Genomic DNA, 72,089 nt, shown 5'->3' with positions numbered 1-72,089 from the left:
GAAGACGGTATCAAACTGGGGCCTTTAAAAAAAAAAGAGGAAATATGTAGACTGAACAAACTCAAACTTCTAACCAAAACCAAACTGATAAACCAGTTAATCAAGCTATGAGGAGAGCCACTAAAATCTGATATGAAACCACCATTTTACTGGAGCAAACTCTTACTAAGCTCTGTTTACATCAGCTCTGCCTTTTTCTCTTTCTCGGTAGCTCAGCCATGGATTGTCTCGTGGACTCTCACCAACCGGAATGATTTGCTTTCTATTCCAGTCTGTTCTCAGCTGTCTGGCCCTGCACAAGTGTTCGCAGAACTTACTAATACCGACCACCTCCCTACCCGCCTCACCCCATCTGCTTTTTACTCTGAGCATGCAGGGCTCTAATCAGTTCTCCATAGCACAGAGACTACTTCTTGTTTTTACAGACAAACATGTTAATTGCCATCACACTCACAGGCAGAATGAAGGACTGTCTTTTTACCCTCCTCGGTCCAGCCGCCTGGATGCCACACAAACTACAATCTCCATCTCATGCAAGGACAAGCCCCCTCTTCTCTAAACAGCACAGATTATTTCAAGCCAAAAATCCCCACAGCTTAAACACGCACATACGCAATTAACAAACGTATGCATAGGAAGTGCACCATTGCAGTGATGGATGTAACTTATTACATTGGCCTTACTAGCTAAAGAGTAAGTGGTAAAAGGGATTCAAAAATAGGAGTTAGAGCATCTGGGCAAGTCCAGCATCTTCAGATGGGGGTCAGTATTGCTGAACTCTGTTTTCTTATCTGATCCTGTAACCAAACTCTTTCTCTGCCACTGACTCTTGGGAAGAAGTGCATTTTAAACAAAAAAGGCCTCCCTTTGATCCCTCTTCAAATGTCAAGAGTAAGCCCTTACAAGCGCCCAGTAGTCAGTACCCAGAGTTGGTGCCCACGCGTGAAAGAGATTAGAAGAAGGTCTTGGTGTGGAAAAAGCCACGGACTCCTTTCACTTCTGGGGGACACGCTGTCCTCACCCACATTACAAGAAAGGTGAGGTCGCTAAACGTTTATTGGGTGGCCGAGGACTCCAGATTAATTACCTTAAATAAATCGCATGATTTTTATCAATGTTTTCAAGCAGGTATAATATTTGTCTATAAAATGAGTGTCGAGAGCTGCATTTCACCTTTCATACGTGTATCTTGAAGACCTTCAAGTTCATTTCCGTACTCTGGGGGTAGCCGCCTCTGGGAAATCGGCTCCTCAGATTTACTCTCCTGACATCACCCAAAAATCACTCATGCAACCAAAACCCGCCAGTGAAAAGTGCTGTAAAGTCTCCTTCATCGAAGAAACAGCCAGTTTCCAAAACGAGGTCTTGTGCATTATCCACCAGTGGCCAAGGTCTGGTGAAACAAAGGCTCTCTCCCATATTGAAGCAGAGAATGTAAATGAGGGCAAACTTTCTGCAGAGCAGATTGACCACATAGATCAAGATTCTTACAAATGTTCTTATCCTTTGACCTAATAATTACAGTTCTTGGAATTTATCCCAAGGAAATTATCAGAGAAGCAAACAAAGAATTATGTACAAGGATGTTCACTGCAATGCTATTTATAATAGCAAAAAATTGCCACTGCCTAATTAAGCAACAATAGGGATTTAGTTAAGTAAATTATAGTAAATCCATAGAACAGAATGCTATTCAGGCATTAAAAACCATGTGTTCAAAGAATGCAAAATGGCTCAGGGAAATGCTGACAAGATAATGTTAAGTTAAAAAGGAGGCTACAGCATGTTAAATGCAACGTGACCCCAGTTTTATAAATATTACATATGCATATGACGTGTAATATGTGTATATAAAATTTGGAAGAAAGAAAAACTACATCGAAGTTTACTAAGTGCCAAGGAATGTAATAAAAACTTCACAGAATTATTTTACTCACTCATCAAAATAATTCACAGAATGAACTATTTTGATCTCTATTTTAACAGTGAGAAAACCAGAGCAAAGAGAAATTAAGTTGTCTAAGATCATTCCACTAATACATTGGGTGGCCAGTGGTGTTTGATCCTAGATGATCTATGTCCTGCATAACATTATCCATTGTGTTGTTCTATGGGTTATTTTCTCCCTTGTGTTATTTGTGTATTTTTCCAATTTTTTTAGTAAACATATTACTGTTATAACCAGGTTTTTGAAGATTCTTAATAGTGTGCAAAGGGAGAGTAATTAGCATAAGTATTGAAATTAAACTCATATTCTTACTGAAATGAACAGGGTATTTTTGATTTGTTAAAAGCAGAACACAGTTTTGTTTTGGTTTGGTTTTTTTATAAAGGATTTTATTTATATTTTTATTTTTTTTATTTTTTTTTTGAAACGGAGTCTCGCTCTGCCACCCAGGCTGGAGTGCAGTGGCCAGGTCTCAGCTCACTGCAAGCTCCGCCTCCCGGGTTCACGCTATTCTCCTGCCTCAGCCTCCCGTGTAGCTGGGACTACAGGCACCCGCCACCTCGCCCAGCTAGTTTTTTGTATTTTTTAGTAGAGACGGGGTTTCACCGTGTTAGCCAGGATGGTCTCGATCTCCTGACCTCGTGATCCGCCCGTCTTGGCCTCCCAAAGTGCTGGGATTACAGGCTTGAGCCACCGCGCCCGGCCTTGTTTTGTTTTTTAAATCTATTCATTAATTATTTAGATTCTGAAAATGTACCACTTGGTTTGCCTTTTATATGTTTTGGCACTTTTATGCTTAATGTGGCATTTTGTGAAGCAGAAGGGGAGCACTGAAGTAGGGATTTCTTAAAAGATAAGTAAAAATACAGACAGGGATTTTCTAGGTGTCTTCAATCTTCCTAATAGAAGGTAAGGTAAGCTTTTAGGAGTGAGTTGAGCAGGGGTGGAAATTAAAATTAAGGAGCATAAAACCCACAATGAGATACCATCTCACACCAGTTAGAATGGCGATCATTAAAAAGTTAGGAAACAACAGGTGCTGGAGAGGCTGTGGAGAAATAGGAACACTTTTACACTGTTGGTGGGACTGTAAACTAGTTCAACCATTGTGGAAGACAGTGTGGCGATTCCTCAAGGATCTAGAATTAGAAATACCATTTGACCCAGCCATCCCATTACTGGGTATATACCCAAAAGATTATAAATCATGCTGCTATAAAGACACATGCACACGTATGTTTATTGCAGCACTATTCACAATAGCAAAGACTTGGAATCAACCCAAATGTCCATCAATGACAGACTGGATTAAGAAAATGTGGCACATATACATCATGGACTACTATGCAGCTGTAAAAATGGATGAGTTCGTGTCCTTTGTAGGGACATGGATGCAGCTGGAAACCATCATTCTCAGCAAACTATCACAAGAACAGAAAACCAAACACCACATGTTCTCACTCATAGGTGGGAATTGAACAATGAGAGCACTTGGACACACGAAGGGGAACATCACACACCGGGGCCTGTTGTGGGGTCAGGGGAGGGGGGCAGGATAGCATTAGGAGATATACCTAATGTAAATGACGAGTTAATGGGTGCAGCACACCAACATGGCACATGTATACATATGTAACAAATCTGCACATTGTGCACATGTAACCTAAAACTTAAAGTATAAAAAAAAATTAGAGAGTGAAAGATCTGAAATAACTGCTATGATATGAGCAATAATAAGTAAATAAAGGATGGAATATTATGGTTATTAATAATGATGACAAAGGATACATGAACAGGGAGAAGGCTCCAGGTTTGCGTGTGCTTGCATGGTGGGTGGAAGATGGGAAGTCTGGCCGAAGATGGATAGATTTCTTCACAGAGCATCACCTGGGCAGCAGTGTGGTTTTGACCATGAAGCCTGTGATGGGCAGAGGAGCAGTGCCCATCCAGGAAGGGCCTGTGCCAAAGGCAGATGCAGGGCAGAGATGATGATGGGCAAGGAGAGCATGGTACCTGAGACCCTACAGACCATAGTTGGAACTGTTAGGTCGACTGGCAGTGTACAGAAGTGAAAGGACATCTAAGAGTGGACAGTGGAAATGCAGGAGCAGGGGAAGGAGCACCCATAGGTGGATCTGATGCCCTTGAGGAAGCTGGTTGTGGTCCAAGAGGGATCGGGGGCCCTGCTGCCATGAGTTTTTGTCAGGTGGCATGGATTTCCAGTAAGGAAAAGGAGTAAATTGGGGTATAATTGTGATGCATTATGAAAACAAGGGTTAGACAATGCATAATACAATTCCTTTTTAAAAGTTGAATGTTGAACGGCAGTACTACATCAACAGGCCACCCTAAAACAGAGTAAAATATATGTGAATTCTGGGATATTATAGAGCCATTAAAATTTTGCTGATTAAATGGTAAGAACATATGCAAGGAAATTTATACAAAGCTATACCTGTGCAAATTTATATATAAATTTATAACACAAAAATTTATAATAAAGAAAATATTCAGAACATGTATATAATATCTTATTTGTCTCTCTTAAATTCATAAAGCAGAAATAAGCAGGAAACACCTCTGAAGATCAGTGGCAATTTCTATTAAGGTCAAAGGGTATCTTAGTCTGGGCTGCTTTAACACAACACCATAGACCAGGTGGCTTATAAACAACAGAAATGTGTTGGCCAGGCGCGGTGGCTCACACCTGTAATCCCACCACTTTGGGAAGCTGAGGCGGGCGGATCACCTGAGGTCAGGGCTTCAAGACCAGCCTGGTCAATGTGGTGAAACCCCATCTTTACTAAAAATACAAAAATTAGCTGGGCATGGTGGTGCACACTTGTAATCCCAGCTACTTGGGAGGCTGAGGCAGGAGAATTGCTTGAACGTGGGAGATGGAGATTGCAGTGAGAGGAGATCGTGCCACTGCACCCCAGACAGAGCAAGACTCTGTCTCAAAAAAAAAAAAAAAGGCCGGGCGCGGTGGCTCAAGCCTGTAATCCCAGCACTTTGGGAGGCCGAGACGGGCAGATCACGACGTCAGGAGATCGAGACCATCCTGGCTAGCGCAGTGAAACCCCGTCTCTACTAAAAAATACAAAAAAAAAACTAGTCGGGCGAGGTGGCGTGCACCTGTAGTCTCAGATACTCGGGAGGCTGAGGCAGGAGAATGGCGTAAACCCGGGAGGTGGAGCTTGCAATGAGCTGAGATCCGGCCACTGCACTCCAGCCTGGGCGACAGAGCAAGACTCTGTCTCAAAAAAAAAAAAAAAAAAAAAAAGAAACTAAATTTGTGTCTCACTATTCTGGAGGCTGGAAAGGGAAGTCTAAGACCAAGGCACCAGCAAATCTACTGTCTGGTGAGGGCCTCCTTCCTGATTCATAAATGGTGCCTTCTCATTGTGTCCTCACAGAGTGGAACGGGCTCATTTAATAGCACGAATCCTATTCATCAGGGCTCCACCCTCAGGACCCAATCACCTTCCAAAGACCCCACCTCCGAATACCATCACCTTGGGGGTAAGGATCCCAACACATGAATTGGGGGCTGGTGGGGGAGAACAAGCATTCAGAACGTAGAGGAGGGTTACAAGGGATATTTTTCTTCTTGATGCCTCTAAGTTGTTTCTGAATTTTCTCAGAAAATAAAATACTTGAAAAATCCTTTGACAGCTCTGATTGAGATCATAACCACCATCTGGGTCCACCACAACCAACCACCACCACACCCATCACCTCTCTCACAGCCCTTCTTCTTTCCCCACCAGTACGCACACACCCGCTCACATATGCATGTATGCACACATGTAGTCAGTGTCAGTGCCTGGGTCACCACTCCATGCATAGCATTTATCATCCTACCTGTTTCTGATTCCTGGTTGTTTTGGCCTTGGTGATCTTCCCCTGACACCCAACCTGTGATCTCTAATAACTGAATCCCAGCCACATTTCGAGGCCCATCAGAAGTACTACCACCCCTGTGAAGTTTTCCTCCACCCTTTCATGGATGATAATTTAGCTGCCTATTCTGTGGCTCTGCAGCACTTCAAATCTCTTTTCTATTCTCACATTGTGTCCTATACAGTGATTTGTGTGCATATAGCTTTTCTCCACCCAATCCTAGCCTTCTCCATGGCTGGAACTCTCATCTCTGTATTTCCGTATCTACTTCCTTCCACCAGTCTCTAGCATCTAGTATCTGCAATATAATAAGCATGCAACAGGTATTTACTGAATTGATTTGAAAATCTTCCCCCAAAGAACAATGAGAGGTGTGGTTTCCTTCTTTCAGTTTGGCCCTTGGGGCTCTTGAATGTGGAAGCTGTAACCTCCCCAGGAAAATGAACAGAAACTAAAGTATCTTTGGAGAAAGACAAAGTCCAGTCTTGTTAAGAATTTAAAAGAAGAGATGAAAAATGTGTTTCTGATCTATAGGCTCTGCCCACCATGAGGCAGCGAGATTCTGGAAGACAGACCAGAGTCTGGGGAAGGGGATGATAGCAGGAATACAACTTCACCCCAGGACAGCAGGGTAAGAGAGGTGCATTTAACAAAGTGGTGCTGAAGGCCAAGAAGGAAGCTCCTTCCTCCCCCAGAGTTGAAGCCAAAGCAAAGGCTCTGATAGCCAAGAAGGCACTGCTGAAAAGTATCCACAGCAACACAGGCACACACACACACAAAAGATCCACATGTCACTCACTTTCCAGCAGCCCAAGACACCAACGCTCCAAAGGCAGCCCCAGGAGGAAGTAGCTTAACCATGCTTCCATCAAGTTCCCCCAGCCACTGAGTCTGCCATGAAGAAGCTAGATGAAAGAAGACACTTGTGCTCATTGCGGATGTTAAAGCCAGCAAGCACCAGATCAAACAGGCTGTGAAGAAGTTCTCTGACATTGATGTGGCCAAGTCCACATCCTGATCAGCCCTGATGGAGAGAAGAAGGCATATGTTCCACTGGCTCCTGATTAAGATGCTTCGGATGTTGCCAACAAAATCGAGATCATCTAAACCAAGTCCAGCTGGCTAATTCTAAATATGTATCTTTACACCATAAAAAAAAGAAATGTGCACTCAAGGCTTCTTCTCCACCACAGGATGATGTGCTAAGTGGAATGAAAATGAGTGAGAGAAGAGGAGAGGCACCTGTAGTGTTTTAGGAGATAACTAAGTCACTGAGAAGAAGGAGAAGGAATCACTGTGCATACTGGGTCCACAGTCAACACATGCAGGTAACCACAGCCCACTGAGTGGACCGCAGGAAGTAGAATGGAATGTACCTTTGGATCCAGAATCTTCCTCTCCTAACCAATATAATTTTAATCAGAATTTTTGGCAAATTATTTAAATCCAAATACTTAGTTTTATTTTCCCACAATTATTTCCTAATCTGGTTCTTCACAATCATATCTTAAGCAACCTATAGTCAATGCAGTCACTAAAATTCTAAGTGGGAAAATGATATCCAGCTTTTTTGTTTACCTATTATTTAAGACATACAGGGACTAAATGCTAACAGTAGTATCTTCTGTCATCCTGCAGCTGGTACTAGAGAGTCTATTTAACCACACTAACATTTTCCTAGGAAGCTACAGTTTTAATATGGAATAATTCAACATATTCATTATCGCCTATTTACACTCATGTAAACCAATGCTCCCTGAGTAACCAAACTTTAAAATGTTAATATAAACATTATGCCTCTTTTAATTGCAATAGACACATTCCTAAGTAACTTAATTCCAGCAAGACCCTTTACCAATAAACAAAAAACACATTTTGGGCAGCTTTCCTGTACAGTACGTAATAAGGAAGAAAGGAAATGATTTCCACAGCAAGGACCAGCAGGATGACTTGTACTCTCTGGATTCTAAGGCCAAAGTTGTAGATTTAAACTCTCTCCAATCACCAGTTCGTTCTCAGAACATCTAGAACCTAAGGGGAGGTTTGAACTTGGCTACCTATGGACTTACAGGTCAGATCTGGAAAGTTATAAAAAGGTGCAAGCCATCAGGGTTTATCTAAATGTTGGCCTCTCCAGAAATTATTTCCATCATGTTGGAGAAGGAAAGGCCCAGGCCATTTTCATGAAGGCCAGTTACTGAACTGACCAACTTGGCTGGGACCACACAGCCTGCAGCAGGACAGACCCAGTCATCCCTGGGAGCCACCAAGCACAGGTTGAGGTGACTGGCGTTTATTTGGATCACTGAAATAATAAGCGATTCCAAAGGAATTTGTTCTTACTAACTAGTTGGATAATTTGATGTGACAGGGTTGCATTCCCACATAGAAAACTGAGAAGAATTCTTGGTGTCAACTGAAGAGACTGCTTGACTTTTTATTACAATGGATTTTCTTTCTCCAAAGCCCAAAGTCTTTTAAGTGTATGTGTATGTGTTCCAATTTAGGCTTTAGTTCACTAATTAGCCGACAGTTACCATAAAATTGCTTTCTTCCTTTCCAACCTTGATGAAGTTGTTACTAAGTCCATCATTACTCAAACCCCATTAAAGCTGCTGAGTTTACAGAAGAAAGAGATCTCGAAAAAGATAAGGCTTTATTAATATTTTAATCAGCATTTTTGGTACAGTATTTATTCCTGAACACCAGCATTTATTCTCACAATACCAGTGTAGTTTAAGTATTTGGTTTTGAAGGTTTTTGCTTTGGGCACCAAAGCTACCACCATACTTGTTTTTGCTTTTGTTTTTGTGTTTCAGAAAGTGTATATGAAAAATACTAGACAGGTCTTCTTTCACTTGGAGACTTGTGTGCTACAGCACACACTTGATTTACGTGGGCAGAACCACTTAATCACTGGGTATGGGCTTTGGTAACTTTGTGTGGCCCAGCTGTCTTTTTAAACTGATCTTGGGAGTAGTTTCCTCTTCCCCTGCAATGGAAAGAAATTGAATCCTTGTCAATATGACATTCATGTCATCGTATTGAGTAACACAGAATAGATGAGGGTTGATCATGTTTCTCTAAACTTTGGAGAAAAATACAACAGTAAGAACTGTAAACATTGACTCTACAGGCACTTTGGTGTTCTCCTAAGTGGTCTTCAATTAACACTCTATGACAGTTGGTAAAATCCGTTCAAACATAATTTTTAAGATTGTGTTAACTACATACATGGAAATTTTAAATATTTATAAAGTGGCTTATATGTAGACTATAAACATTGTTAGGATAAAAATCCTATTATTTATGGAATTAATGAAATAAAGAACAAAATAGTATTTATTCTCTTACCAAGGTACTAACCTTATAAAGGCAAATAGAGACATAGTTAATATTAGGGCTGGGATTTAACTGAGAAGTTCTACAGTGGCAAACACAGCTTCATTTAGAATTTGTAACAGTATACCATCCTTACGATTCTTTAATTTTTCTGTGGTTGCCATAAGGTACGTGGTGTTTGCCAGTAAGTAATTTTATGACAAGGCCAAAACTAAAATCCAAGCCCCAAGTGACTCTTAGTCCAAAGGCTGTGGAAGTTAATGTGGAACAGTGTCAAAAACCTCCGAATTGGAATTCAGAGAACTCAGATTGGGTGCCTATTTAGTCCCAATTTTTCACATGGCTAATTTGATATGGATTTAGTAGTTACTAATTCACGCTTAATCATAGATAGTAATTATGAGGAAGCCAGATCCTCTCTGGGTCTGTTTCCTTAACGGAGCACCCAAAGCTCCATTGCCCTTGAGCTCCTCTCAACAATGACATCTTTGCAGCAGTCCAGATCTACAACCAGAGTGTGGCCCAAATGCTGCGTGTATCTTTAGAAGGTTTTTAAGACAAAGGGAATGGCCCTAGGAACTGAAAAGCATGAGGAGACCACTCTAGACCTCAAAGGAGATGCAAAGTTGATGGAAGATTAAAGCTGCTGAAAATAAAGAAAGAAAAGATTCTTTCAGGGCACAGAACGTCAGAATGTCATGAAGTAACCACTGGAATGAGAAAAATAACCAACAAGATAGACAGAACCATCGCCTTCCATCTGTTGTTGTCTGCTGAATGTCTGTATTTCACGATCATTTGCCGTTGATAATGATTAATTCATGTCACGTTATTTTCTCCATAGGCAAATGCCCTCCTATATTCAAGAAAAAGTGTCCTTGTGAAATTGAATTCGACTACATTCATTAAGATTTAAATGCATCTGTATCTTTTGATGTAACTATAAGCCTTCACTGAGCACTCACTGTGTCCCAAGAATTGCTTTAAATGTTTTCACTGCACTACTCTTCACAACAGTTCTATGAGTGAACTTCATTATCGACCACATCCTGCAGCAGCACAGAGAGGGTCAGTAAGTCACCAAGCACTGCCCAGTTGGTGAATGATGGAGCCAGGATGCAAACACAGGCAGCTGGACTCTCTGGCTTGAACTTTTTCACAGCTACATGTTTATCACACGTATCTGCTCACATTTTATTTCTAACTGGAGTCTGGGAGTATGGGACATTTGGGCATAATGCAGTTCCTTTTCAAGGACACAAGAATTAAAAATATAAAATGTCACCTGTGAATCAATGAAGAAAAATAATTGAGGAAGTGAGGTAATATTTTTAATGTGCTATCTGCTGAGTTTGAAAATCAACGACAAAATTTTCAAGAATCTTTGCCTTGCCACGGATGTTACCATAGCGTGTTGTGAAGCTAGCAAGATGAGTTCCTTCTGTACTTGAAGTAGGTGGACCCTGTACCTCTGGACTTGATTCAGTAATAAATGGACTGCATGTCTGGATAGCAAATTGTGTGCTGTTGTTAGATATAAGGAGCAGAGACTAAAAGACTGAGCTGTCACCTTTCCCCCATGGCAGTGGCTCAGTGCCTTCATTCACGTGCTCTGGGAACTTTCCCTTACAGACAGTATCCTGTAAAAAACCTACTAGTGCTCTCCAGAGAATCATTTCTACGAGTCCAGTGTTTAATGTTTTTCAATGACAATAGGTGAATGTCAGCAGCAAGCCAAGTACCATTTCCTAGAATGGTGTGGCAAAAGATTACACTTGGATGCATTTTTTTTTTCTGTTACATATCACATAGTGTAGGCTCTCTATAAATACTGGCTAAATTTAATAGATTTGATAAGCAGAAACGAAGAAGCATTTTCTATAGGAATCATCCTCAGACTTCAAGACATAATTTTTGAATATCTTTCTAATAGTTTAATTGATTTTCTTTCATTTTCCAAAATTCATATCTATTATTGGTCACCTATTGGTATAGATCTATAGACAGATCAAATTATTGTGATTTGGAGAGGAGCATTGACAATACAAACCCAGATTTTTATCCTATGAGAAAATATCCAATAAGTAATGATGTATTTTTTAAAAGGCCAATTTAACAACAAATCAAAATTCTGTTTTGTTTCAGAAAGAAGAAGCAGAATGATAATTCTCTTAAGGTAATTAAGAATTTTACAAATGAAAAGGTTCCTTCATAGTATCTGGATAAAAGAAGAAAGGGAAGGAGAGAAGAAGGGAGGGAAAATGAAAATGAAAACAAAAAGGAGAGGGGCAAACACAAATTTTCTTCCCAAGCAGCAACTGTGGAGGAAGGCCAGTGTCCTGACAGTGTCGATTGTGTGGATGTGTGCTAAACTTTGTTTTTATTTTTCACTTGTTTTGTTCAACATAATGGAAAATCTATGGCAAAACTTTAACCAGTGTTAATTCACGTCCACCAAAAGAATTGCACAACCTCTTTATCCATGTAAGATGGACCACATAACACTAAAATGCTCAATAATATCTCATTAAAATGTTTTGGGTTTTTTTCTTTCTGTTTTTGAGACAGAGAGTCACTCTGTCACCCCAGCTGGAGTGCAGTGGCACGATCTCTGCTCTGCTCGCTGCAACCTCCAGCTCCTGGGCTCCAGCAATCCTCCCATCTCAGCGTCCTGAGTAGCTGGGACTACAGGTGCACACCACCATGCCTGGCTAATTTTTGTATTTCTTTGCAGAGATGGAGTTTCACCATGTTTCCCAGGCTAGTCTTGAACTCCTGGACTGAAGTGATCTGCCCACCCTGGCCTCCCAAAGTGCTGGGATTACAGGTGTGAGCCTCTGTTTGTTTTATTTCATTTTATTTTTTAAGAAAAGAAGAGCTACCATTAGCAGTAGAGTAGTATTTTCATTAAAGAATGTGCAAGAAAAAAATTAAAATAAGACCCAAAGTAAGCCTGAAAAACTCACATTCAAGGCTAGGGACTAGCAGAGAGAAAACATGTCAGGATTCCAATAGAAACCTCTAAACTAAAGAAGAAACACACTAGATTGCTTTCATTGATTGATTTTCAACAAACCATTTTTCCTAACTCACCCTTGTGTTCTAATAAAATTTGTAACTTGACATACCTAATACCCCTGGTTTGGCCCAGGCCTGTTATGCCACCCTCTTCCCCAGTTTTACAGGTTTCTTATCACCTTCCCCATCTTCAAGCTCACAGAAATCCTGTAGAGAGGCCCGACCCAGGAAATATGCCTATTAAATAGGTGACTTTTTAAAATAGGAGAATTTGGTACCAATTCAGAAAAAGACTTGATGACAATGTTAGGTGTTGAACAAAGGTTATCCCAAACTAAGCAGATCAAACTGGAATGCAAAAAGGAGCAGGCTCCCCCTCTAGGAATTTCTGTTGGTTAGAATGTTCCTGAGCTTAGCATCTCTATGTACGGTCTCCAGAGTTAATGTACCATATTTTCCATGGTTTGATGAAGACTCCAGAGCCCTTAAGATATGAATTGCTATAATTCCTAAATCAAACAGCATTCAATTCAGTTCCAGACCATTTCAGGGTAATAAGACCGGTATTTCTTATTTTAATTAGTCATTTTATACTTCTAACAACTTCTTTGACAATCTTGGATTACTTGTTTGTTTATATGTGATAAAAGCCATGTTTCGCTAAAAATACGAATGCTACATTTGAATGTCCATTTACATTTTAGTAGTTATGGAAATAAACTATCGAGCCCTTTAGATTATGGCTTTTTATAGGCACTGAATACAATCACCTAATCTATTTTAATATTATCCCTTTCAGCTGTCTCGTGAGCATCCCCCTAACACGGCAGAGATATCAAGTTGATAACATAAATTCAAGACAAAATGCCTGAACGCTCATCAGAAACTGTCTTTTAGTTTGCAGAGAAATTTGTGCCTGACATTTGAAATTTTCAAGATAAATAAAAAAAGTCATGTGGCCACATAGAAGTATTATGTTCTATTTCTAGATTTTAAACTCCTTCGGTGTGAAGATTATTTCTTCTCCTTGTATCCTGAATACAGTCTCTTTGTACACGATGCTTACCCAAGAAAAATTTTATTGCATTAATAAATACAAAGACAAGCGGGGTTCATATCGTGATTAAAAACTATTTTTTCTCCAAGTCTTTATGCTAGTTAGTGAAAACATCCCCCAAGCACAAAAAACAACTAAAATAATATGAAAACGTATATAAACATATAGATGTGTGTCTAGATACATAGATCCAATGATATATATTCATCCTTTGATCACTGACAGTTACATATTTCCTATTGATTATATATCTACTATGTTTAATGTTCCACATCACATCTTTTTTAATAAATTAATTCCAGCTGGGCACGGTGGCTCATGGCTGTAATCCAGGTACTTTGGGAGGTCATAGCAGAAGGATTGCTTGTGCTCAGGAGTTCGGGACCAGATTGGGAAACATGGTGAGACCCAATCTCTACAAAAAGTGGGGAAAAAAAATTAACCTGGAATGGTGGTGTTTCTGTAATCCTAGCTGCTCGGGAAGTTGAGGTGGGAGAATTGCTTGAGCCTGGGAGGTCGAGGCTGCACTGCACTGAAGCCTGGGTGACAGAGTGAGATCGTCTCAAAATTTTTATTGTTATATAAAATAAAATAAATTAATTCTTAGCATAGGCATACAAAGGGAATTACATTCTCCATGTCACAAAGAAGCAAAATAATGCTTCTTTTAAAGCTTCTTTGTGCATTATTTTGCAAGCTGAAATGCACCAGAGTCAAGATTTGGTCTAAACTATACCCGCCTATCTTCAGGTAGCACAATCACTCATTTCAGCCCTCGCTCCCACGGCTGGCAGAATGTTGGAGTGACTCATCCTGAGTGCAAGCTGAGCGGCCCCAGATGCCATGCCCGTGAAAGGGAGCTGAGACACTGATCCAGTCTCTCCAAGTCTTTCGGTGTTTGCTCAAAGGTTATTACTAAACTTTAAAACCAAAACAGCTCTAAATATACACGTTCCTCAAAATTAGATATGCTGGCAAGAGAAATGGAGACCAAGTTTTTAAAGCTCAAAATGAATTTCAGCGTTACAGAGTTCTATATGCATCGGGGCCATTTGGAAGCCCCAAGGAGGCAACCTGCGATGCGAATCAAAGCTCTCGTCGCCACTCCTCCAGCCCCCAGTGTGTGACCTTAACAAGTCACTTATGTTCCTTAGAATGCAGTGTCCTTCCTTCTGACGAAATTGTACATAAAATTAAAATGTAGAAAACAAATACAAGAGGAACTGCTGGCTGCCACCCAGGCAGCCTCCCTCCCGATGCCTCAGTCACAGCTTCTGGGCCTCTCGGTGAAACTCTGGGATCCTGAGTACTCAGGTACCTGTCAGTCTAAGCCATGTGATCATGAAACTCCTAACTACAGCCACGACTAATGTAATTTTTTAGAATTCCTATGGGAACCAGTTTACAAAAACAGAACCCGTGAGTCATGATCATGATCATATGGGTCACCAAGAAATATAACTTCCAGAATGTATTCTTGGTTTCTGTAACTGCAAGTCGCAAATGCCCTGAAAAGGTATGATTTTGTTCCAGATACAAAGAATAGATGTCGCTGCTTTACAAGCTTGGGAACCACAGATGCAGGCCCAACCTTGCTAGAATCGGCTAATGAAATGCTGGATGTGGAGGCGACCTCACGAGACATTGCAGGCCCAGAGAGGCGAATGTAGGGGCTGTGGTCACGAAATGGTATCAGACCCATAAGCTAAAGGGTCATCTAGGGAGTGCAGGCCAGTGAGAAGAGAGGAGCCCAGGATAGACCCCAGGGACCCAGGATGGACCCCAGAGACCTGCCTGAGTGAGGCCAGCAGGAGAGGATGCTGTGTCAAAGGCCAGGAGTTCCGGAAGGAGGGAGCTTCCTGAGCTTCCAGAGTTGCTGAACGTGCTGAAGGCTGAGTAAGGGGGCGACAAAGCAGCCCAGCCTGTGGCAGCCTTGACAAGAACACAGGGAGAGCAGCAAGGGGCGGAAGCCTGGCCCCCATGGGTCCAGAAGGAGCCCGCAGGGAAGAAGCTGGTCTGGTGTGGTCAGTGCCACCAGCAGAGCTGCCTGCTCTGACACCCTGTGCTTGGAAGTCAGTGCCCCATGCCAGCCTAGACATTCTTATGACTTTGGTCTTTGAATTTGCTTTGTAAGTGAAGTCTGATGGGACGATGGGCAGAAAAGCAGGCACTGGGGCCCTGGGCCCTCATGTCTGCATAGTCCCACCTCTTCCTTTGGCCTCCAGGGGAAGGGGCCTCCCCAACCCCCAACCCCCAACCCCGAACCCCAGGCTCTGCCCGGCCTCCTCCTCTCCCTCCTGCCCGTCACCACCACCACTGCCACCCTCCACCACATGTTGACTAAGACAGACCACCGTTCTGCAGTCATCCTCCACCCCGCCCCCTAATCCCCAGTGAGACCTGGGGCAGGATGTGTGAAGGTCGGGCTCAGTCGTGGGCCTCATGATATCTCGGGCAGGGGCCCACGGCCATCTCCGTCCCTCAGTGCATTTGAGGGGGGCAGCTCTGTGGTGTTTCCTTGCCCACCCACGATCCAGGTCCAGAGCGCATCTGGTGCAGAGGCTGCAATCTCTGGAGAGGTGTCCGCCACAGGGGTCGCACAGCCACCTGGGAAGGGAATATTAACTTCCCGCCTGAGCGGGCCCTACATTCTTGTTGTGCACGGGGTCCGGCAAGTTATGTAGCTAGTGAAGGCAGTAACTTCACCAGGTTCAACTTTGAAAAGGAGCAGAGAGGTGGCACAGAAACTGGCAGGAAATGTAAAATCAAACAACATTTCTCATTTTTTAGGGTGGGCAGTGCTGCATATGTCTGTATGGTTTTGGGGATAAACGCGTAGGAGAGAAAGACTGAGGCAGCGAGAGGGGGATGGGAGGACAGCTACAGGTGGGAAGCCCTTTTGAAGCAACAAGAGCTAGCGGTGAGCCAGGTGGCCTTCGCCTAGCCACGCAGGAAGGAGAAAGGCAGAGGTTTGGTGACGGCAGGATGAGGAAAGGCGAGGCTGCCCCCTTCCATTTAACACATCACATCTAAGTAATTGCCCTGTCTGAGTGTGAAGGTGGAGGAGGCATGTGGAAGTCGGTGGAGAGATGCCAGTCCGGGCAAGGGGAGAGCAGGAGAACCAGAGGGTCTAGTGGAATGGACCACTTCCTCTGCACCACTTTTCACAATGTTTAGTTCTTTTGTCTCTTTACCTGTGTTATTTGCATTTTTGTCTCTCTCCCTGATAAGAATGTGAACTCTGTGAGAAGCCCTGCCCCCAGGCCCAGGGCCTGGCTCATGATGGAACTCAGCAAAGTTATTAGTAGAAAAAGGGACCAAGGAAGGCAGGTGAGGAGGTGGTGTCAGGTCTCGTAGCCTAATGTAATCATTATTCAGGTTTAGCCTATGTCTCCTAGAAAAAGGTGTGCATTTGACAAAAAGGTGTGCTCGTCTGAGGTGGACTGCAGGCCAGGATCATTTTCTCCCCATTTTAATGTAAAGAAACTGAGGAATATATGTGTGAAATGGATCACAGATTGATTGATTGATTGATTGAGACGGAGTTTTGCCCTTGTCGCCCAGGCTGGAGTGCAACAGCACGATCTTGGCTCACTGTAATCTCCGTCTCCTGGGTTCAAGCAATTCTCCTGCCTCAGCCTCCCAAGTACATGGGACTACAGGCATGTGCCACTATGCCCGGCCAATTTTTTTTTTTTTTTTTTTTTTTGCATTTTTAGTGGAGATGGGGTTTCACCATTTTGGCCAGGCTGGTCTCGAACTCCTGACCTCAGGTAATCTGCCCGCCTTGGCCTCCCAAAGTGCTGAGATAACAGTTGTGAGCCACTGTGCCCTGCCCAGGTCTTTATATTGTAGAACATTTTCCAAATTTACAGAATACATTCACGTGTATTATTTTATTTTGCTTCCACAACAACTAGAGCAGGTGACCTAAATGGTTATGACTATTCCCATTTTGTAGAATTCAGAGGGACTAATGTTGCACCATTGATACATGGTAGATTTAGAGCCCAGGTCATTGGGTTTCTAGTTTTGTGCACTTTTGACCTCACTGCCCACCTTTATAATCAGATACTGGCCAGAGATAGTCACGGTTCTGCAGTCAGCTGCCCCAAATCCCTGAGGGAATTAACTGGGGTTAATTCCGAGTTCCCTGGGGACTAGGGATCTCTTACTCTTCTCTCCAGAACTGGGATCTGCTTCTCTCCACTCTAGCCCGAAAGGCTGGCTGGAAAGTAGGATACTAGCCTCAAAAGGGGAAGAAACTCAAATGATTTCATGATAACTGAGTAGCAAAGGGAAATGGCCACAATCCAAATCCTTCTTGCTCCATGCACATCTCCTAGATGGAAACAGTGAATTCAAAGAGATATATGGCCAAGGGAGAATGCCCAATTCCCCAGGGCTGCTTCCAGGACCCAGATGTCAGTAGCGGTGCTGGAGAGGGACGACTTATAACCATATGCCAATAACTTCAAACAGAACTTCAGATGGCTTTCATGGACCCCAGACACTTTTGCCTGCGTAAGTCCCTTCATCCATAAAAATAAGATTAAAAATAATATTTTCCAACTGTGTTGATACAAAACAAATATATTAATATTTTATATTAAATTTTTTTCTAACCTTAAACTGTATTTTTTTTTCTGAATTTATAAGAAATGAAAACATTTTTGTGCTCTACTAAAAGTATTGCAGACCTTAGGCGCTGCGCCCCTAGGCCTAATATGTTGGCCAGAGCTGGCTTCAAAATTCCAGGCCCTCCCCGAGCCACATGCTCTGCCTTCTCTCCCTGTTGTTTTTTTGCTGTTGTGTTTTAGTTTTCAAAAATGATGACTAATCACAACCATGTCATAATAGAAGAGCAAAGAAGGAAAACTTGTATTTCTTCTCTATGATGTCAGAGAATTCTCAAATCTCTGGCTACGGTTTTAATCCTCTGCTTTTGTTAAGCTTCCAAGCATTGCGTTGTCACCAAATACATTAGTGCTACAAAATATCATTAAGTCAGCTGAGCTCACCCTTCCAGCTGTTACAATAAATGGGCAAAATAAAGGAAAACCAAAACCCCAAGCGGTTTTAACAACGTGATGATTGATGATTGAGTTCTATTTCTCTTTCCTCCTCCCCTGTATTTGGCTGCAAACGACTTACACCACCTCCCCAGCGTTTTTGGCCCTTGAGTAGGAGTGTGCCCTTGCCAATGTAGAGAAATCGAGCTAGGCTTTCATGCTTGGAATCCACTATGTACTCAACTCCCAAGCCTTTTGAGCTTCAGCCATAATTAGTTGTAATGTGTTTATGGGGCCAAGAGAATTTAAAACATGCAAGACATGAGTCAGGACAGGATGATATCAAAACCCTTATTTATTCTGGGTTTTAGTCTAATCTCATTGGGTTCCACACGCATCATTGTTTTTCTTGAATATTAGCGAGGTAGGGAAAGAGGGAAAATCCCTGCAGGATTTAGACATTCAGGCCCGTACCCAACCAATCCTTGTGGAAGGGTTTATGTTCCTTAAACTCATATCCTAGACAATGGGCTCAGCCCTGGAAGGTCATGTTTTGTTTTCCTTTCATTTGGCTAATAACCCAGTAAATATTTGCTCTCATGACCAAAAATCATCCTGAAATATATGCAAGCATATTGAATGTCAAAAAAAAAAAACATGGGCATATGTTGAAAAGTCATGGAAGAGGAAGAAAGAATGACATTGCAAAGCTGCCTTCACTCTCTGCAGCCACTGAGCAGTTCTAAAGGAACTGCTAATACAGTGATGCAAAATCTGTGCAAGGACCCCTTGTAAATTCTTTCCATTTCCATGGCCCGTGCATTCGATGAACACTATTTGCTAAAGACGAAGCCTGGACTGGCTTCAGAGAGCAGCCAAGTAGGCAACACATTCCACAGTATTCCTTGAAAACCTTTAAGAAAGTACACTTCCCCTCAGAGAGATCCCAACCTACGCCCATCTCTAGCCCCACTCCTCAGACCTACCATCTTCTATCCTACTACTGTCCGTTCATTCATAAATGGACACTTGTGTTACTCCCGTCTTTTAGCTATTGTGAATAACGCTGCCATGAACATGGTGTACAAATAAGAGTTGTTAGTATTATCTTCATCTTGTAAAGGAGGACATGGACACAGAGAAGGAAGTCACGGTTAAAAGTCACACAACTGGTGGTAGTGGAACCAGGATTTGAACCCAGAGCGGTGGACCCCAAATCCCATACCAAGTACGTTTGTGCCTTGATCTATTTATTAAAAGCAAGCAGAGCAAAAGGGTCAAGAACTATCATATATATGTTAAATTTCTTTCTTCCTAGCCCATCAATGCCCAAAAAGTAGTTACAACTTACTAAAATAGTTAAATAGATAACACGTAACATTGAAAACCATTACAAAAAGAATGAGCCAGAAGCAAGTAATAGGAGAATGTTGGGGGAAGGATATAAGAAGCCCTGGCTGCTTAGCTTAATGGAAGTGGTGGCAGGTCTTTCTGGAACATCAATTTTTCTCCAATATTTGGGGAAAGATACTAGTTTATTTCATTGGTAATGTAAAGTCATGCTTTTATATTAGAAGAGATACTGACATGACTTAAAAAAGAAGTTTACATAAATTTTCATATTTTGTAATTTTTTTTTTTTAAGACAAGGTCTTGCTCTGTTGCCCAGGCTGGAGAGCAGTGGCATGATCATGTCTCATTGTATCCTCCAACTCCTGAACTTGAGTGATCCTCCCACCTCAGCCTCCTGAGTAGCTGGGACTGCAGTCACACACCACCGCCCACCACTCCTGCCTAATTTTTTTGTAATTTTTGGAGAGATGGTGTTTCACCATGTTGCCCAGGATGGTTTCAATCTCCTGGGCTCAAGGTATCCTCCCACCTCTGCCTCCCAAAGTGTTGGGAGTACAGGCGTGAGCCACCAGGCCTGGAGAGTACATTTTTATTTTGCAAATTTTATCATAAAAATTTTCAACTATAAGCAAAAGTATAGAGATTTTAATATAGCGAGTCCCCGTATTGCCTCTCCAAACTTAACAATTAGTGAGATTTTTGTATCGTTTATTCCTATTTCTCTTTCTGCCTTCCTTCTCCCTTTCTTCTTTTCTTTTTAATTGGTAAAGTCATTTAAAATAAATTCCAACCTTCATGTCATTTCACACCTGTGTACTTAGCATATGTGTCTTTTAAAAAAAGACAGATATTTTGTTACATAACTAACATGCCATTACCACATCTTAAAAATTAAAAACTAATTTCTTCGTGAAATATTACACTCCTTCCATATTCAGACTTCGCTGAGTGTATCCGTTTGTCTATTGCCATTTGGCCTGTGTGAATCAGGATCTCAACAAGATTCGTATATTTTGTGGCTGATAGCCTCTTAAGACTCTTTTAATCCACAGCTGGTTCCACCCTGTTTTTGTGTCACTGGTTTTTGAAAGGTCAACCAGGTCAGTTGTCCCATAGAAGTCTCTCTCCCTGGGTGCTTCTGTTCTCTTCTTCTCGATGTCATTTAACTGATATTTCTGTCTCTGTATTTTCTGTAAATGGAAGGTTAGTGCTAAAGAATCCATTGGATTCTTCCAATTCAACTCTAAATCTTCCGTGTTTTGCTTTTTCTACAAGAATATTTCTTTTTTTTTGAGATGGAATGGCGCTTGTCACCCAGGCTGGAATGCAGTGTTGCGATCTCGGCTCACTGCAACCTCCGCCTCCTGGGTTCAAGCGATTCTCCTGCCTCAACCTCCTGAGTAGCTGGGATTACAAGCGTGCACTACCATGTCCAGCTAAATTTTTATATTTTTTGAAAAGACAGGGTTTCACAACCTTAGCCGGGCTAGTCTTGAACTCCTGACCTCAGGTGACTCACCCACCTTGGCCTCCCAAAGTGCTATAATAATATTTCATAAGTGAAACTGGGCACTCCTTATTACATCCTATCAAAAGACCCCTACTGCCAGGCTGTCCCTCTCTTAGTAAGGTTCAGATGGTGACAGCCACTTTTTCCAATATGAAAATCGCTACCAAACTTGCATTTATTGGTTTCCTCGTTGATCATTGTGCCCCCCTGAAGCAGGTACTTCACGATAGTTCCAAAACAGTGACTTTTGAATTATGCAGTAGCTCTGCATAACAAACTATCCCAAAACTTGACGGCCTAAAACAATTATTTGTGCACAATTCCATAGGTCACAGTTTGGGTAGAGCTTTGCTGAGCAGTTTTTTCTGATACAGCCATGTGGCATTAGCTGGATTCCTTCATTCTACTGCATCCAGCTGGTACCTGGGCTGGCAAGTCCAACAAGGTCTTGCTCATGGGCCTGGCTCCTCAGTGGTCATCCTCTCTTTCCAAATGGTTAGTTTGGGCTTCCTTATAGCGTGATGGTCTCTGGGTTGCCCTTGTGACTGGCTTTGAAGAGGGTGTTCTAGTGACAAAGGCAGAAGCTATGGGTCTCTTAAGGCCCAGCCTTGAGAGCTACAGAGCGTCCCATCCATCTCATTCAATTGGCCAGAACATGTCATGGGACCATTGTAGGTCAAAAGGATTTGAAATAGACGCTACCTCTTGCTGGGGAGGTCACAAGGTCACAGTGCAAAAGGGGATGGGAAGTACCATTGTGGCCATCTTTGGGAGCACAATCGCAATTATGTCGGGGCACATGAGGTGGTGACAGTCTAATCGCTCCACCGTAAAGTTCCCACCACACTTCCATCTCACTGTGTCCTCCCCTTGTGTGCTTTGCAAAGTCAGATCATCCATTACAGGTCATAAAGGGTGACCTTCTAATTTGGTTTATTTTTCCACCTTTTTTAATAAATAATTTTCTTTCATTAACTAGGGCTATCACATTAGCCCTCGCAAGGCACGATAAATGGTTTTTTCCTTTCCTTCCATTGCCAACATTTAATTACCTACAATGGTCACCAGTGAATTTTTTTTTGTTTCATGTGTGCACTTTGTTTCGTTTTGTTGTTGTTTCTAAACTCCCCCTGTCAGTAGCATGGAGAGTTCATGTTTTTACACATTTAGTGTATTTTGGTAATTAAGCATCATTTTTTGATGCTCAACTTGCTCTGTCTTTGGCCAGTGGTCCCCTTGCATATTGTCTAGTGTGTTATTTTGACATATGCCCACTAGTCCTCTATAGCTTCCGTTTGTTTCTGACACACCAAAATGTCCCACTTCATTTACATATTTTCTGTCCCAGAACTGATTTCTTCCATTGGGAAATAGTATTTACAGACCACCCTTTAGGCACTAGGAGTAGTTAGTGCTGCAATGTTGCCTTTGCTTTCAGGTTGGGCCAGTAAAAAAAAAAAAAAAAAAAATTAAATCATGAGTTAATCCTGATAGTTTCAATTACATTGCAGGAATTTTTCTTATCCCCTTTGGCTTTACACTTGTCCTTTTTTTCCTCTTATGTTAAAAATATTGGCTTCAAATTATTCATCTGCTGTATCATACAAACTATGTAGAATTAACACAAAGTATTATTACTAATGTTGCTACTAAAAGTAAGACTGCAGAATGGAGTTGAACACTGTGTGGCAGCATTATTTGCTCCTATAAAATATTTCATCATGCATGCACAGGTTAAATAATGTCTTCTAAAGTCACTTGAAATCATTATTTTCTCTGTGTGATTATGTCACCAAATTGATGTAGAGCTGGCTCATTCATTTAAAATGTATGTTTTTTGAATCTACAAAACATTGACATGATTCAAAGGTGTCTTCTTTCCTTCTGTCCCCGTGCCCTCTTCTACAGATAATGATTTATATTTATTTTTTATTTATCTCTTCAGGGTTGCTTTTTGAAAATGTAAGCAAATCAGTAAATATATTTATATCATCTCTCTTTCTTACACGAAAGGTTTGTGTTCTACATTTCTCACTTTTTTTTTTTTTGCATCAACTTTCTTTGTGTAGATGCTCTATAGTTTATTCCCACAGTCCCCTATTAATGGAGACACCTGGGTTGATTCCAATCCTCTGCTAATACGAATATGCTGCAGTGAATAATTTTGTGCATACGCCTTATAGTATTTTTGGCTGTGTGTCTACAGGATGGATTCCTAGAAGTGAGAGCTCTGTTTCAAAGGATCAAATCCTATGTAAGTTTTCTGGATGTTGCCTAATTTCCCTCCATAAGGAGTAATACCTTTTACACCTTTCCCAGCAATATAGAATAGGGCCTGTTTCCTCACAGGCTCATCCACAAATGATGCTGACAAACATGAGTTTTTGCCAATCTGGTGGCTAAGTGTACTCTTAATTTGCATTTCTTTCACTCTAGCATCTTTTCCTGTATTCCAGGGCCATTTCTTTTCTCCTGGCAACTGCCTGCTGATGTCCTTCACACATTTTTCCATCAGATTCTTCATCTTTTTCTTCATAAATCTTAGGAGCTCTTTATGATGAATGGCATTAGCCTTTATCCTACAAGTCTGCCAAGGTTTGCCTTTGGAATCTGTTTGTGGTGGTTTTTGCCCTCACAGATTTTGAGACAACACCTGACATCTTGAAGCAATTCCATGGTGACAGGGCCTCCCAGGCCAAGACTGCACACCAAGGTTCTGTGGAAACATCTGAGAAGTTGCTTCTCAGACTCAGTTAAGCTACTGAAATTTATAATCAGACTCAACTCTAAGTCTCCTGGATCCCACTTCACAAGTGAATCTGATCAGAAGTGTCTTACCACAAAGGGAGACTGAGGCTTGTCCCTTTGCTTAGAAGCAATGGAAGTGTCAGGGAACCCTTAGAGAGGGCGGCAGCTTCAGAGACCTTCAGGAGGTGCCCTCATTCCTGCAGCTGCTCAGCTTAGATGGGACCTGTGGCTGTGGTTTTCGTGCACTGTCCCTGCCTGAGTCTGGGGGGAGAATCATGTCCTTCTGACACAATGCTCAACTGGAGTGCATTTTATTTACGCTATGAGGGCTCAGAAAACTGGTTCGTGGGAACATCACCATTTTATATGTCCAGGCATCCCATCAATTCAGTATGACACCTTCTCAGTGACTGACTCGCTCATGGGTCCCAGGACTAGAGAAAGCAGGGACCCATGACACGGGATAGAATACGGTGGTGATTTTTGTTACGGAGAAGAACAAGATGGTCTATTCATGTGACCTGCTGCCCAACGAGGCTGAGAGGAGTATCGAGTCACTTCACTCTCAGGCAAGAGAAAGAAAAGTGAAGACAACATTGGATTGATGACGTCATGATCTTGTCTGTTCCCAATCCTAATCATGACCTAACAATTTAAAAGTAATAATGAAATAATGATATCCGAACGCGTGATTTTACATCATGTTCCAGAATTTACAAAGCACTGTTGCATTTTATGCTCACAAGCACCATACCAGTGTGTGGTAGAGCGTGCTTGAAAGTCACAGAAAACCCAAGCTACGTGAGGTTAAGTTGCCAGGATCACACAGCTAAGAAAGGGGGAGCTTCAGCTGGAATCCAAACCAAGGCTGGCTGTGGGCGTGTGCCATGCCTGCGGTCACACAGGACCCTGTGCCCAGGAGGGCCCGTGCTTGGTGTAATGCTCTGCTGTTGCAGTCATGAGATTCACTTTTACCATGTTTGTACAAGGAGAACTGTTCATTTTGCACAGAGCTCCTCAAATTGTGTAGCCAGTCCTGCCCAGACTACATGTGATTTTTCTCCTAAGAATTAAAGTAGCAAATCTAAACTTTTTGAAATACGATTTATTGAATAGTGTTTGTTTCAAGTGGAATTGATACTTAGGTTTTGTGTAAAGACAGGGGCCACGTTATTGAAGACCTTAACACCCACCAGATGAAGCTCTGGGGGCTTCATGTGTTAGCCCCTAGCCTAGGGCCATAAGACCACTTCAGATAACACTTTTTGGTGCCTAAGACATATAGGAAATAGCTGCTTTATTATTCAAATCAGGCCAAATTCCCCTGCAAAACAAATAAATGGAGTAGAAGGATTTGTTTTAAAAAAGACAGAGAGGGCCAGGAGCGGTGGCTCAAGCCTGTAATCCCAGCACTTTGGGAGGCCGAGACGGGCGGATCACGAGGTCAGGATATCGAGAACATCCTGGCTAACACGGTGGAACCCCGTCTCTTCTAAAATACAAAAAAAACTAGCCGGGCGAGGTGGCGGCGCCTGTAGTCCCAGCTACTCGGGAGGCTGAGGCAGGAGAATGGCGTGAACCCGGGAGGCGGAGCTTGCAGTGAGCTGAGATCTGGCCACTGCACTCCAGCCCGGGCGACAGAGCGAGACTCTGTCTCAAAAAAAAAAAAAAAAAAAAGACAGAGAGATGTTTATTTTACTGGAATTTTATTATACCAAATATTGTTCCAATATGTAAGCCATGATGTGGAGCTCTAAAACCTATTTCTTGTAAAGAAATATATAAGAAAGTCATGTTTGTGTTAGTAAGATTTAATCATCAATCCCCTAGTGAGCCGGGGGAATTCTTGCCACTTTGAAAGACACCTGCCTTAACTCTAAGACCTATGGAAATCTCATTTGTAGTGTCATTCTGGGATCACAAAAGGCTTCCATTTAAAATGTATCTTTAATTTTTCTACAGAAATATATATAGATTGCCATCTAACATTTGGAAATTCATAGATTAATTAATTTAAAAGATGTTCAATGGAAGGAAAGAAGAGAAAATGAGCAGTGATAGCTAAAGATAAAGAAAGCCTGATCAATGTATATTCACTTTTTCAAAAAGCATTTAATAGGAAACCTCTTACACTCTGGGCCCCTTACTGACCACTGCAGTTCCGGGAGAAATGATGGAAACACAAAACGTTTTAGTAAATATAATTATAATGAGTTCCAATTACTTACAGAATATATATTTTTCTTTGCATCATGGGTCATATGTGAAACTGTTGTATTAATTTTAAAAGAGAGAGAAATACTTCCTAACACACATTAGTTGGAATAGCATAATGACCAGTATAACCAGTTTCTTAAACAAGTCAATTAGAGGAGACGATCTTTCAGGTATCCAATTTGATGTATTATTCACTTGGGAATTAACAGAGAATGGATCTTGATATAAATTCCTCTGTAGGTTTTATTATATTGGCATTTTGGTGGATAGATAATATATAGAACCCCTGGGCCTATCACTATCAAGGATGCTATTGATTGTATCAGCAACATTATCCTGCGATTTTCCCTCATAACTATTTATGCAACTCTCTGTGATTTGTAATTCAGCAGTAATCATTTTCTGTGGCTGCTGCAATTTTCTTTCCATGGGGTACTTAGGCTATGTACTGAAACAAGGCTTGATTTTAAGCCCAAAGATTTGGGGTTTCGTTTTAGAATAATGGAGGGGAGATCAAAGAAGTTTTAGAATTAGAATTAATTGTTAAGGATGAGAAGGAAACATTAGTCCTTTATTTTATTAGTTCCATGGGTGGATCAGAGATAAGCAGTGGCAAAGTGGGAGAACACAGATAAAATCAGAGGTGATTTCATCAGGGTTGCAGGAGAGGAAATTAGCAGGAACCTGATGCTTGGACGAGGTTGAGTCTACTTTTCCCTGCTGGCTCCTTTCGGGGCTGCTTCTGAGCACTTCGTGGGCTTGGAAAGGGAGTAGAATCTTTTTAAAGCCCTGTTTATCCCCTCAGGGAGAAAAAAAAAAATCTCTGAGGGTCCTGGACTTGGGCTGAAACAGAGTTTCAAGAGGGTTGAAACCTTGCTCTGGGAAGAGGCACAGAGCAAGGTTGGGGAGGAAGGGCTAGCTTTTACTTGCTTAACTGAAGAGTGGCAACATGAAGGTGACGCACAAAACACACTTGTTTACTTTTCTTCATCCATAGTGAGGAAGAAACACACAGAAAAGAACGGTTGCAGCACCCAGGTTGCAGGTGCATCAGAAATAGAGAAATGTATTCACACCCTGAAGCTGATGCCAAGGCCTTCTTAAGGAAACTCTAGGGGATCAGAAAGGAGTACTTCGATTAGGTCTCCCTGACTCAGGATAACTAACACCAGAACTTTCACTCGTAATTTTGCTCAAACTTTGTCTCCAAGATCACACGTTCTCAGTCGCAGAACCATGAGTCATTCTATTTCATCCAAAGATGACTTGCAATCCTGCCATGTTTTGCAGCTGCCACACCCACAGCAGTGCACCTGATTTTCTATGGATTAAAATGGTCCAACAGCGGGCGCCCCTCCCCACTACCTCAGAAGAGCACCTATTTGTCCTTTAGAATCTACCTTGTCCAGGGCTTTTAGATGCCTGGCCTTTGAATCGATCATCAACTCTTTGTATCGTGACTAAGGGAGAGGCTTTCTGGCAAAATCTTGTCAGCGATGTTGACTTCTCCTCCACATTGCTGCTGAAACTGGGATGCAGTCTTCACATTGGCTTTCTTCTTCAGGAAATGCACAGGAGCCTCTTGCCTTGTAATACACAGTCTGTCTCATTCATAAAGTCTTGTCCTGGAAAATGCCTCATTCATCCCTGCAGAAGACCCGCCGTAGGGAGGGCAGGGGCGTTCGAAACCTTGGGAGACAGAAGACAATAGTGGAGTGCTTGGCAGCAGTGCCTGGGCTGCTTTAGCAACATGCACCCACGCCAGGGAGAGGATAAAACGCTGCAGTTGTTTACTTGCCTCTCTGGAGCAAAAGAGTCTCTTCGCCTACAATATAGATGCCAAATCCTCAGGTCCTGAGTGAGGAAATGATGAGCTTCACCGGGGATTGGCATGAAGTCCTGTGCTCCAAGATAGCACGGCGTTTTGCTTGAAAGCATTTGTTGTTTAAAGAGAAAAATGAGAATTGTGGGATTTTTTGTCAATCAAGAGTCAGCCAACTTCCTCTCCCACTGGCCGCTCACGCAGAATGCCCACCGTGCCCTGCGGTGCCCTGCCACGGAGACAGGCTGGCCCGCTCTCTGACCACCAAAGGCATTTGCTTCCCTTTCAGAATCTGATCACAGGCAACTTAAATGTGCCAACGTTACCCGTATTAGTAATTGCAAAATAATAAACATGGCAAATTTCATATTAATAAGGCATCCAGTGTAACTCCTTTTGCAGAAAGAGCTCTCTGGAATCCTAAGCCTAATAGATCTGTGTTTATTGCTCCACCAGCAGCATAATGTGACTGATTTACAAGAGTTTAACTCAAGTGTTAGTCTGACAGTGACGAAGAGCTCCTCACTGGTGCAGTCACTTACACGATCATATTAGTTGCCTCCTCTATTAAAGCAGTGTGGTCGATAATTGGAATGCTTTTATGTCTAGTGGTTCTGACAAGCCTCTTCTTCAGGTCACATATGGGCGGTCTAGCTCTCCGCTCAGCCCAACAGTGGCAAATAATTTAAACTGAGAAAGTATTGTTCTCCTCGTATTGTGGAGCAAGGGCAGTTCAAGGGAAGTGAGACTGCACTGGCTACCTGCTGGTGTGCAGTAAAATAAGGTGGACATGATACAGGGTTGGGAGTACAATTAAATCTATTTTGCACCAATGTGTTGCTGGACAGATGAGTTTCCACATGGCAGAGCTTTATGATCTTTAAGGTAGACTGAACTAATAGATTGGTGTGGAGCGCACTGAAGTTACCAAGGATGAGAAAGCAGGCAGTAGTACATTTGAACTACAGGTTTCTCATATGCTCCACGTCATGCTGAGTTTTTATAGCTCCTGGCTTTCAAAAAGCCTGTTTCAAAGAGGTTTGCGCTAGACTGGGCATGCAGTTTTGCTCTGCAGATATTGTCGCTACCGATTTAGTGGAATGCAATTAGGAAGCCTAAATTAAGTGGTAATGGAGAACCAGCTCTTGAAACTGGGGTTTCCACGGCAACCACTGCTTACAATACAGCCTTCAGTTAGTTTTCCCACTTTATCTGCAAAATGCACAATTGAGCTTTAAAACAGCTCGGCGCTGAAAAACGCACTGTAAACAACTGTTTGCAATGAGAGTTTTACACTGTCTTTAAATACAACAAACTATCACATAAAATTTACTTGCCCTCCCTAATAAAGCAAAATCTGGGTTGCCAATCGGTTAGCGATTTTAAAATTTATTATTCCTTTCCCCTGTTTGGATTTATTTTTAAGGGAAGGTGTCATGAGTCATTAGATCTCTTAACTTTGGTCATTCTTGCTGCATTTTCAGCTCCCCTGACAATCTGCCTATCCCACGGTCCCTTGTTAAAATGTGTTTCATCTCAGCAAAGAATTGTTTCAAATAAACATACAATGTGCTCCTTTTCTAGGTTCTTTTCGTATTTTGGTAACATTTTACAGATTCTGCTTGTATTTTCCCTTTGTAACATGTCATAGATTTGCAAGACTTTCCTATTCACTAATTTGTTATTTGTCTTCTTTCCAGCTTACTACTCTTTTAAAAGTCCATGTTTCATTTCTCTATACATTCGGTGATTAACCATCGAGGCTGTCTTTTGCCAGCCTAAGTAGCAAGAGGAGACAGTTAAAAGACAATATGAAAGCAGGTGTACTGCTAAACACACAGTTGTTTAAAACAGCTATGAAGAACTTGTACTTCTGTAAAACTCATTTTCTTTCGCGGCAGGAATTCATATTGTTTTATTGTCGAGTTGTCATTTTTGCTTAGGTGCATCAGAAATGCATACACTCAGGCACACGTATACAGCTACACTTACGCATGCATTTTTTTAGTGGCGAAAAAATCAAATTGGGTTCTGTAAAGAGGAGAAGAGGATGGCATCAAATTTGGGGTCTCCTAGCTGTAGTACTCCGTTTAATTGCCAGTCTTAACAGGATGAGCACTGGAACATGTCCGGACAGATCCAGGCAGCTGGTGAAAACTCATGAATTCTCCACAGCACAGAAGGTAATGTTTCCCAGCAGTTTGTGCTCTCTCAAGGTTGTCGCATTATACGTGTGTTATTTTCACTGCAAGAACATGCAGAGAGGGAGGGAGGCAGAGAGCATGTGTGTGTGTGTGTACGCGTGTGTGTCATTACAGTCCCTCCCATTTATGTGGCATTCGGTGAGAAAACTCGATTCTGGTGTCAGTGATCATGTCTGAGTCTCTGTCTGATAGGTTCTCTGTAGACGTGGAATATGTCAGGTGGGGAGTGTGCCCTTCACAGTAAGCATGTACCTTCAGCAGCGTGGCCTGGCTGTTCGAATTCTGATTTGTTTCAGAGTCGTTGGTTTTGGCCTAAAGCTGATTTAGGTGGTACCAAAGCTTTATGGGAAAACCCCGGTTTTCTTACTGCTCAGTGATGCTCTCGAGTGGTTCCTACACTTTTCACATTTTGGGAATATAAATGTTGAAGACAACCAAAGAGCCACATTACAAAAAAAAAAAAATGGTTGCTGTTTTAATTTTCGGCTCATGGTATTTTCAAAAGTGTCTTTATTACATATCTTGACATTGTTTTAAACACCACCAAGGCTTCATTGTAGATCTTTGTTATAAAAATATGTCTGTCATCTTAAATCTTTAAGAATTTAATCTTGGAGAAGTTATATACATCTTTTTGTTTAGTAATTGATAAACTTGAGAGATACTCTCCAATCTCATTTCAACTATTGATAAGGCACATTGCATATCTTTCCCGTGCCTTAAAATAAAATGTTAATTCAGTGAGTTCTAAATTTAAATCTTCTATGGGAAGAAACCTGGAGTAGTAATGTGCTCACAACTTTTGTAAGGCATCTTGTTTCAACACGACTGGCGTTTTCCGCAAAATACACAAGGACACACAGAAATGGTCCTAGTCTGGCAACAACGTGCAGATTGATGTGTGTGCATTCAATTCCACTTGACAAATCTTTGGGGCAAAGAGAAGGTTCTACTGTAGGGAAATGTCTTAGCGCATTCCAAAAGTGCATTTTTTGCAAGCTATATTTTTAGACTAAACATATGTTCAATGATTTGCCCTCTCCAGGGAGCAGGTTTGCATTCAGGCCACTGAGAGGATGGAGGCTACATCACAGAAGAGGCCGTGGGAGGTCACAGGTTCGGCCTCTCCTTCTGACTGTACAAAGAACTCCGCAAGCTGTGTGGTCAGAATGCCAGGGACAGCCAGGAGCTGCTGTCATCGTTCCAGGTGGAGCTGACAGACTGTCTCTGAAGCGCCCACCTGCGCGTGCGCCCCCCTCTTCCCGGCACAGGCTAGAGATGCGCAGAATCCTAACCACTGCCACTGTTTCCTGCCTCAACGAGCCATGCCCTAAAAGAAACAAATGCATCGCCCCAGAATTCTTATAAAGTTACAATCATCTGCTTAATCCTTTTAATTGCCTTTTCCTTCAACTTAAACTTTAATTTCAGGTATCTTCTGTACAACACAGAAGTCATGTTCTGGATAGAATTAAAAGGAAATTAACTTGGGGTTTAGGGTGGACTTTTTTGCCTTATTTTGCTTCTTAGTAACTGAAAGTGAAGTCTTAATAATCAGAATATTATTAATCCATCTCCATTTTTCTACTTTAAAGGCACAACATAGATTTTGGTTCCAGTTGGTGTTACTTTAATGAGAGTAATGAATATTCCATTTGAAGGCAGCGTGTATGAAAGTGTGCTGGGAAAGTTCTAGGGGTCCTTGTGTTTTGTTTCGGTTTTGAAAATTAAATGCAAGTTTAATTCTTTAATGAATATATAAGTCTGTCGATGCCCTTTCTTGAGGAAGCTATGGTTAAATTATTGTGTCAAATCATTGTATTTCATTCTGTCTCCAGTGTGGGGGTAGCACAGAGAGGTGGTGGGTAGGGCTGGGGGTGAATATGTGTGCTTTTCTTAAGCGACACTAGTTTGGGAACATGTAAGGATTCCAAAGGTTAATGTGGATTAAAATGCTATCTGCCATGAACTTTAGAAATTCAAATAAATGTGGTTGGTAAAAGAAGATCTGTGTTTTGATTACACGGAAATGCTTTTGTAGGCCTTTTCTTTCAGGTGAAGTAAACATCTTAAAAATAAGCACAATAAATATGTTTCTAAGCACGGTGCATTGTAATTGTAATTAGCTCTTCCTCCTTTATGAGGTTGCATGCATCAGATTACGTCTAATTACTCCCAAGCAGTTTGCTGGTTTCCTAGTTTTGTGAAAAGTCTCACAATACATCTTTACAACCATAAAAACACTCATTTGCTTATACTGAGGCCTTTATGGGCAACTCGCTTTCTTTTTATTTGAGGGGAAAAATTAAAGGTGAGCATCATTAGGAATCTCTCTTTAAACCCAGCAATCTATGCACACTGCAAAGAATCAATGCCCAGTAGGCGAGCTGGAGTTCTACAATACATTCTTGCACTTACAGACTTCTCCTTGACCAGGTAGCTGGTAATGCCATAGAAATTGATTATTTGTGATATTCTTATCATTGTTTAAAACATCTCATTGCTTTTCCTCCACAGATTAGGATTTAGCTTGCCGGACACAGGATGACTAATGAAGGAAGTCCCTTAATTAGACAGACGTGTCCCAGAGCTCAAGGTGGTGTTGATAGGAAATCTGACCTGAATTGTGTCAAATTCTATTTCAATAGAATTTAAGGTCTCATTTTAGTAGAAATGAACACGGAACTGAGTTTTCTCTGACTCAAAAACTTCTTTTGATTAACTCTTTCAACCCTATAAAAAGTACTCAGGGTTTATAGCTTTACCTAGAATACTTAGACATTTTCAAATCCATTTTCCATAGATACATCTTAGCATTTTTATTTTGGTTAACATATGGAGGCATGTGACTTCAAATTCTATGGATGATCTTAAATGCCTAATATACAGGTTAACACAAGTTAAAACTAAATTAAAATAAAAAACAAAACTTTAGATACAAAGGACTAATTATCCAGAAAAAAAAAAGTAATCTTAAAGCAATAATCTAATAGTAGCTGCACTTAACCTCATGCATGTTTTTATCTAATTTTATAGTTCTGGATATTACTTGGTCTCCTGATTGGAGATATATCAATTCATAACCAAATATTGTTTCATATCCTTTTATGCCTTTAGACAAGCCTTTTTGTTAGAGCAGCATATGCTTAAAAAACCAAAAAAAAAAAAGGCACAGCAATATGCTAAACTGGTGTCCAGATAATAGTTACTTTGAGTTCACCTTATTATAACACTCTGACAATTTTGGTTGAGCCAAACAAATTGTGGCTGAGCCAAACAAATTGTGGCTTCTGTCCTAATTGAAAATAGCTCTGTTGATCTCCCAACCTGAGCACACCCTGGGGGAGGACACTTAAGCCCTTGTTGAGCTCAAGTGAAAATTTTGCTCTTGCTAAAAACTACATGGACAAATCTTCAGGTAAGTTTTCCTAAAACATCCTGTCAGGCAAAGCCAGTTTGGTCTTTGTGAAAATGCCAAGTCTGCAAGCATCAATATGTTTCTCCTCATTGCACTGTTTCCTATGTAGTATACTGCTTTTTCAGAGCTCGGTTATTTCTGCAACTCCAGTTCCTTTGCACACGGTCTGTTGGCACTTAATAAGTATTTTCTGCATTTAATTGAAAAAAACTAAATTAAAAGAGTTTCATAATAATCACATTGGCATATCTTACCATCTCATAAAATTATTTGCTAAAGTAACTGTCTTCTGCCCGATTATACCGTAAGCCCTTTGAGAGTAGGGATTCTGTCTTATTTATTTTTATATCACCAACATCTAACAGAGTACCTAACATAAAGGTGCTGAGTGAGACTGGGGAATGAATCCCTGAGCGCGTGAAGAATGTGCTGGCCCGATAGCTAGTTCTGTCCCTACCTGAAGCAGAATGGGAACGTTTTCTTGAGGGTAGATGGTTGCATTAAGAATATAAAACTATGATATATTGAGAATGAATCATTTTCAGAGCCAAATACGATTTTTGGAGCCCATGGGATTGCATGTTATTTGTCAAAGATATGTTTAGGATCTGCAACCAAATAGGGTAAGTTCACGCCTTCTCTCCAGCATATTCCAACTGGGTAAGCCCAGTTGGAATACAACTGGAGGAAGTTACCACCTCCTCCAATTCTCTGTTCTCTTCCATTAAGTGAAGAAGATAAAATCCTCCTCAAAGTTGAGAATGAAGATTAAATAAGATTGAATATGGGCAACGCATAGATTATAAACACTATATACACGTTAGGTTTTTTCTTCTCTTCTGATTTTCAATGAACTGTAATCCCTGATTTTTATACTGAGAAATCGGGGACCCTCGACTTCATTAAAATGGTTTATTCTTATTTGTAACAAATGTTAAGTCTTTTATATTTTTCTATTATGTTGCTTAATTATTGCCTGGGCAGTCTTCCAGGATTATTTTTTTGTCTTATTTTCACACCCCTCATTTTCTGTATGTTTATTTCCACAAGGGTAGACCCTGAATTTCAGCATCTGATAATGACCTATGTATCTGGGTAACTTTTATGACACAAAATGCAACATAAAGATTTGGTTTCATTCATCCCACATCTACACATCATTTGGGAGAAGGGAACTATGCATCATATCTTGTGAAATTTGTTCTCTTCCAGAACTTTTTTTTTTTTTTTTTTGAGACGGAGTCTCCCTGTGTTCCCCAGGCTATAGTGCAGTGACGCAATCTCAGCTTACTGCAACCTCCACCTCCCAGGTTCAAGCAATTCTCCTGCCTCAGCCTCCCAAGTAGCTGGGATTACAGGCAACCACCAAGCCCAGCTAATTTTTGCATTTTTAGTAGAGAGGGGATTTTTGCCATGTTGGCCAGCCTGGTCTAGAACTCCTGACCTCAAGTGATCTGCCCACCTAGGCCTCCCAAAGTGCTGGGATTACAAACATGAGCCACTGTACCCGGCTCCCCCAGAATTTTTTGAGTCCCCATATCTGGGAAATTGCTTATAAAAAATAAGCTACCAAGTTGTTCTTTAGGTTTTCAGAAGTGTTTTAGGAGGGCAGGAATCTCTGTCTCCCAAGCATCTAGAACAGTGCCTGGCACACAGGAGGCACTCAATAGATACCTGTTGAATGACAGCTGAAGGAATATTAAAAAAATCAAATCTAAGATATCTTTTCAAAATTCAAATAAAATTAAATGAACAAAAGCATATGTTACTTCCTACCTTATGAAATGTGTATTTCAACATTTAAACACTAGCAAAACTTAGACCCTATCATACCGAATTTCACAAAAAGTTAAAAGTAAGGGCCCGGTGTCAGTGCTTCTGAATATGTAAAAAGTCCTTATGTAATCATAACCTTACACTGGAACAGAGCACAAAATTAATGGCAAGTATGATACATCAACTATTTATGTATGTATGACACATAAAATATGTACTATGCTAAATACATAATCTATACATAATAAGTTTATACCTAATAAAAATAAACAAAATAATAGCGGTCATATGGGCTCTGTGCTTTACAAATGTTAGTTCATTTCATCCTTGTTACAGCCCTGGTTTTACAGTCCCATTGCACCCATGAGAAAACAGACTGAAAGATTTAGTCATTTGTCCCAGGAAGAGGTGGGACCAGAATTTGAAACCTGGCAGTAGACTCCACAGCTATGCAATACACCATGGAGTCTCACAGCCAAATGACAATGATAATAATAAAATAATATTTTAAAAAAACATATGTGCTTATTTCTCTGTCTTCATTGTGAAAGACTATAGATGTGTCAACCCCACCATGGGTGCTGTGGCTTTATAAGCCCTGTCTTGCCACTAGAAGATGAGAACCCTCACTTGTCCATGTGCTTCATCTGCCTCTCTTGGAGCCGTCCAGCCCGACGCGTGGGTCACCTTGACTATTCTGCCAACCTAAGACCCTCCTAGGTCCCTTTAAGCGATCTTCTGTTCTAAAACTGCCATCAACCACTGTCCCTTCCAAATACCTACCCCTAACATTTCCTCTGTTCTAATTTACCCCAATGTCCTCAGCTTCCAGTTGGAGGAACACTATTGTACTCTTTCTGCTGTGTCTCTAAAATAACCTATTATTGACAGCTGGATTTTTTTTTTCTATTGACTTGCTTAAACAATGTATTCACCTCTATTGGGGGAAAAGCTTTTAAAATATTAATAAAATAATATGTTAGATTGTCTTGTTCACTAAAACCTTGTCCTGAAAACTGAAGTTATATTTCATGAGTTATCTAACCTGCATTGATGCATTTCAGGAAAGGAAATGCCATCCCCATTTTCATAACTGTATGTGAAAGGAGACTCTGTATGATGCATCACGATGCTTATCCTCTGATTCCATTATCTGAAGGTGACAAAGCAGATGACCAAATACGCTCTTCAGTGCTGTGCATGATTTCTTTTCCTCCACTCACCCTTTTCTCTTAAGGAATTTCATCCTTTGTATAGTTGGCCCATGTTCTTCCAATATAGAAACTGCTTTCTTCTGCCATGTGCGGTGGCTCACACCTGTAATCCCAGCACTTTGGGAGGCCAAGGTGGGTGAATCACAAGGTCAGGAGTTCAAGACCAGCCCAACATGGTGAAACCCCGTGTCTACTAAAAATACAAAAATGAGCCATGCGTGGTGGCAGGCTTCTGTAATCCCAGCTACTCAGGAGGCTGAGGCAGGAGAATGGCTTCAACCCGGGAGGCAGAGGTTGCAGTGAACTGAGATCGTGCCACTGTACTCCAGCCACAAAGCGAGATTCCATGTCAAAAAAAAAAAAAAAGAAATTGCTTTCTTCACATTTAAATCATGCCTAAAAGCATTCAGTTTGCAACTTATACTTTTTTGGATTTTTTTAAATGTTTTAATTTTAATTTTGTGGAGACATAGTAGGTGTGTATATTTATGGGGTACATTAGATGTTTTGATACAGGCATGCAAAGAGTAATAATCACATTATGGAAAGTGGGGTATCCATCCCCTCAAGCATTTATCTTTTGGTTTACAAACAATCCAGTTATACTCTTCCAGTTATTTTAAAATGTACAATGAAATTATTATTGACACACTATAGTGCCATCAAATACTAGGCCCTATTCATTCTTTCTGGTTTTTTTTTTTTTGTACCCATTTAACCATCTTCAACTCCCCCACAATCCCCCACTCTTTTCCCAGCCTCTGGTAACCATCCTTCTACTCTATGTCCATGAGTTTGTTTTGATTTTTAGATCCCACAAATAATTGAGAATATGTGATGTTTGCTTTCTGTGCCTGGCTTATTTCACTATAGCATAGTGATCTCCAGTTCCATCCATGTTGTTGCAAATGAAAGGATCTCATTCTTTTTAATGGCTGAATTATACTCCATTGTGTATAACCGCTACATTTCTTTATTCATTCATCTTTTGATGGACACTTAGGCTGCTTTCAAATCTTACCTATTGTGAACAGTGCTGCAACACACATGGGAAATATGTCTTCCAATACTGATTTCCTTTCTTTTGGGTATATATCCAGCAGTGGGATTGCTGGATCATATGGTAGCTCTATTTTTAGTTTTTTGAGGAACCTCCCAACTGTTCTCCATAGTGGTTGTACTAATTTACATTCCCACGAACGGTGTAGTGGCAGGGGCTTCCCTTTTCTCCACAGCCTCCCCAGCATTTGTGATTGCCTGCCTTTTGGCTATAAGCCATTTTAACTGGAAAGAGATTATATCACATTGTGGTTTCGATTTGCATTTCTCTGATGATCAACGATGTTGAGCACCTTTTCATACACCTGTTTGCCATTTGTATACCTTATTTTGAGAAATGTCTATTTAAATCTTTTGCCAATTTTTAAATAAATTTATCAGATTATTTTCTGATAGAATTGTTTGAGCTCCTTATATATTCTGGTTATTAATCCCTTGTGAGATGGGTAGTTTGCAAATATTTTCTCCAGTTCTGTGGGTTCTCTCTTCATTTTGCTAATTGTTTCCTTTGCTGTGCAGAAGCTTTTAAAGTTGATGTGACCCCATTTGTCCATTTTTGTTTTGGTTGCCTGTGCTTGTGGGGTACTGCTCAAGAAATTTTTGCCAGACCAATGTCCTGGAGAGTTTCCTCAAGGTTTTCTTGCAGAAGTTTCATAGTTTGAGCTCTTAGATCTAAGGCTTTAATTCATTTTGATTTGATTTTTGTAGATGGTGAGAGATAGGAGTCTAGTTTCATTCTACTACATAAGGATATTCAGTTTTCCCACCATCATTTTTTGAAGACACTGTTTCCCAGTGTATGTTCTTGGCACCTTTGTAAAAAATGAGTTTCCTGTAGGTGCGTGGATTTGTATCTGAGTTCTCTATTCTGTTCCATTGGTTTTTGTGTCTGGTTTTATGCCAGCACCACGCTGCTTTGGTTACTATAGCTGTGTAATATAACTTGAAGTCAGCTAATGTGATTCCTTCAGTTTTGTTCTTTTTGCTTAGGATAGCTCTTGCTATTCTGTGTCTTTTGTGGTTCCACATAAATTTTAGGATTTTTTTTCTATTTCTGAAAGAATGGCATTGGTATTTTGATAGGGATTGCACTGAATCTGTAGATTGCTTTGGGTAATATGGACATTTTAATGACTTGGACTCTTCCAAACCACGAACATAAAATATCTTTACATTTTTGATGTCTTCTTCAATTTCTTTCATTAGTGTTTTATAGTTGTTATTATAGAGATTGTTCACTTCTTTGATTAATTCCTAATTTTATTTGTGGCTATTATTAATGGGATTACTTTTTTTGTTTTTGTTTTCTTTTTTTGAGACGGAGTCTTGCACCGTCACCCAGGCTGGAGTGCAGTGGCGCAATCTTGGCTCACTGCAGCCTCCGCCTCCTGAGTTCAAGTGATTCTCCTGCCTTAGGCTCCTGAGTAGCTGGAATTACAGGCGCCCACGGCCACACCCAGCTAATTTTTTGTATTTTTAGTAGAGATGGGGTTTCACTATGTTGGTCAGGTTGGTCTCAAACTCCTGACCTCGCGATCCACCCTCCTCGACCTACCAAAGTGCTGGGATTACAGGCGTGAGCCACTGCGCCCGGCCGGGATTACTTTTATTTCTTTTTCAGATTGTTCACTGTTGGCATATAGAAATGCTATTGATTTTTGTATGTTGATTTTGTATCCTGCAACTTCACTGAATGTGTTTATCAGTCCTAATAGATTTTTTATGGTGACTTTAGTTTTTTTCAAATATAAGATCATATCATCTACAAACAGGATAGTTTGACTTCTTTCTTTCTAATTTGGATGCCCTTTATTTCTCTTGTCTGATTACTCCAGCTAGGACTTCCAGGACTATGTTGAATAACAGTGGACATCCTTGTTATGTTCCAAATCTTAGAGGACAGGATTTCAGTTTTTCCCCATTCTTGTTACTTGTTATTGGTCTGTTCAGATTTTGTATGTTTTCATGGCTCAATCCTGGTAGGTTGTATGTCTCTAGGAATTTGTCCATTTCTTCTGGACTTTTCAGTTTATTGACATATAGTCGCTCATAATAGCCTCTGATGATCCTTTGAATTTCTGCAGTATCGGTTGTGATGTCTCCCTTTTCATATCTGATTTTATTTATTTGGATCTTCTTGCTTTTTCTTAGTCTGGCTAAAGGTTCGTCAATTTTGTTGACCTTTTCAAGAAAACCAACTTTTGCTTTCATTGATCATTTTTATTGTTTCCTTTATTCCAATTTCATGTATTTCTGCTCTGATCTTTATTATTTCGTATCCTCTACTAATTATGGGTTTGGTTTACTCTTGCTTTTCTAGTTCTTTAAGATGCCTCACTGGATTGTTTATTTAAAGTTTTTCTCTTTTTTTGATGTAGGCACTTATAGCTATAAACTACTTAGTATTGCTTTTGCTGTAGCCCATAGGTTTTGGTATGTTGTATTTCCATTACCATTTGTTTCAAAACATTTTTCAATTTCCTTCTTAATTTCTTCATTGACCCACTGGTCATTCAGGAGCATATTGTTTGATTTCCACGTATTTGTATAGTTTCCAAAATTTTTCTTGTTATTGATCTCTAGTTTTATTCCATTGTGGTCAGAGAAGATGCTTGATACTATTTCAGATTTTTTTTTTAATGTTTTAAGACTTATTTTATGACCAAACATATGCTCTATCCTTGAGAATGATCTATGTGCTGAGGAAATGAATGTGTAGTCTGTAGCTGTTGGATGAAATGTTCTGTAAATATCTGTAAGGTTCATTTGGTCTATAGTGCAGAACAAGTCCAGTGTTTCTTTGTTGATTTTCTATCTAGAAGATCTGTCCAGTGCTGCAAGTAGGGTGTTGAAGCCTCCAGCTATTACTGTATTGGGGCCTATCTCTCTCTTTAGCTCAAATAGTAATTGTTATGTCCTCTTGCTGAATTGACTCCTTTATCATTATGTAGTGACCTTCTTGCTCTCTTCTTACAGTTTCTATCTCAAAATCTATTTTGTCTGATATAAGTATAGCTACTGCTGCTTTTTATTGGTTTCCATTGCCATAGAACATATTTTTCCATCCCTTTATTTTCAAGCTGTATGTATCTTTGCAGGTGAAGTATGTTTCCTATAAGCAACTGATAATTGGTTCTTCTTGTTGTTATCATTTATCCATTCAGCCACTCTGTCTTTTTGTTGTTGTTGTTGAGATGGAGTTTCACTCTTGTCGCCCAGGCTGGAGTGCAATGGCACGATCTCAGCTCACTGAAACTTTCGCCACCTGGGTTCAAGTAATTCTCCTGCCTCAGCCGCCAGAGTAGCTGGGATTACAGGCACATGCCACCACGCCCAGCTAATTTTTATATTTTTTTAGTAGAGACGGGGTTTCACCATGTTGGCCATGCTAGTCTTGAGCTCCTACCTCAGGTGATCCGGCCACCTTGGCCTCCCAAAGTGCTGGGATTACAGGCATGAGCCACCGTGCCCGGCCCACTCTGTCTTTTGATTGGAGAGTTTAGTCCATTCACATTCAATGTTATTATTGATAAGTAATGACTTACTCCTGCCATTTTGTTATGTGTTTTCTGGTTGTTTTGTGATCTATTCATCCTTCTTTCTTTCTTTCCTTTTTTCCTTGCAGTGAAGATGATTTTCTCAGGTTATATGATTTTGTTTCTTGCTTTTCATTTTTTGTGTACCTGTTATATGTTTTTTGGTGTTAGTTACCATGAGGTTTGCCAATACTATCTTATAACCCATTATTTTAAGCTGATAACAACTAAACACTGTCTGCATAAACAAACACATGAGCAAAAAGAAAAGTATTAATGAAGATTCTGTGCCTTAGGTTCATACCTCTGCTTTTTAACTTTTTGTTGTTTCTATTTATATCTTACTCTACTATGTCTTGAAACATTGTTGTAGTTATGATTTTTTATTGGTTCTTCTTTTGTCTTTCTACTTAAGATAAGAGTACTTAGGCTGGGCACGGTGGCTTATGCCTGTAATCCCAGCACTTTGGGAGGCCAAGGGGGGCGGATCATGAGGTCAGGAGATCGAGACCATCCTGGCTAACACAGTGAAATCCCGTCTCTACTAAAAATACAAAAAAATTAGCCAGGCGTGGTGGCAGGTGCCTGTAGTCCCAGCTACTTGGGAGGCTGAGGCAGGAGAATGGCGTGAACCCGGGAGGCGGAGCTTGCAGTGAGCCAAGATCACGCCACTGCACTCCAGCCTGGGCAACAGAGAGAGACTCCGTCTCAAAAAAAAAAAAAAAGATAAGAGTACTTTACACACTAGAGTTACAGTGTTATAATATTCAGTGTTTTTCTGTGTGCTTAGTATTATCAGTGAGTTTTGCACCTTCAGATGATTTCTTATTGTGGCCGGATCACCTGAGGTCAGGAGTTCAAGACTAGCATGGCCAACATGATGAAACCCTGTCTCTACTAAAAAATTCATTAATGTCTTTTTCTTTCTGACTGAAATACTCCCTTTAGCATTTCTTATAGGACAGGTCTGGTGTTGATGAAATTCTTCAGCTTTTATTTGTCTGGGAAAGTCTTCATTTCTTCTTCATGTTTGAAGGATATTTTCACCGGATATACTATTCTAGAGTAAAAGCTGTTTCTCTTCAGCACTTTAGATATGTCATGCCACTTTCTCCTGGCCTAAAACAGTTCCACCGAAATGTCTGCTGCCAGATGTATTGGAGTGAATCGATAGGTTATTTATTTATTTTTTCTTATTGCTTTTAGGATCCTTTCTGCATATTGACCTTTGGGAGTTTGATTATTAAATGCCTTTGGGTTAAATCTGCTTGGTGTTCTGTAACCATCTTGTACTGGGACACCGATATCCTTCTCTAAGTTTGGGAAGATTTCTGTTATTATCCCTTTGAAGAACACCTGTCTTTTTCTCTACCTCCTCTTTAAAGCCAATAAGTCTTAGATTTGCCCTTTTGAGGCTTTCTAGATCCTGTAGACATGCTTCATTTTTTTAACTTTTTTTTTGTCTTTTCTGACTGTGTATTTTCAAATAGCCCATCTTCAAACTCACTAATTCTTTCTTCTGCTTGATCAAGTCTGCTACTAAAAAACTCTGATGCATTCTTCAGTATGCATATTGCATTTTTCAGCTCCAAAATTTCTGCTTGATTCTTTTTTAATTATTTCAAGCTCTTTGTTAAATTTATCTGATAGAAATCTGAATTCCTTCCCTCTGATACCTTGAATTTAATTGACTTTTCTCAAAACAGCTATTTCAAATTATCTGCCTGAAAGGTTACTTATTTCAGAGTCTCGGGGCCTTGCGAGAACATAATCCATAACCTGGGAGTGGTTACAGCAGGCTCTGGGCAAGACTCAGTGCTGTACTGGCTTCAAATGTGACCCAGCATAGTTCTAGTGGTGGTGGCCACATGGTGCTTGTGTCCCTCCACCCCCAGCTTCAGGTGGCTCAGCACAGACCGTGAGAGAGAGATTGCATTTGTTTCAGAGAAAGTAAGGGGAAAAAACCAAGAGTTTCTGCCTGTTAATCCAGAGAATTCTTTCAGATCTTGTCCAAGATTAGTCTCTGGTGCCTTGTTGAGTTCATTTGATGAGGTCATGTTTTCCTGGATGGCCTTGATACATGTAGATGTTCACCTGGGGATTGGATGAGTTTGGTATTTATTGTAGTCTTCACAGTCTAGGCTTGTTTGAACCTGTCCTTCTTGGGAAGACTTTTCAGATATTCAAAAAGACGCGGGTGTTGTGATCTAAGCTGTATCTGATTTAGGGACATCCTAAGCCCAGTAATGCTGTGGTTCTTGCAGACTCATAGAAGTACAACCTTCATTGTCTTGGACAAGATCTGAAAGAATTATCTGTGTTACCGGGCAGACTCTTTTCTTCTCTTACTTTCTCCCAAACAAATGGAGTCTCTCTCTCTCTCACTGTCTGCTCAGCCACCTGAAGCTGGGGGTGGAGTGAGACCAGCACCCTGTGGCCACCACCACTAGGACTATGTTGGGTCACGTTTGAAGCCAACATAGCACTGAGTCTTGTCCAGGGCCTCCTATAACCATTCCCAGGCTCAAAGCCCTGGGGCTCTACAATCAGCAGGTGGTAAAGCCATCTGGGCTTATGTCTTTCCCTTCAGGCTGGTGAGATCTCCTAGACCCCAGGTGGGTCCAGAGGTGCCACCAGGGAGTCAGGGGCTAGAATCAAAACCTTTAGAAATCTATCTGGTGTTCTATTGTACTGTGGTGGAACTGGCACTGAAACCAAAAGATGCAGTCTTTCTCATTCTTCCCTCCTCCTTCCAAAAGCAAAGGGGTCTCTACCTATGGCCACTGTCACCACAGGCCCACAGGGATACTGCCAGACTACCACCGATGTTCCCTTATGACCCAAAAGGCCTTCAGTCAGCTTGTGGTGAAGGCTGCCTGGTCTGGAACTCACCCTTCAGGGCAATGGGCTCCCCTCTGGCCCAGGGCAGGTCCAGAAATGCTGTCCAAGAGTCAAGACCTGGAATCAGAGAACACGAGAGCCTGCTTGGTGCTCTATCCCCCTGTGACCGAGTTGCTACCACAGGTGCAAGACAAGGACCCCTTTACTTTTCCTTCTGCCTTTCTCAAGTGGAAAGAGTCTCGCCCCATAGCCACCACAGCTGGGAATGTACTGAGTCTCACCTGAAGCCAGCAAGTCTCTGAGGCTCACCCAAGGCCCGTGACATGGTACCTGAGTGTCACTGCTGGTTATTCAAGGCCCAAGGGCTCTTCAGTTAACAGGTGATGAATGCTGCCAAGACTGGGTCCTTCCCTTCAAGGCAGTAGGTTCTCTTCTGGCCTAGGATGTGTCTATGTGTCTAGAAATGTCATCCAGGAGCTAGGGCCTGGAAAGGGGCCTCGTGACTCTAACCAGTGCCCCATCCTGCTGTGGCTGAGCTGGTACCCAAGATGCAAGATGAAGCCTTCCTCAATCTTCCCTCTCCTCTCCTCTCCTCAAGCAGAGGGAGGTGGTATCTTTTAGAGCTATGAGCTGTGCAGCTTGAGGCTAGGGGAACGGTGATGCCAGCATTCCTTAGCTGCCCCAGCTGGTGTATCAGTAGGTCACGTGCCCCCTAGTCCACTGTCTATTGATCCAGTTCAGCACGAGGGCACTCCTAGGTGTTGCAGTCCCTGTGGCCCAGACTGTCTTTCAAGTTTATTTGCAGCCACAGAGCCCTTTAGCCCACAGTAGCAAGGCTTGTGGGAACTCAATTTCAGACCACTGGAATTGGTGATTCCGCTTTGTGTAGGGCTGGTTTCAATACTTCCTCCTTGGATGGGCCTCAGTTGAGTATGGCCCAGTTTTGTCTTCTGTTATAATAAGGCAGCATTGAGATTAATGCCTCACAGTTGCTGTGCTGTCCCTCTTCCCAGCACACAGAAACACTCTGCACCATGCCACTACTGTCGAGGGATGGGGGAAGGGTAGCACTGGTGATCCAAGACTCTTTTCTACCTCTACCTCTTCAGTGCCTCTTTCAGTAATAGAGAGTTAAAACCAGATACTGTGACTGTTCACCTGATTTTTCGTTCTTATGAAGGTGCTTTATTTTGTAGATAGTTGTTAAGTTGGTGTAATTGCCAGGGAGATGATCAGTGGAGACTTGTATTCTGCCATCTTGCTCCAACCACTAGCAACTTGGGCTTTTTAACAAAACAATATGATCACTGGAATACAGGAGGCATTCTTCCTTTCCATTGCCACCTTGTAGGATTGCCTATTGTAGAATTTTAACTGTAAGAAAGTGTTCTGAGGAGACTATAAAAGAGTAGTATTGAAAATGTTTGCTCCCCTCTGAACCAGATAAATGTATCACCATTCTTAGTCCTCAGTCAAAGGGCAGAACTGAGCTTCATGCATTTGTTCTATACCTGTATGCCAGGAACTGTGCTGGGCAGAATCTACATGGGAAGGCAGATGTGGGCACACACAAATAAGGTTCAAAATCACCAAGAGGTCAACTGGAAAATGTTATCAGCCTAAGTGAGGGAGTGACTCACACTGCCAGTGACCCCTCTGGAAAGTTTTCTTGTGGAAAGTCTTTGGATGACAGTCTTCCAGTTGACAGAGAGGTACAAAGACCTGACACCAAGAAAAAATAGCATGTGAAAAGGCACAGAGGAATAAGTATCTTGGAGTGTTCAGGAAAGAACAAGAAGCTTGATGTAGCTGGAAGTCTGTAAAGGTGAGAAAAAAGAGGCAAATTAGATGCTTTTGAAGAGATGTCCAGGTGAAGCCATTTATTTGTTCATGCAAATATGTATTGAGCACATACTAGACCCAGGCCCATAGGGGACACATGGCAGTGGAAGAGGTCATAGCAGCCCAGGGAACTTGCAGCCCAGTGAAGAAGTAAGGCTTTAAAGAGACAATTAAGCATTGACCAGAATGTGGAGTTCTGAATAGTATTATCTTCTATTACTTTCAGGCTTCATAATGTAAGATAGATTAAAACTAAGATTTTCTAAACCAAAAACAGAGACATAATATAATTTATCGAACTTTTAATCTTATACATCTTCCAAAGTGTGGTGTTTTCTCTGCTATTTGGCACACAACAGCAATAACAAAATACCAAGAAATAAATGTACTGAAGAATTGTTCATCACCTGAATGAATGAAGATACAACATTCTACTGTATGCCTTTGATATGGTTTGGCTCTGCGTCCCCACCCAATAATCTTTACCTGTTGTGGGAGGGACCTGGTGGGAGGAGATGGAATTATGGGGGCAGGTTTTTCTCATGCTGTTTCATGATAGCAAATAAGTCTCATGAGTTCTGATGGTTTTATAAAGGGTAGTTCCCCCACACATCCCTCTCTTGCCTGCCACCATGTAAGACATGACTTGGCTCGTCATTCACCTTTAGTCATGATTGTGAGGCCTCCCCAACCGTGTGGAACTGTGAGTTAATCAAGCCTCTTTCTTTTACAAATTACCCAGTCTCAGGTAATTTATTAGCAGTGTGAGAACAGACTAATACAGTAAATTGGTACCGGTAGAGTGCGGTGCTACTGTCAAGACACCTGAAAATGTGAAAGCGACTTTGGAACTGGGTAACAGGCAGAGGATGGAACAGTTTGGAGGGCTCAGAAGAAGACAGGAAAATGTGGGAAAGTTTGGAACTTTCTAGAGACTTGTTGAATGGCTTTGACCAACATGCTGATAGTGATATGGACAATGAAGTCAAGGCTGAGGTGGTTTCAGATGGAGATGAGGGACTTTTTGGGAACTGGAGTATGTCTTTATTAGCAGCATGAGAACAGACTAATACTGTCTTAAAAAGTAGTATCATCATATTCATCAAGAATGTTGGCAGGACATGCTGGTACTACATTTTCAGCCTAACTTTGCTCCAGGTACTCTTCTGAGAGTTTTACAAGTACCCGTTCATTAATCCTCACCACAACTTTTTAGTAGCTGCAATATTTCTTCCCATGTTACAGATGAGAAAACTAACAATTAAAAAGATGCAGTACTTGCTGGAGACCTCACAGTATAAATCCTGGCAGAGCCGGAACCCAAATGGATGAGTTTCTCACACAGCTCATACCCTCAATCATCAAGCATTACCACCTCCCATATTCCTAAGAAGGAAAATATCAAATATGTATGGGTTGATCCACAGTTTTTGTTAATTTCCAAATCAAAATACTGATGGAATTTTTAAATTCTTGACAAAAAATTCCTAAATTGCATTGACACGAGTTAACCTATTAGTATAACCACAGCACATTTTAGAAACAAGAATGCTAAAGTGTGATACGGATCCAGAAACAGAAAGATCAACGAAAGAGAATAGGCGATTCAGACTCAGGTGCATATAGGAATTCAGCATATGATAAAGTAACACCTTCAGTCAGTGATAACGAACAGATGATTGAAATAGTGTGAGGATGATTGGATTACTATTTGGAAAACACAAAGTTGGACTCTGAATCCATATTATGTTCCAAAACACATTGCAAATGGATTAAGTCCTTAATGTAAAAATAAAGCCAAAATCTGTACCCAAAAAATTATTGAATATTTCCATAATCATAAAGTAGAGAAGAACCTTTAAAATTAAACTCCAAAAGCAGTAGCCATGACAGAAAAAAAGTAAAATGTTTGAGTATGTAAAAAAAATTTAAAACTTTGCCACGACCATCTTTCAAAAAGACAAAATATTTTAAAAGCTTTTATAAATCAATATGGTAGAAATAGACACACCTAAATAGAGAAAATGAACAGAGTTTAAAAAAAAAAAGAAGAAGAAACACCAGAATTGGATAAAGCATTCAACTAATAAAGTGCAAGTTAAAATAACAAGAAAATAGCTTCATTAACTAAACTCACCAAAATTTAAACGATGCTAATATCTAATAAGGTGAAAGTTTGAGGAAACCCTAACTTCCAAACTCAAGGTAAAGGCTGTTGTTTGTTTCTTTCAGTATCCATGTCAACTCCCTCCTAGTGTTCCTTCCTCTACTGCAGAGGCTGCAAAGCTCAAAGTTGTGCCACCCGTATTCCTTGTAGCTAAGATATGAATGTGATTTAGGATCCACCAATCATATACACTCATCAGGTAAAGACATTAACCTGTGTGGCATCGACCTGGCTGTTGAAATAGACATTTGCTGCAGTGGTAAAAAAATGACTTTCTCAATCACAATGGAAAAATGGCGATCCTAGACCTTACAAATTATTCCTGGGAGCTTAGCTGGAACATCATCCACCACCATTATAATGATTTTGAAAGACACTTAACACAGTGATAAATACAATACCCTTCTGATTAATCTACCCGAGATGGCTTCTTTTGTCTGTAACTAAATGCTAATCTGTTGAGTAACTGGTCCCCACCAAGTACTGAGTAACACTCAGAGAGTGGGAATCTGGGATTAGATCCTGTTAATATAAAAGGACAAGACACTGTAGTTCACAGTAAGCCATGACAAAACATTCACATAAATTGTCATCTGTGGTCACCTGGGAAGGCAAAGCTCTGGACAACTGAATGCCTATTTACACAAGCCAGTGCCATCAGAAATAGGAATGCAGGGGCTGTGGGGTGATGGACTAGAGCCTTCTAATCAGCTAGAGAGCTTAAAGAAAGACATGCCGCATTCCGGGCATGGTCAGAGGACCCTAAAATAATCTCTTTTCTTGTAGCAGGCCTAGAATAACCCAAAATTGGAGCAGAATCTGGGCCTGATGGTTGTTAAATTATAGTAATTGACAGCCTCACAATGTCTCTTATATAAGTGTTAGAGAATTGACTGCAAATGGAGGAATCCCAAGAATCGGCATAGGGAATTTTGGGTGGACTTGAATGACTCCAAGTTACCTCAATCCCGAGAACCCTGGCCAAGAGATGTAGGTCCTCCTCCACTGTGGAGGGAGGCGGTTCCTGCCTTGATTGAGGACGCTGTAATGACCTCTCCCGGGGTTGTTATTTTGTGAGAAGATGCCAATTCTCCTCGCTCCCTGCCTACTATCTGTATTCCTTCCAAGGCTGTAAGTAGGTAATGGGGAAGAGTGGAGATGAGACGGGGAGCATCATCCCACCAAGGAGATGGAGGCTTACATGCCAAACGAATGGAAAAGAGTTAAAGAGTTGTAAGGTTTTCTAACTGAGACGATCAGAAACTTGGAGAAAAGTGTGGAAATGAACTGTGAGAGGGCCAGACCGTGGAGGGAGAGATATCACTTGATCTCGGGCCAGATTTACTAATATAAGTGCACTTGCCGAAGATTCATTGTACTGTCTCAAGCAGCTGGGCTGGTTGGTTCAGTCGTATACTAGGCAAAAACAAAAACAAAATAAAAACAAAAAAAAATGATTTTTGGTACACTGTGGAAAGAAATAGAAAGACATAAAAATATGGTAATCATGGAGTGGATTTATTGCATGAGACTCACCCAGCTCTCCTTTCACTACATTTCCAGAGAAACCCAGCAGAGTTCCCACTCACAAAGGCATTCAGACATGTATTGCCAAGGGACATTTCCAAAGCCTTAGAAAATGCTATATTGTAGTGACTGTATCTGCATGCGAGAAAGAAAAGTGAGGGATGCTGCCAACAAAATGGGCTAGCTGGTTTCACCAGGCATCATGAGATCTCAGATTTATAGAGGCCAAGCAACAGCCCTTCAACTGCTAAGTAAGAGGCGTGGCCACCATGATAACCAAATACAGCCAAGATGACAATCAAATTACTGTGACATGATGGGTTCTTTGGCAGGAGCTTATAAAGAAGGAGCCCCTCGGACTGAAATGAATTGGGAGCCCACTATGATCCTACTTAAACTGTATGTCACTCCACCTCAAGCTCCAAGAAAACCCTCTAAATTTGGTTAACAGATGTCCAACTGGAGCAGCAAGATGTGGAGTCAGATCAGCTTTTTCCACTTTCAGACTAAATTTGTTCACAAAGCAAGAACCCTTGTATGCAGAGAATCTGGATACTCTGTATGCAAGAACCCTTATATGCAGGGAATCTGGATGCGGAAAGAGCCTATCATAATACACAAACATATGCTGTATACATTCTTCTTGCATCCCTTTGAAGAGCCTATAACTTCTGATTTAGTTAGCTGTGCATTGAGGAAAGAAATATCCTCAGGCCGAGCATGGTGGCTCATGCCTGTAATCCCAGCACTTTGGGAGGCAGAAGCAGGCAGATCACCTGAGGTCAAGAGTTTGAGACCAGCCTGGCCAACGTGGTGAAACCTCGTCTCTAGTAAAAATACAAAACTTAGCTGGATGTGGTGGTGCATGCCTGTAATCCCAGCTACTCGGAAGGCTGAGACAGAGGAATCTCTTGAACCTGACTGGCAGAAGTTGCAGTGAGCTAAGATTGCACCACTACATTCTCGCCTGGGTGACAAGGTGAGACTGTGTCTAAAGAAAAGAAAGAAGAGAAAAGAAAAGAAAAGAAAAATACATCTTTCAAGGATTATGAGATACTGGATCTGAGCTAAGATCAATTCCTGGAGACCCAGAATGCCATTGTGGTCCACCAATCAACAGAAGTGTAATGAAGATGAGGTGAGAGTAGGTCTTTAAGCCCATCCTGTGGTTAGGATCTCTATTCCCAAGCGTATAGCTGGAACAGATATGCTGGGAAATTGAACCACAGCATAAAGAAGGGCCAGGTGGGAACCTTTGGAACTGTATTCTCAAGCCATGTCTTCATGGAAAATAACAAACCAAAAGTAATGCTACCATACATGACAGGTGGAATGATAGAGATAGGACCCACCATTACAAACCCAAAAGGTTCAAGAGGGTTTATTCTCACCTCATCCTTATTGAATTCACCTATTTATTCTATAAAAAAGGAAGATAGGCCTTGAAAAATGATGTTGGATTATTGCAAACTTGATCAGATGGTAATGTCAAATGCTCTTTCTGTTCCTAAAGTCATCTTGTTACTGAAGCAAACCAACAAATCCTGGTACCTAGTATACATCTGTCAATCTGACAAACTTTTTCTTTCTCAATAACTATAACTAACCAGAAGCAATTTGCTTTCACCTGGAAGAAGTACACCATCACCATCTGATCTCAGGGTTACATCTGTTCTCTGACTTTTTCATAATTTATCCCACAGAGACCTTGATCATTTCACCATGGCATAAGATGGAATGTTGATAGTAGTTACCCTAGGTCCCTTGGAAAGACACAGGAGTACCAGAGAATAGGAGATAAAAATCCAAAGACTTGCCCCCATATCCAAAGCTCATCTGCTCTAGTTTTCTGGGACGTATCAGAGAAGCCTCTCCCAAGTGCAAGAAAATGTGCTGCATCATGAACCCACTACCCCAAAGAATGTGGCTTCTTTGAACTTTAGAGGCAATAGATACCATAGTCATTTGTGCTGCTTAGATCCATTCACCATGTAACTCATAAGGGCACCACCTCTTAGGGAGGCCCAGAAAGAGAGAAGGCTCTTGAGATGGCCCAGCAGCCGCAAACATTTGGACCTTCAGATACAGCAGATCCCATTGTGCTTGAAGTGTCTAGGGCAGAGTGGAATATTGGACAGAGCCCATGGCAAACCCTGGTAGGGAAATAAACAGTCAAGGCTCATAGGACTTTGAAGCCAAGTTACATTCCCAAGAACATAATTACTGTTCTTTTGAGAAACAGATCTTGGCTTCGTTCTGGATCCTGGTAGACAAAAACCCTGATTATGGAGCAACAAGTAACCATGTGCCCTGAGTTGACCATCCAGAACCAAATGTTGTCTGAGTCATCGCACCATGAAGGTCCATGTGCCCAGTCTTCAAGTATGTCAGGCTCAAGCCTCATGGGGAGTTCAGTATGGACAGTTGGTTAAAAAGAAAATAACAAAAAAGTAACTTGGTTTACAGTCCATTCTACATGATAATGTAACAATCTTGAGTCAGCTTTTCCGATCGCAACAGCACCCCCCAAAAAATGATGGAAAAGGAAGCCCCCCATTAGGCAAAACTTCAAGTAGCACTTCTCATTTGGTTTGGTTTGGTTTTGCTTTGTACCTTGTCTAGAAAGAGAAATAACCAAAGGTACAGATCTATACTGATTCATGGGAGATGGTTAATCGTTCTGCCATATGGTCAAAAATTTGGAAAAACCAAGAGTGATGGATTAGTAACAAGGGAGTTTGGAGAGCAGGTATAGGAGTGCATACATTACAACAGACTCAGTGTGAGAAGTGAATCCTCTTCAAAAGGTCTTCTTGAGAAGGATGTTCTCAATAATCAGGAGAATAAGATGAGTATCCTGTGGGTGTCCATGATGCCTTTCCCCAACTACCCTAATGCTTTGCCATGGACTCATGAATTAAGTAGCCATAGTAGCATGAATGAAGATAACATATAGATTGCCTTTCCCAAGGCAGGTCTAGCTGGCCTCATAGCTCAAAGGAAGGGTCCAGCCAACCACTAAGTAGCAGATCAGTTAGAACTGGATCCCTTCCAAAATGGCAGGGGCAGCAATGTCTTCCCTGGCATGGAGACATATGGATCTGAATGTTTACTTTGCTGCCTACTTTGCTTCTGCCAACAACTCTCCATGACTTGATGAATGCAACAGTCACAAACACAGTGTCCAACACAATGCTTCTGATTAAGAACTGATTTTATAGTAGAGCAAGTGAGACAATGGAACGCCACTTAAAGAATACCAGAATGTCCTATTGAAACCTCAGTTGTGGCACTAACTGATAAACAACAACCTTGTACAGTTAAGGTGCTATCGTACAGTTGCATTGTGTGCTCTGAACCACCAACTAATATAGGGCATTCTTTCTTTCTTACTAGAAAACATTGGTCCAGAATCCAAGGGCAGAAAGTGGAGCTGATATTCTCACTTTTCCACTGAAAAATGCCCCCCAAAAATCTGCTTCCTGTGCCTGCAGCTTTGGGCTTTTACTTTACTTTTCCAAAGTAAAGTACTTTTCCAAAGCCTTTAATATCCAGAAATGAATGCTTCCAGAGGGTAATTTAGCCTATGGCATAATGCTGTGGAACTTGAGACTGCTACCTTGCCACAACTCCAGGGGCCTCTATGCACCATCCTTGGTGACCGTGTCAAGGTATCTGTTTGGTGGTGTCGATTTTAGTGGAAGAAGTTAGGGTTTACTACCAGCAGCCTCCTGATATGGCAGAACTGGCTGCTTTCTTAATCATGGCAAGGTAATTAAATTCCAGGGACTAGTTGTTTCCATAGAAGCTTAGCCTAAAGACAGGTCCTCCAGCCCTCCAACAATTGTAAACACCAAAGAATTAGTAATAAATTCCTTTCTGTTTAAACTGGCCATGTTGGTTTTGGTTATTTGCAACTGATCAATAACCAAACGGTGGAAGTACATGTTCTAACATGTATCAAAAAACCCTTAAAATATGTATGCTTTTTATTGCAGAATTCTCTTCTAGAAATTTATCCAAAGAAAATAAGTGGACAAGCACACAAAATTCACATGCACAAATGTATCTTTTTCTAATTCCAAAAAAAGCTGAAGTCACTAACAAATGGTAATTGATAAATCAACGAGGGTCATCAGTATGATCAAAATCATCCCAGAAATGTCATAATATTTTACCTTTCAATAAAGAAGAAAAATCTCATGGAATGTAGAGTGAATATGTGTTTCTCAAAGAAGATGCAATCCATGAAGACATGTAGCTTAGCATTTAACTTTCCATAAATGGTTATTCTTTTGTCTTATATTTGGAGAAGAGGAGAAGAAATAGTGAATAGCAGGCAAGACTCTAAAATGCTTTGAATACAGCTTGCCAGATTCCCAATTAGAAAGTGAAATATGCATTTTTTGCCATTTAAATTAGGAACTAAAATTATAGCACACATTTTGGTCATTATCTATTTCACAACCACTTATTGAGTGCTGGGAAGACTAAGATGAAAAAGACATGGGTCTGTTTTCTGGAGAGTAGGAGGGACTGAACTTAATGGTTAAATTTCAAAAGTTGGTCCTAAATACACTGGTGCTCTCCTGGCTCTCACCCCTTCTGCCCAGTGGGCATGTTATAAGGAAGCTGCAGGTAATATCAGATGTGGTCACAGTTCAACTGTAGCACATGACAAATGTCTTCAATTATTTTCCTCCTGCTACATTTTAGATCTAGTGATGTTGCCACATAAGACCTTGAAATATTTTCCTGGTCTTTATTTATTCATTATTTTTATAGCTCAGGACTTTATTCACATGTTTATAGCCTCAAACGCCCATCTTGTCTCACTCTGGAAGCTGACTGCCTTGGCACAGAGTAAATGCTAGTGCAATTTGGGCCATGTCCCCAGTTGTGAGCCCTTGGTCCAAGCGGGTTAGTTTCAGCTGACTGAAGCCTCCAATGCTGTATTCCATGGAATACATCCTCAACTTCCAGGCATGCCTGAAGCTGAACTGAGAGACATTGAAATCTACCTGTGCATTTGAAGGTGTAGAGGACCACTATAAACAAGGATTTTTCTAACTGTTTTTAGGTACTAAAATCTTCCCGGGTCAGATTTCCTCAGTCACTGATTCACAACCAAAATTTCATGAGATGAAGTAAAGAACTATGTCATCACTCTGTATTTGATTTTTAAAAAATTAACACTAAACAGTTGGAATGTGATATGGTTTGACTGTTTCCCTGCCCCAATCTCATCTTGATTTATATAGCTCCTCTAATCCCCAGGTGTCATGGGAGGGACCTGGTGGGAGGTAATTGAATCATGGGGGTGGGTTTTTCCCATGCTTTTCTCATGATAGTGAATAAGTCTCCTGAGATCTGATGGTTTTATAAAGAGGTGTTCCCCTGCACACACTCTTGCCTGCTGCCATGTAAGATGTGCCTTTGCTCCACCTTCACTTTCCACTATGATTGTGAGGCCTCCCCAGCCATGTGGAACTGTGAGTCTATTAAACCTTTTTCCTTTATAAATTACGCAGTCTCCAATATGTCTTTATTAGCAGCATGAGAACAGAATAATACAGGATGTATCAGAGAAGAGGCTGGTGCAACCATCCACATTCTCCTCATAAGAATTTGGGTGCTTCCAGAAATAAAAGTATTTCCTCTACATTCATAGCTCTATTTTTTTGAAGGACAACCAATTAGTATTTATTTTTCACATAGCCTGAACCCTGCCCCATCCAAGACATTATTCTTATGCTTGAAGACATTCTAGCAGCTTGAAGAGGACTGAGACACAGATTCTAACATTGCACACAATTATTAAATTCCAGGATAAGAAGGCTCAATCTAGATGAATCACAGAGATAGAGATGGAGAGATGGAGAGATGGAGAGAGCGATCAAGAAATCAATATGGAATAGAGATAAATGAGCTTGAGGGATAGACAAGGTATAGATAGGCAAAGAGAGGAAAGATGTCCAAGGCAGAGGGAGGCAACAACCTCAAAGATCCTGAACTGAACGTGATGCAGGGAGCAAGGAAACACATTGAAGAGAGTCTTCCTGACTTCCCTAAGTCTCTAAGCTTGAGACTCTGTCTTAAAATCCATTATTCAGAAATAGCCAGTATGCTGTAATTATGCCAGTCCCTGTGTTCTGTGCTTTACCTTTGTCCTAATTAATCCTCATAATAACACTTTGAAGTTGGCATTAGTACAAAAGAAAGAAACTGAGGCTCAGAGACACGAAGCAGTTTAGCCAGAAGAACTGAAATTCAGATGAGTCTCACTTCAAATCCTGGGCCATTTTCCCCTCTCTTCACTGCCTCTCCAGTGGCACCCTAACTTTCCATGCCATAAAACCCAAGTGTGAGAGGAATCTTTCTTGACTGTCATGGCTGAAATCAGAACCATCCTACTTTCACAGAAAGGTCTGGGTTTGCCCACATGATGAGAGTCTGCCCACTGCCAAGGTTGTCCAAGGGCAGAACTTGCAGGAAACACACCTGCTGATAATGTTTTCTAGGGCTAAGCCTGTCTCTCAGAGCTCAGTGTGGAAGTTGGAGATGCCTTCAGAGACACCTGCTTCAGTCTCTAAGCTACAAGAGAAGAACCACTTTCACTGCATCTCCCTCGGCACTTCAGGGAGCAAAGGAACTCATTAATGTTCATGGCTATGGTTTATACAGTTGTGGAAGTGCTAGGCACCCAGCTACCACTCTGGGCTCTAATGCTGATGTTTGCTTAGGAACTCCACGGGCCAAGGGAGCCTTATGTCTCTCCGCACAGACATCAGGAAGGAAAATATTACCACATAGAGGAGATGTAGACAAGTTTAGTTATCTTATCACTCACTTTCAAAAAAGGACTCTAGTCCCCACCCTAAAAATCTGTAAAATGAGACAACCTAAAATAAATTGGTAGGATTTTTACTTTTAGCTAGGATGGCCATAAGACTTTTCCAAAGCTGGACAGTTCTTTTTTTTTTTTTTTTTTTTTTTTGAGACGGAGTCTCGCTCTGCCGCCCAGACTGGAGTGCAGTGGCCGGATCTCAGCTCACTGCAAGCTCCGCCTCCCGGATTTTACGCTATTCTCCTGCCTCAGCCTCCCGAGTAGCTGGGACTACAGGCGCCAGCCACCTCGCCCGGCTAGTTTTTTTGTATTTTTTAGTAGAGACGGGGTTTCACCGTGTTAGCCAGGATGGTCTCGATCTCCTGACCTCGTGATCCGCCCGTCTCGGCCTCCCAAAGTGCTGGGATTACAGGCTTGAGCCACCGCGCCCAGCCCCAAAGCTGGACAGTTCTAAGAGTGAAAAAGGGTAGCATAAATAAAACAACAGGTGTAAAATAGTCTTCCTTCTACTTCTCAGATTCTCTAGGAAAATTATCTTTAAAAAATGTACTCACGCTTGTAATCCCAGCACTTTGGGAGGCTGAGGCGGGTGGATCACAAGGTCAGGAGATCAAAACCATCCTGGCTAACATGGTGAAACCCCATCTCTACTAAAAATACAAAAAATTAGCCAGGCATGGTGGCTGTCGCCTGTAGTCCCAGCTACTCAGGAGGCTGAGGCAGGAGAATGGCATGAACCCAGGAGGCAGAACTTGCAGAGAGCCGAGATCGCACAACTGCACTCCAGCCTGGGGGACAGAGCAAGACTCTGTCTCAAAAAAAAAAAAAAAAAAAAAAAAGTATTAGTTGGCTACCTGATAACTGCTATTAATGCATTATAATGTGACTTAAAAAAAGGAATAGGATTTGGATACAGGAAATGGAGATAGGATAGTTCAGCCAAGAGAAGCAGCCACACTAAAGTTATAGTTCATGCATAAGTGTGTGATAGGTCTAAACAGTAGTAACATTGACAAGTGCAAGGAACAGAACACACAGAATAATTGATAGCACAAACAAGTATAATTTTGTCCAGATTCCCTTGCAAAGAGAATCTATTTTCACATGGGATGGTGGTTGCTACACTTCTGGGTTTTCATTATTTGCAGGTAATACAGCAGTCGGGTTGCCAACTCTATCAGCAATCCATTGCTGCATAACAAACTGCCCTAAACTTTAGTGGCTTAAAACATAAACATCTATTATTGCGCAGGTCAGGAATTCAGGCCCAGCTGGATGGATCTGGCTCAGGGTGTCTCATAAAGTTGCAGCTGAGATGTTGGCTGAGGCTGTATCATCTGAAGGTTTGACTGGGGCTGGAAACATTATTTCCCACACCCACCCACACAGCTGTTGGCAATGGGCCTTGTTTCTTCTCCAGCTGTTCTTTACTGTGTGAACTTCATTACAGGACTGCACACAAAATGGCAGCTGATTTCTCCCAGATCCAGTAATCCAAGAGAGGGTGACCTCAATAGGAAATAATGCCTTTCAAAAACCAGTCTCAGAATTGACTACCATCACTTCTGCTATATTCTGTTGTTCACACAGACCAGCCCTTGTACCAATCCTATGTCCTTGGGCAAATACCACCACATAGGGATCATTGCAGACAATCTTGGAGCCCAGCTACCACACCAACTTTTAATTGTGTTAAATTTTTAATCATCATTTGATATAACAATTATAAATAAATATAAATAAAATTTTGATTCTAAAATGCTAAGAAATATATAATGTTGGCATAATGGCAATTTTTTACTTTAAAACTCCTATGATTACACAAAAAATATAATACATTTTCCTTATTTTTAAAATTTCACCAAGAATAATTATGTATCTGTTTGTTTTATTTACCATTGCTTATCTCCCCCAACTGGAACTGACATTTTATCTGTCTCACTGCTATCTCCAGTGACAATAACAGTAACTGACATAAACTAGGAGACATGTAAATATTTGTAGAATAAATGAATGATGAACACTTCACTTGGATTGGTCATTAATAGCAGACTAAGGCTTGGACATAAAGATCTTGGCACCCAATCCTGAAGACACGCTTTTTGTTCAAAATGGCAGAACTGGTTCTGTTGAATGTAAACATGAAGGGCAAAACCATGGCACACAGCCTCTATTTAGAGGAACAAGCTGCAGCAGAGGCAGAAAGAAAAGCCACGCATGAGGTAACAAGAAGCAGAAACTTTTCTATGACTTAAAAGTGAACCCCCTTAGGAATAACGTTCATGAGATTAGTCTTTAGAGGGAACCGGGGTTAATGACAGGTGGAGATATTGAGAATGACAGTTTCTTGTCGTTGGCTGAATTTCCATGCCTAATGGTACAATTAAGGCTAGAATGGGTTTCAATCCTCACCCAGGGTCACAGAGCTGGAATCCAATGAGGTCAATGGTTTCTCCCCCTCAATGTTCTTTGATAGTCTTCACCACTGGAATAATTCTCATCCCCACCCCACCCCACTCCCACCTTCATTACTCCCACTCCAAGACAGAAAGGTTCAGCCCAGGACGGCCATGGGCTCCACAGTACATTCGACATCCCCTTGGCCCCACTCCCCAGTGGAAACCCAAGGAAGCTCATACCACCAGGACTTCCCCGGAGGCCCAGTCTCTTATTCTAGACAGGAAATGGAGCCAGTGCAAACATGAGCTCAGCATTTTTTGCTGACTAATTCTTCCTCCCATAAAAAGGTTTGGGAAATATGAGTTCTAATGTAACCTAAAGACTTGCTTAACAAAGGGGAAAACCCACCAGCATTTCTTAATTCTAACACACCTTATGTTATGCAACAGGTATGTTTCTTTTAAAAAAATGAACTAATTTTAAGACACACACACTAGTAATTTAAATTCACTAGAGAGTTAGCTATTTAGAGGAACCCTGTTGTAAATCCTTTCACAAACTGAAGAACATTTAAGTAATTACCCTCTAATTTATGTGCTCTGTAAGGTCAACTATTTAAATGTCTGGTTTTCTTAATTCGAGGCACACCCGCATTTATAGAATGTCTTTAAAACTCATTATGGCTGACAAATGTATTTCTTTGTTTTCTTTAACAGACAAAACTATATTTTGGTGAAATAGGCAGAAGATACTTATTATTCTGGAAACTGTTTAAATACTCGCTTATTGCAAAAAGGACTTCTGTGGAGGTGATGGAGAACTGATATGATCAAGAATCAAATTGTCTTACATTTACGAACATATCGCGAACACATACATGTGAAGTCTTTGTAATTTGTATGCAGTCTGCAGTCTTTAAGTCTCTGTAATTTATATTCAATCTAGTCATAATTTATTTGATGGTTAACTATGTGTTTTTAATTCTCAGTGAACTTGACAAAAAAGCTATCAACTAGTATAGGTTAATAACATGAATTTTTTAAACGTTAGAAATATTTTGATATTGGGAAATATTCTTAAAAATATTTAATGAATAAGTTGTCTTTTACATGTTGTTAAGCCAAGATAAAACGACTCATTGAAAACTTTTCTCTTTATTGGTGACAACATGGCTTTGCATGCTTGGTGTTTACTTGGTTGAAGCAAGTGTGCTGGGGAGCGGTATGCCAGAATTCACACGCTCAAAAGGATCACACCGGGGAGTCGGAGGAAGCTGCTCCTGAGAATATCTTGCTGTTCTGACTTTGTAATAGGACAGGCTCTAAAGATTGGCTATATTAAGGCCACGCATGTGTCCCCAGACCTCATTCTTTCCCTAGGTCTGGTTTTACAAACTCTGGTAATAAACCAGGTCAAGAAGAAGATGTTGCGCTATCAGTGTGAATAGCTTGGAAAGAATGTCAACAGATAAGAGGCGGTGCTGCCAAGCTCTGAGAGCAAGGCTGCAAGTGCTGGGAGAGCTCAAACCTCCCCTGTGACCTGGCCAAGGGGCAGAGCCCCAGGCACCAGAGCAGGGCCACCACGCATGCCTACAGGAACCCCATTCACCCGGAGTCCAGCACGAATGGCGCCCTCTAGAGCACAGTGCAGGGATGAACTCTCGCATAGGTAACTCGTGTCCCTGGATGCCCACCACAGCCTTGCTAGTCCCTCCTCACAGGTTCACTTCCACAATACTGTGGTCTAGATACAAGCTGAGGGAAGAGGATTGGCTTGACCCTTCCCAATTCAACCTGGCCATACTTGTTAACATAAAATGCTGGCTACCCTAGACAATAGAACTTTCTAACTCTTCTATGCCACCAGCAACTTCTCCACGCCAAATGTCAGGGCTGCCTAGTAGATGTCACCTTCCAGGGTGAAGCCAAGAAGTAGCTGGCAAGGCTAGAGATCGTAGAAGGAGTAATAACCAAAGGGACAGTGCCTGTAATTTATATTAAATCTAGTCATAATGTATTTGATGGTTAACCATGTGTTTTTATTTCTCAGTGAACTTAACAAAAAAGCTATCAACTAGTATAGGTTAATAACATGAATTTTTTAAACGTTAGAAATATTTTGATATTGGGAAATATTCTTAAAAATATTTAATGAATAAGTTGTCTTTTACATGTTGTTAAGCCAAGATAAAAAGACTCAATGAAAAATGTGCTCCTTATTGGTGACAACATGGATTTGCATGCTTGGTGTTTACTGGGTTGAAGCAAGTGTGCTGGGGAGGAGTATACCAGAATTCACACGTTCACCTGACTCAGGCAAAGCCATGTATTTTAAAAGTCTGAACTGTGCAGGGACCAGATTCAAACTAGGGGTTGCCAAAAACCGGCTGGTATCAGGGGACATCAGGGGTCCATCTATAATACATGACAGCTTCCTAAGAGAGAGACAAACATACTCAATCTTGTAGATGAGTATGTAGATGGCTGGTTGGTTCTTTTTGCTCCATATAATAATAATAATAATATCATCATCATCACCATCACAGTTGACAGATCTTTAGCGGTCACATATATCAGCAGTGTTCTGAGCACTTTACACACATTCATTTTGTGTAAAATGCAAAATGATTTGCACACCAACCCTGTGAATTTCTACCTCTAATCCCCCCAACCTCCTGTCTCGTTCCAACCACTGCTGCGTGATCAGCTCTGTACGGGCTGCAAGCATTTCTGCATGGGTACAGCCCTTCATGACAGGCTCTGCTTCATGACTGCTCCTTGCGCTTCTTACCTCCTGCCCCAGGGATGCCCTGGTGTCACATGGGAACCCACGGAGTCCTGCTCAGCACTCCCACGTGGAGCTGGGAAGTGCAAGGGTATTGCCCACTGAAGATGAAAGGTGCACAGTTCTGAGGCATGTGTTGTAAGGTCCTAGGCACCAAGCAGCCCAGCCATACACCATGGTCACCTCAGTTAGTCCCTCCCCCCCTCCAGGCTTCTCTTTCCCAGCTCTTTACTCCAGTGCACTAAGATCTCATTCCCATAAACTACTCACATGTTAACCTTTGTCTTGTCCTCTACTTTCAGGGTATCTAAGTTAGGATAGCTGGCATTATGGAATGAATGTTTATGTTACCCCAAAATTCAGGTATTGAAGTCTTAACATCCAACGCGACTGTGTTTGGAGACAGGGCCTTTACAGAGGTAATTAAGGTGAAACGAGAGCATGGGTGGGGCCCCAATCTGATAGGATTAGTGTTCTTATAAAAAGAGAACTCAAAAGGTGAACTCCTCTCTCTCTCTCTCTGCATCTCTCTCTCTCTCTCTCTCTCTCTCTCTCTCTCTCTCTCTCTCCCTGCTCCCACACACATGCACCAAAGAAGAGTTCATATGAGGACACAGTGAGAAGGCAGCTGTCACAGGAAACCAAGAAACCCATCCATCCTGGTAGCACCTTGGTCTTGGATCTCCAGCCTCCAGAACGGTCTGTTGTTTAAGCCACCCAGTCCGTGATATTTTGAATGGCAGTCCTAGGAGACTAAGGCAATTGGTAAAAGGATAGCCCTGGAAATAGCATGCTCAGAATAAAATACTAGAGCTGGGTCACTGACCAATCAATCAGATGGCCATAAAGATGTCACTGCTGGGGTGAGTGGGTTTGTAAAGTCAGTCTCTGCGACTCTTGTCTGTGATTGATTGGGATGGGGGACAGGTGATGGTGAAGCATTAGGTTAGTGACAATCATTAAAAAGGAAACCACACATGTCATTCATTCTGCATTTATCACACCCATAGAATAAGCAGCATCAACCTTGAACCCTGATGTAAAGTATGGACTTCAGTTCCTAACGATGTATCAATATTGGCTCATTCGGTTGTAATGAATGTACTCCCCTAATGTAAGACATTATTAATAAAAGAACTGTGCATGGGGGTAAAGGGAGGGGTACATGGGAACGCTCTGTGCTTTCCTCTCATTTTTCCTGTGAATGTAAAATTACCCTTAAAAAAGTCTATTAATTTAAAAGATAAAATATCTTTGAATATGAGGAAGTTAATAAGAAAGAGAATGACAGGCTCAGATGAGTCAACTCTCACCTCAATGTAGGCTCAAAATCATAGTCAAGGCCTTGTGAAGAGAGGCAGAGGTGCACAGCAGACTGTGTTCACAGCCAGGACGGGTCTGCTGTGTGGAAGTCAGGGCACTCATAGGAAAGCACAGGTCCCTGAGACCTTGTAGAGGCCAGGGAGGCTGGTGGATAAGCTGAGCCTGAGAATTTTGAACATCAGATCCCCTGAACTCTGCACTGGTACAAGCAATGCCCTGGTCTGGGGTGGAAGAGAGCAGCCTTCCCCACCTGGATCCCTGCAGACATCTCACCTAGAGCAGGCTTCTCAGATGACAATGCCTGCCCTCCTCAGGATCTGTTCCCACCGCACTCCCTTTGCCTCAGCAGAGCCTGCGCAGGAAAATAAAATCTTTGATGTGAATGGCAATGACTCACACACTGAAAGGATGGCAGGACTTGGTGGATATGTACCAGCAGAAACCAGAACGTAGAGGCACAGGGCAATCGGGTTGTAGGGCTGGTTGGGGAGGAATTGTGGACGTGGGCAATCACTTGTGAGTTCCCATATCGGCCTTTGATGATTCCTTGAAGTTAGGACAAGGTAGGTAGTGACATTCAGCAAAAAAAGGGAAAATGACCTAGTGCGGTGGCTCATTCATGCCTGTAATCCCAGCACTTTGGGAGGTTGAGAAGGAGGGGTCACTTGAGGCCAGGAATTTGAGACTAACCTGGGCAACATAAGGAGACTCCAACTCTACATAAAATAAATGAGCTGGGCAGGGGTGGTGCATGCCTGTAGTCCCAAGTACTGTTGCAAGCTACTCGTGAGGCTGTGCTGGGAGGATGGCTTGGGCCCAGCAGTTCAAGGCTGCAGTAAGCTATGATTGTGCCACTGCACTCTAGCCTGAGTGACAGAGAAAGACCCTGAGAAGATAGAAAGGAAAAAGAAAAAGAAAGAAATAAAAAAGAAAGAGAAAGAAAAAGAAAGAAAGAAAGAAAGAAAGAAAGAAAGAGAGAGAGAGAGAAAGAGAGAGAGAAAGAAAGAAAGAGAAAGAAAGAAAGAAAGAAAGAAAGAAAGAGAAAGAAAGAGAGAGAAAGAAAGAAAGAAGAAAGAAAGAAAAGAAAAAAGAAAAGAAGAAAAGAAAAAAAGAGACAAGAAGACATGGAAGAACATGTGAAAAGGACACAGTGAGAACATTATGAAAGATTGATTAAAGTGAACAGCCTGGTGCCATATGCAGTGTCTTCACAAGACAGACCAAGTCCTCAACATTGGAGCAATCTGTCACCCACAGCAGTGGCCATCCTAACACACATCCTTGAGTTGGCCTTCCTTCTGACCCTGTCCCACCTCCCCTGTCCCTCTCTCCTGCTATCTGGGATCCCTTTCTAAGATAAGCAACTCAGAGAGATAGATCCCTTTGTTCACACTCCACCTTGGGGAGAACCTGGGCTATGACAGATTCTGTCGTTATCCCCATTTTGCGGATAAGAAGCTGTAGCACAGAGAAGCTGACTAACTTGACTGAAGTCACACAGCTAATGAGTGGCTGAGCAGGGCTGTGACTCCAGGCCACCTGATTTTCAAATCTATACCTTTCACCATTATGCTTAGTTGGTCAAATAAGACAAGACAAGTTGGAGAAACATAGACCTCATTCCTGCATATCCTGACTCATAAATTCTGAAGTCTTGAAACAACTTTCTTAATCATCCCAGTCTAAAATTTTTCAACTAATTTTTAAAAAGTGGAACTCGTCTTAAATCATCTAAATAATTATTCCTTTGCGTCTCTTCTCTTTGACTCTATAGATCCGGTTTCTCTTATCTCTCTGATACTTTACCACATTCTCCTCAACAATGACAAAGTCATTAAAATTATTGCTAAAAAATTAGAACTTTAAAGCAGCTTGGAAAAAGTACTGTTCAAAGAGGCAGAGCAAGTATTTGGAGCAACTAGACCATCACAGGTAGCACTGGGTATATGACATGGGTATTTATTGATCTAAACCAAGCCCTAGGATCAAAGAATAAATTAATTTTTTTTCATTGAATTCCCTTTGAAAACTTCTTATTTCATAAGAAAAATTCTTACAGAAGAAAAATAAGAATTATTCTTATTTCAAAAAAAGACAGCAAAAAATGTAGTGGCAAATGTCTGTATCAATTGGAAACTTCTTCCTTGGCTTCCTGATACCACTTTCTCCAGCATTTGCTCCTTCATTATTTTCCTGGACTCTTTCCCCGCCTTACACTTTCTCTGACCATGACCATCCCTCAAATGTGAGTCCACCTTGGGAATCTGACCCCAGTGCTTATCCCTATTGTGCTCACTAAGAAGTCTTTCAGCTGGGTGAAATGACTCACACTTGTAATCCCAGCACTTTGGGAGGCCGAGGCAGGAGGATTGCTTGAGCACAGGAGTTCAAGACCAGCCTGGGCAAAATAGAGAGATTCTGTCCCTATCAAAAAACAAACAAAAAAAATAGCTAGGCATGGTGATGCATACTTGCAGTCCCAGCTACTTAGGAGGTTGAGGTAGGAGGACTGCTTGAGCCAGGGAGGTTGAGGATGCAATGAGCTATGATCAAACACTGCACTTCAACCTGGGTGACAGAGTGAGACCCTGCCTCAAAAAAAATTTAAATTTAAATTTAAAAAAGACGCCTCCTGTAATACACAAACACACACACACACTTACACACCCTTATACACTCATTTCAGCCAAATCCAACTACTTACTAAGACACCAAACTCCTCCATGTCTCGGTTCTATGCAAGGAAACAAAAAGAGATTTCTTTTCTTCTTCCTCTTTAATTCTTATGTATGAGCCCCAAGGTCTACATGCGATTTCAGGGAAAAAGTTCATTTTAAGGACAAAGAAGGGTTTTCATCTCTCATACAGTAGTCCTGCACCTGCATGCTCAAAGCCAGTTGGTCTCCGGCTGCTCTGTAGTTAGGCACCAACCACAGGAAAGGCTGTGTGTCAGACCCGGGGCCTAGAAATGTCTCCTGTCCCTTCTGCTCACATTCCATTGGAAGGAACTCAGACACACACCTGCAAGTGGCTCTTGAAACATAGTCGCCAACTGAGAGGTCTCATATTGGGCTACAGCTAGATCATTACCTTGAGAGAATGGGAAGATAGATTTGCTGGGTAGCCAGCCATCTGGCCACTGGGATATGTCTACAATTCTTGGGTTCATGGTGCAGCAGAAACTTTAGTCCACTTCCCACAAAAGAAATAAGGAATAAAGGGGAAAGGAAGACCTGATTAATTCAAATACACAATAAACAAAAACTATTTTACCTATGTACAAGATTGTGAGCCTGAATGTTCCACATATTTTCTTTCGATCTCTGTTTTACTTAGAACCACTTTTTTGAGAATGAAAGGCACAACACCTTTCTAAGCATATGGCCATGGGACTCATCTAAGAAGAGTAATAATGGATAACGAAAATGTTTCTGCGTGACACAGAGGGTCAAGGACATACCCAGGATACCTCTAAATCTGAAAATGATGCCAAGTTGGAAATCAAAACAAAATCTAAGACTCTCCAAGGCAAAACATAAGGGCCTTAGACACACATATGGTTTCCATCTCTCGCTGAAAGAGCTGGATCTAAACGGAGTTTCAAAGCACATATGCAGTTTCATAAATAGAATTAGGTATATCAGGATACCTTCCAACCCAGAAGTTTAGCAATGTCCTTTGCACAACTAGAGATCTGCTGTTCTGAAATCTAGTCTTTACTAAAGTTTCCTGGCTGGTCTTGAATCCTCATAAAATTAGGTTTTCACATGTGTTGGGGAAGCTTTAAGACTTGCTTTGTGAGAAGGCTAATGAGAATGCCAGAATTTTCATTTTGGGGCAAAGGGTATACACTAAGCCATCCATAATTTGAACATTTGAAAAAGATATCCAAAACATGTCTTTTGGGGGACTAACCTGTCAATAAAATGTCCTTTCTGTCCAAACAGTTTGACCAATGAGACAGTAATCACAGTTAAAACTAAGCCACCGCCATGGTCAAGAAGAATTTACAAAATCTAGAGTTGTAGCTGCTTCAGATTCTATTGTCAAAATGCAATACCTGGCCTGCATTATGATCACAAATTTGAAAACATAAAAGAAAATTTAAAAAGTGTGAATCTGAAGTGAGAGCCTCACTGTTTCTGTTTTCTCCAAATTTATTGAGCCACTGGTCGAGTCTCAGTTTTATCAAGGTAATGGCACACACATGGGGAAGGTCCTCATTGAGAGATTTTTGTTTTCAGAAATTTCATATCCTGCCTATTTCATTTTATAAGATGTGCTATATATACACACTGCTTCCCATTAAACCTGTTTGAGGTGGGGTGTTGTGATGGTTTACTTTTCAAATACTTTCGGTTTGGGATTGGATGACTTATTTGCTCAAACTTATGACAAAATTCTTCTAATTGCTGTGGTCCTAGGGAAAAAAAAAAATGAAGAAAGCTGGAATCATGTTTGTCCTTCAAATTGGTCAGTTGACCCAACTTTCGTAATTTTTGTATTTTTTTTTACCCAACCAGCACTAGATAAATAGAATAGTTACTTACATTATTCATGAAAACAATTCCACTTGAGGGCTCTCATTTTAATATATAAATTGTACAAAAAAAATAAGCTGTACAAAAAAAAAATTCCTCCAAGAATTCCAACCTGCTCCTTTGTTTGACAGTAATTGTCTGGATTAGTTAATCTACTCTGTGAGGAGAAGGCTGGAAGTCAGCCAGTGTGCAAGCCTTGCGGTTAACTTCTTGAAATTGTGTTTTCCATATGAAATCAAGATAGTGCAATTGCTAGGTGAATTCAAAATTCCTTCAGACTCATCTACAAAAACATGGTGAAGGATGTACAAATACTTTTTTTGCCAATGTACATGTTCTTCTCTGGAGCACAGCTTCTCTTGACTTACAGGGTTTGACAGCTGGAAGCATCCTTCATTCACTCTCTCACTTACAGTTGATGACAATGAGGTTGAGAGAGGTGAAGTCACTTGCCCTGTAGCGTTCACAGTGCTTTCTGACTCCCATTCCAGTGCTCCTTATCATACAGTCTGCTGCCAAACTAGTCCCAATATTCATCCTGAGGAAAGCTAGTTGTGGGAATCCTGAGATCACATTGCTAATGCCAGAATAACTTTAGTTTGCAGTTAAGCATTTGAAAAGCTGATAGGAGGTCACAGAAATGGAAAATGTGGCCATCACAAGACACTAATGAAGGAAGAGGAAATTCTCAAGGGGAACAGGCTCATACACAGGCTGCTCTTCTTCTGAGTTAAGCTAGCAGGGATTTTCCTGGAGAGCATCCTGGAAAGAAAAGGAAAGATTTCTTTGCTCATTCTTTCCTTTCTCAATAAGACTAGTAAACGTTGGCAACCCACCAACACGGAAAATTGGCATAATAATTCCAGGACCCCTCACATATTCACCTGTCAGAGATGGGTTACTGAACACAGTTGGTAGTACCTGAAGTTCCTTGTTGAGGGAACAAGTCACGACCAACCTTTCCCTTTCCGAGAGGTTTCAGATGAAGGAGGATCCTCTCAGTCTTTGAAGATGAAGCTCCAAGAATCAGAGAAAGGTGGCATTTAGTTAGACAGGACCTCCGGCCCTTTGGTTGGGAGTATTAGAAAGAGGTTTTCTTTTAACAAAGCACATCCTCTTACATCCCGACGCTGGTTTCATGCTGCTTTCTAATAAAGGGGTTTTCTAGAAGCAGCACCTGTAATACACCAGAGCAGGACTTTCACTTGCATTTTCACAGTCTGGTTTCTTCAGGAGCCTCCAAATGTGAGCTGCTGTTCTGTGACTGGAGCGTCCGTGCCCACAGGAATTGGATCAGAGAATATGGAACAGAAGATTAAACTACACACATCATATGCAGACTTAGCTGCCCCAGACCTTGCCATGTGTGTGTCAGGTGGTGAGCTGCACTGGATGGTACTAACCACCTCTCTTTAGAGCCAGAATCTCCACTGACAACTGGTATGTTCAATATCTTAGCTTATTGTCACCATTGATTCAATAAATATTCACTTTACGCTTTACTAGGCACTCTGTTGAGCACTCTTTAAGCTTCCAAGAGTAGAATACGCGAACTCTCTGCTTTCCAAAACTTGTTGGGGGTTTCCTTCCCTTCTCCTTCTTCTCCAACCTCTTGTCCCATTTTACCAATATTACAAACAGATTCAAAGTAGAACAGAATGGACACAAAGTATCTTCCAGGGATTTTTGAGCCTGGTGTGATATATGTTTAATTGTTATGTCTGGTGATTACTAACGGAGACAGAGCCTCAGATTCTCTGCTGCTTTGAAAGGTGGAATGGTAGCATATGGATTCCGCACCGCACTCTCCTTTTAACTAACCTGCGGGAGCACCTGTGTCAGGCTGAATTGTTCCAGAACAGCATATCAATTAGGCAAGCAGAGGCTTGAGGGGTTTTTTGCAAACCATCCTACCAAATGCTTCTCTCCAATTTTGTCTGTTGGCATTTCTACTTCAGTACCTGTCACCCTATTACCTAGTCTTTTTGAAATAATGACCACTTAAGAAAAAAGCAACAGAAATAAGTAAAGAATACAGAAAATCATCCCTTTCTTCTTCCAAAACACCCCTTAACCAGCAAACCTTTGGAAGCTACTAAATATCCAGAAATATCCCAGTGGCAGAGCTGAGTAAAAGCTATATATATTTCCATATTATCTGTGTTTGTTGGAACACACTCTGCTATGCTGTAGAAACAAATAAAGTAGCAGGGGTTCAACCTAATAGAAGCTTATATCTTGCTCATGCAAAGTCTGATGCAGGTCAGCAGGGCTCTCCTCCGTCTGGTGTCTCAGGGATCTAAGGTCTTTCCATTCTGTGCCGCTACCATTTCAATACCTGGCTCCCAGGGATACAGCAAGCATGGGAGACTCTTAACTGCCTTAGAACAAAAATGATATGCCTTTTTACTCAAAGTCCACTGGGCAGTGTTGGTTAATTGATCTTGAACTACTTTCAGGGCAACTTGAGTCTTCCCATGTGCTCAGGAATGAATATCCAGATGTGGTAAGCATTAGGTATCTCTAGGGCTTTCATCAATGGCCCAACGCATACACTGTGAAGCAGGTGTTTTCATTACAACCATCTTCACAATTGTTAGCAACTGCCACATCTGACAAGTAGCCAGTCCCATTGCTTCAGAGCCAATGACCTCACCGTAATCTCAAGGCCCTGCCTCCCAGGCCCACATGACGGACCAGCGTTTCTCATCACCACTTTCAACAGCATCATGGCATTGCTATTTGACCTGGAGATTTAGATTAACTTCTGCTGTACCAATACAGTCACCAAAACGTCAAGAGTAACAAGAAAAGGAAACTTAACTCTCCAGGATCTCTTACAGTGTAAGAAATCAGGTCTTGGTGAGAAAAATACTTTCATAAATTGGTTGCATATAAAATTCACAAGTGTTGAGGAATCATGTGTTAGACATAAAACTGAAGTTATCCCAGAGGAGGGAGAGAAAAGGCAAAAAGGGTGGCGTTTTCTAGTAAAAGACTGGGGGGATTCTAGAAGGGGGTCCTATCTCAGAGAATGATTCTCCGATAAAGCTGCTAAACTGAGAAACAGGCTTCAGAATGACCTTCCATGAAAAAAATGGCGTGGACTAGGGAGGTGACATTCAGGCACTGAGGCGAGGGGAGGCTGAAGGAAGAACGTACTAAGGAAAAGAAATTGCAGGAAGGACCCTGAGTTCTTCCAAGGCCATGGAATGAGGATTCTAGTCAAATTTGACCAGATCCTCCGGGGCAGGAGACCAGCTGACACCTGGCTCACATAGTAAGGACCTTAACTCGACTGGGTGTGGACTGGTGAAGCCCTCCAGCCACGCCACAGGAAAGGAGGGGTAGCTGGGGCAGAGTAGTTGACTCGTTTCATGCCACCCTTTAGGTGTCTCAACCTTACATCTCCTGAACACCTGCAGTGAAAGTAACCTACTTTCACCTCTTAGAAAACATCCCAGTTGGCCTTATATCATAGGGGAATTGTGTGTAGCTTCCTCCAGCTCCCCTCCCCTCTGCTCTACACACACGCCTTGAGAACTAGGACCTAGAGAAATGTGCCTTCTCCCCACGATTCAGCACCGTGTCTGGCCTACCATGGAAACTTACTCACCTTCTTCCCTAACCTATAAGGTGGGGGTGGCGACAGAGATCACACAGGATACAGGAGAGGTAGTGTGGCATAATGGTTGGCAGCAGGGCTAGAGCATAGGATCACACTGGTGTGTACCACAATTTTGACCCTAATTTCTAAGAAGAGCAAATCATCTCAGGACTGTGCTAGAGACTACGTGAGAAAAAGAATATAAAACTGAGTGTAGGAGCTGGCATATCGTGAGCCTCAGTGAGTGCTGTCTGCTTGAACAGGTAACGCTCTCTGAGAGTGTGGACAGCAAAAAAAAAGTATCTTGGAGGTGAATCACCCGGAAATCAGCTCAGCTCAACTGAGGAAATACTGGGAAAAAAAACAAATCAGCACTGGGAACCCTCCAAGTGACCTGGAGCAAGAAGGTCTCGGCACGAGAAAGTCCTCTTCGTCTTAGTGAGAGACTTAACAACTGTTGAGAGATGCAGGGATCAGCTAAGTGGACTGGGAGATGTGGGAAGGTAGGGGAAGGCAGAGGCACTTCCCAGAAATCTGGAAATTACACAAATGGCAGAGATCATCAGTGGTAGCCAGCGTGCTTCCCACTTCTTTCATAGTACTTGTTTTTTGCAGGTACAGGCTGACAGAATAGAGACAGCTAGGTATGGCCCTAGACCAAGGCCCAGCCCATGGGATGTAACTGAAAGTGTGTGACGCAGCTTCTGGGAACCTTCTTTAAGAGATAGCAGGTGTCTGCCTTTTGCCACATCTTCCTCATTCCTCTTTCTTGCTGGCGGGAATGCAGGCGTGATGGGCAGCGCTACAGCAGTCTTCTTGGACCTAGAGGTGTCCTGGGGAACGGAAGCCCATGTGGAACCACAAGAAAGAAGCAATGAGCAATGGAGGCCAGACACCCCAGCGTGCAGGGTGTTAGATAAGCAAAGTTGCCCTTACTCCAGAGGAGACAGAGAAAAGAGGGAGGGTGGTGTCCAGATTTTTATGTAAGAAAGAAATAAACCTCTATCTAGTTAAAGCCACAGTTATTCTGGATCTCATTTTATGCTCAGTCCAACTCAATCCTCAAAGGTAGT

At 41.5% G+C, this 72,089-nt stretch overlaps 1 long non-coding RNA gene and 1 other non-coding gene across 2 annotated transcripts; both read left to right on the top strand.

Moving 5' to 3' along the window:
- The first annotated feature begins 30,063 nt into the window (after positions 1-30,063).
- On the top strand, positions 30,064-32,242 carry LOC112605404. The gene is made up of 2 exons (XR_003115408.1): positions 30,064-30,113; positions 31,180-32,242. It is a non-coding gene; the product is annotated as an uncharacterized LOC112605404 (long non-coding RNA).
- Positions 32,243-60,040: 27,798 nt separating this feature from the next.
- On the top strand, positions 60,041-60,169 carry LOC112605461. Its single transcript, XR_003115451.1, has one exon. It is a non-coding gene; the product is annotated as a small nucleolar RNA SNORA72 (small nucleolar RNA).
- Positions 60,170-72,089: the final 11,920 nt, after the last annotated feature.

The sequence above is a fragment of the Theropithecus gelada genome, chromosome 13, assembly GCF_003255815.1.
Source record: "Theropithecus gelada isolate Dixy chromosome 13, Tgel_1.0, whole genome shotgun sequence".
Classification (NCBI taxonomy): Eukaryota; Metazoa; Chordata; class Mammalia; order Primates; family Cercopithecidae; genus Theropithecus; species Theropithecus gelada.
Note: the sequence above shows the minus strand (reverse complement) of the source record. Positions and strands in the feature narration are given on the sequence as shown.